A 72,089-nucleotide genomic window follows, 5' to 3' on the forward strand; every position below is an offset into this window, starting at 1 on the left:
TGCGAAACTCTTTGTTCATATTAATATTGTCTCCCATCTCCTTGCGACGCGGACGCGTCGCTGATGCGGTCGCGTCGCGTGCTCGCTTTTTTTTTTTTTTATAGATCTGAAAAGATGCAGAATGCAGTGTTAATATGAATGTGATGCAAAACTCCAGGTTCAATATAATAAAATAAAATAAAATTTCAAAAACAAACAAAACTAAATAAAATTAAAATTGAGAAAGGAATGATTATACCATGGTGGGTTGTCTCCCACCTAGCACTTTTAGTTAAAGTCCTTAAGTTGGACATTTGGAGAGTCCTTTGTTATAGAGGTTTGTGCTTGAACTCATTCAGGAATCTCCACCAATCTTTGTGATTCCAATGGCCTCCGGGATCCCAAACTAAGCATGTAAAGCCCTTAAGAAGCTTCAAACAGATTCTTAGGCTCCCGGAGTGACAAATGCCAGAACAGATTCCAGGATCCCAAACTTTACTTTTACACCCGTTTTTGTCTCGATCTGCATTTTTTCAGCCGGGTGAAAGGTGATCTGAATTCTCACTGCAGCGACCAAACAACTTCCTAGACTCATTCAGTTGAGCTTTATACCAACCCTTGCGTTTGAACTTAAAGCTTCCAATCATAATGAACCTTGTAAGACAATTCTTACCACTGGCCATCTTCCTCTTACTCTTAATGCCACAAAGAGCTCTAAGTTGACCATCCGTCTCCAGTAGCCCATATTCAAGTGGGATTAGAAAGCTATGGGATATGAATTTTACCCACTTGAATGTTGTGAAGGATGATGGCAACTTAGGGGGAGGTGTTTTTAATGAAATTGCAAGTTCCACTCCCTTGTGCTCTTCTCTGATAATTACCACCTCTTTGCAAGCTTCTTCAATTTCAACCTCTTCCTCTTGGTAGCTTTCTTTCAATTCAATCTCCTCTTCATGGCTTTTCAAGGGCATGGGAGGTTGTGCTTCTTCTTCTTGAATCTCCATCTCTTGATCAACCTCTTCCAAGTCTTCAACTATGATATGCTTTGGAGGTTGTACACCCTACTCAGCATCAATTTCAACCGTCTTGGAAGGAGGCTCTATGACTGGACTTTCCCATGGAGGTTCTGCATCTCCTAAGTCTTCAACCAACTCTTCTTCTTGAACGATGACAGCTTCTTCTACTTGTTCTAGTATGAATTCATGCTCTGTCTTGTCCACTAGAGTTTCTGATATCTCCTTCATGCTACGCTCTTCATGAAATTGTCCACATGGGGCTGTGGTTGACCCTTGTATATTTGAGCGTCTAGAAGCCCATTGAATTAATGCTTGCTTCAGTTGTTGAACGGTTGCCTGAAATTTAATTACTGTTTCCCTTAGGCGATCCTCTGCTTCTCGGGTTGCCAGACTTGGACATGCTACAAAAGAAAGTGGTGGTGGTTGGGAGTGATTGGATTGGAATTGGGGTGGTTCTATATATGGTTCATATGGCTCATAAGGTGGTTGGTATGGTGGTTGAGGGTTAGGGTCATATGGAGGTGAATGGCGGAAAGGGGCTTGTGAGTTTGGTAGTCCAAAGTTATGTTGAGGAAAGGGTTCATAGGCATATGGTGGTGGTTGTTGATAGTCCATTGGAGGTGGTTATCGCCATGAGGGTTGATCAAATCCTTGTGGCTCCTCCCATCTTTGATTGTTCCAACCTTGATGCCTGTTCTCATTGTAATTTCTTCTTCCTACAACATAATTGTAACCAGACTCATAGCCAAAGGGGTGAGAGTTCATAGTAAAAAATAAAAATTAAAAAAGAAAATAAAAATAAATTTAAATTAAAAGGTTATTTAAATTTTGAATTTGAAAATTAAATTTTGAAATTTGAAATTTGAAATTTTGAAATTTGAAATTTGAAATTTGAAATTTGAAAATTTTTAAATTTAAATTTTGAAAATTTTTAAATTTGAACTTTGAAATTTGATTTTTGAAATGAGATAAGATAAGATAAAAATTTTAAAAATAAAAATCTGAATTTTTTTTTTCGAACAAAATTAATTAAAAATATTTTTGAATTTAATGAGGAAAGAGAAAAACAATAAAATGACACCAAATTTCAAATTTTTAGATCAAAACGAAGAAAACAACTAAGAACAGCTTGAAGGTTAAGATGAACGCGAAGAACAACTTGAAGATCAAGATGAACACTAAGAACAAATTTTTGAAAAAAAAATTTTTTTAATAACTAAATAAAAACAAATAACCTCTTAATTTATGGAAAAGCAAAAATAAAAACAAAAATAAAAACAAATAAGCAAGCAAAAAGCAAATATTTACAATAACCAATAATAAGGCACACGTTTGTAATTCCCCGGCAACGGCGCCATTTTGACGTTAGGATTTTTTGCCAGTAAAGAATGTCATAAAAACAGTCGCGTTGTAGATATAGTCTCTAAGCCGACAAAATCCCTTTGTACAAACGTGTTGGGTGTCACAAGTAACAAACCCCTTTAAAAATTGTTAACCGAGTATTCAAACCTCAGGTCGTCTTCTCAAGGAATTGCAGGGAAGTATGTTATTATTGGTTATGAAGATTGTAAATTGGGGGTTTTGAAAGTTTGGGCAGTGCGCACAGGTATATTTTCGAGTAATAAAAATAAATAAATAACTGTAAAATAAACTCTTGACAAGGTATGAGAACCGGAAATCCTGTCCTTGTTATCCTTATCAGATGTGATGAGAATTGGATTTTAATCCCACTTAGTTAAGTCAAGTGGACTAATTGGCTTGATCCTCAAGTCCTAGTCAATCCCTGTGGGAGGGACTAGTGTTAGAGCAATCCTAGCTAAAGCAAAATCTGCCAATTTCAACCACTCCTGAGTTTGACAACTCAAGTGTTACCAATTACCTAACCAAAGCCAAAAGGAAGAAAATATCTAAATTAAATTAAAAGCAAAGCAATCTTAAATCTGAAATACCTCAAATAATATTAATTAAGAAAATCATAACATGAATGTAGCATAAGCCAAATAGGCAACATAACTAATATAAGCATTAAAGTATCTGAACGTAAGAGATAAATATAAAGTAAAAGAACGTTGAACCTGGGATTGAGAGTCACTCCTAAAACTAAGAGAAATCCTAAATCCTAATCCTAAGAGAGAGGAGAGAACCTCTCTCTCTAAAAACTACATCTACTCCTAAAATTGTGAATATGAGAGCCTCCTATGAATGGATGTATTCCCCCATTTTATAGCCTCTAATCTGTGTTTTCTGGGCCGCAAACTGGGTCAAAAACAGTCCAGAATTCGCTGGTTTCGAATTTTGCCACGCTGGATTTCCGTCACTGCGATGCGGCCGCATGGATCACGCGGTCGCGTCACCTAGAGTCAGGGAAACTATATCATATTATATATCAAATCGAAGCTCCGGACGTTAGCTTTCCAACGCAACTAGAACCGCGTCGTTTGGACCTCTGTAGCTAAAGTTATAGCCGTTTGAGTGCAGAGAGGTCAGGCTGGACAGCTTAGCAATTTCTCCAACTTCTTGCATTCCTTCTACTTTTGCATGCTTTCTTCCCATCCTCCAAGCCATTCCTGCCTTATAATATCTGAAAACACTTAACACACATATCAAGGTATCTAATAGTAATAAGAGAGGATTAATAATAAGCAAATATAAGATCAAAGAAGCATGTTTTCAATCAAAGCACATAATTAGGAAGGCAAATGTAAGACCATGCAAATAGTATGAATAAGTGGGTAAAGAGTAGATAAAATCCACTCAATTGAGCACAAGATAAACCATAAAATAGTGGTTTATCACCTATGCATATAGCACTTACATTACCCTTACCTCATTTGAGTTTGTTTTAATCTTACAAGATATTATAGAAATAACTGATATTCTTTGTCAAGCTTATAAAAGCAATCTCAAAACATAGTTAATGCTGTGCAATTTTTTCATTCTACAAAAATACTTATCCAAAATATGAGAGATGACAAATTTGTGAAATTATTGAAAAATGTGAAATTATTTTGTGAGCAATGTGATATTCTAATTTATGATTTAAGTGCTTCTTATGTAGCAAGACAGAGACGCTCGCGTCACCAAAAAGATCATATTACAGTTGAGCACTATTTTAGAGTGAAGATATTTTTAGTCACAATTAATAAGCAATTACAAGAGTTGAATAGCAGATTCAATGATCAAGTAATAGATCTACTAAGTCTAAGCTCTGGTCTCATGCCTAAGGATGCTTACAAAAATTTTGACATTGCTAAGATTTCTATCCTTGTTGATAGCTACTATCCCAAAGACTTTACTCAATAAGAGAAGATTAATTTGCCTTTTTAATTTTAATATTTTATTCTTAATGCTCGTCAACATCCAGAAATGAAGAATTTATCAACTATTCATGAATTGTGCAGATGTTTAACATAAACTAAAGAGTCAGAAGTGTATTACTTGATTGATAGATTGATTCGTCTGATATTGACTCTTCCAGTTTCTATAGCTACTACAAAGTGATCATTTTCAGCAATGAAAATAATGAAGACAAGGTTAAGAAATAAGATGGTGGACGACTTTCTCGCAGATAGTTTGGTGATTTACATTAAGAAAGAAATTGCTGAAAAGTTTAGTTCTAATTCAATTATACAAGATTCAAGTCATTCAAGACTCGAAAAGTACCATTATAAACTATTTTATATTTTTTATCCATAGAATTATTTATTTATTATCTTATTAGTAACAAATTTAAAGAATAATTATATTTATAAATTTTATTTTAATATAATTATTATTATATAATTTTATGTTAAATTTTTTGCCTCCTTAATTTTTTTTTTCAAATTTCACTACTGATTGAACTTGATAATGTATTTTTCTCAATTATAATTTTTTTTATTAATTTTTTTGTGTTGACATTATAAAATATTATATACAATGGTCCAATCACATTCATATATCAAAATTAAATTCTTGATCTAAAATTTAGAAAAAATTTTCTGAAAAAATAAAATATAAATATTTTTCAAAATAAATTTTTTCATCTTTAGTTTTCAAAATTTGTTTTTTTGTTTGGAAGTTGGAGCAAATTCGCCCACTGCATCAGTGAACTTGCAGATTTTGTTGAAGTTCACCAACTGCAACAACGAACTTCATTGAAACTAACAAGTTCGCCCATTTGTGCGGCGAATTTGCTCCTATTTTCGCACACTTTGGATTGTATTGGTATATTTTTATTTTTTAATTTAAAATTTAAATAGATATAATTTAAATTAAAATTTAATTTATTTTTTTTATGACTATAAAAAAATTTAATTTAATTTGATAACAATAAACATAGTCATATTATTGTACATGATTAATTATGTTTATTTAATTTTAAATTAAAAAATTAATATACTCGTATTATTTTTAAATTAAAAAAATTATAAATAAAAACACTCTTATTATTTTAAAATTTATAAATTTAAATAAACATACTCATCTTATTTTAAATAAACATTCATGGCCTTCAACAAAAGAGATGGATGTATATAATTCTTCAAATTAATAACATTAGAGTGTATATGTAATCTTTTAAATATGAACTTTATCTATACATATACACTCCAATGTTATTTTTTGATAATCTACACTCTAATGTTATTAATTTGAAAGATTGTATACATCCATATCTGAGATTTTTTTTTAAAAGATTAATATGGAGTTAATACTCAAAATGGCCCCTAAAATTTGACCTCCAGCGCAATTTAGCCCTCAAACTTTTAGTTGACTCAAATTGTATCATGAAATTTTGACCTGTGCCTCAATTTGGCCTTCTGTCGTTTTCCGTCACCGAAAAGTTGACCTGGAAATTTTGAATGACACCTGACATTGTAACGGTTAGATGACGTGGCCAAATTTTTCAAAGCATCAATTTAACCCCTCACAATTTGAACATAAAACCTAGTACAGCCCCAATTTCCCGAAATCGTAGTAGTATCTCCAAAAGTTAGGAAGGATGTTGGGGAGCAGCAGTCAAGGCTCAGGTAGTGATAAACTACTATTTTGCGATTTATTTTGTATTGAATTGAGCGGATTTTATCCATTATTCTCACATTTATTCATATAATTTGTATGTTTTACATTTTCCTTCCTAATTTTGTGCTATGATTGAAAACATGCTTCTTTGGCCTTAAATTCGCTAATTTTAATCTTCTCTTATTACCATTCGATGCCGTGATATGTTTGTTAAGTGTTTTTAGGATTTATAGGGCAGGAATGGCTTAGAGGATAGAAAGGAAGTATGCAAAAGTGGAAAAAATCCAAGAAATTGAGAGTTTCAGAATCTAGTAGCGACGTGCACGCGTCGACGATGCGTACGCGTGACTGGAGCAGGAAGGAGGAATCATTCATTCACTTTTCATTCACACAATTATTAGGTTTTAAATGTAGTTTTCTAGAGAGATGCCTCTCTCTAGGTTTTAGGATTTTTAGTTTTATTTCTTCTCCAATTCAGATTTCTATCTTGTTTTAATTTAGTTTCTCTTCTACATTCTATTATTCTAGCATCTTAGTTTATTTTCTCTTGTTGATGTCCTTACTTTTCCAATTTAATTTATGAACTCTTCATGTTAGATTCAATTTCCTTTTTAATGCAATTTGAGGTATTTCATGTTTATTGCTTCTTTCTTCATTTGTTATTATTGATTCCTTGCAATTGTTGGTCTTAGATTTTACATTCTCTTATTACTTTTCTATGCTTTTATTTTGTGCCTTCCAAGTGTTTGATAAAATTCTTAGTTGGATTTTAAATTAGATTTTTGTATTCTTAGCTTGGATTGAGTAATTTGGAGACTCTTGAATTGTCAAAGTCTCTTGTTGGTTGGTGATTAAAAGTTGCTAGTTGGCTTGAGCTTCACTAACTCTAGTCTTTGATTAGGATTTGTGAACTCAAGTTGATTTGCTTACTTGACTTTCCTTCAATTGTTAGAAGTTAACTAAGTGAGAGTAATTTGCAATTACCATCACAATTGACAATGATAATGATGATAGGAATTCCAAGTCTCAACCCTTGCTAGGACTTTTCTTAGTTGTCAGTTATTTTCTTGTTATCTACATTCCTTGCTTATTAAACTCAAAACCCAAAAAGATACAATCTCATAACTAATAATAAACATACTTCCCTACAATTCCTTGAGAGACGAACTGAGGTTTAGATACTTCGGTTAATTTTATTGGGTTTGTTTAAGTGACAAACAATTTAAACATTGACCGAGGATAATTTGTTGGTTTAGAACTATACTTGCAATGCAACATTTTTGTGAAAATCTTTACCGACATTTTTCCTCCATCAAGGTTTTGGCACCGTTGCCGGTGACTTGCAAATGTGTGCCTCATTATTGGTTATCGTGAATATTGTGAATATGTTTTCCTTTTCATTTCTTTGTTAGTTGTTTCTAGTTCTAGGAGTTTATTTTCATTATTTTTTATTAGTTTTTATTTTTATTTTCTCTTGCTACTGTGAATTCTCACCCCTTTGGTTATGAGTTTGGTTCAAATTATGTTGTCAGAAATAGAAGGTACAATGAGAATATGCATCAAGGTTGAGACAATCAAAGGTGGGAGGAGTCTCAAGCTTATGGACAACCTCCATGGCAACAACCCTCTCCAATGTACTATGAGCAAGAGTCATTCCAAGATGCATGCCAATCCAATGGCTATGGTGAGCATCCTTTTGATTATCAACAACCACCATTATATGCCTATGAACCCCCTCCTCAACATAGTTTTGAACCACCAAACTCACAAGCCCCTTTCCACCATTCACCTCCATATGACCCTAACCCTTATCCACCATATGAACCCTATGAACTACACATAGAACCACCCACATTCCAACACAATTACTCCCAAGAACTACCACTTCAATATACACCATCTTCATATCTTTATCAAGAAGAACCACCTTCATATTATGAGCCCTTTCTCCCAACAAATGAACCCTCCTATCCACCCCAAGCTCCCATAGATGATACCTTTAGTGTTATTCACCAAGGGCAATGAGAGCTTCAAACCACACTTACCTCTACTCTCACTGGTCTCACCTCTACTCTCCAAGCTCTTATATACCTTTAGTATTATGCGTGTGACAGACGCGTACGCGTCCCCTCATCATTCTGCAATCCACGCGTGCGCATGGCCGATGCTTCCGCGTCGCTTCTCTTCCACTTTCTCATTTCTTTCTTCTTCCTTTTCTTCTTCCTTTCTTACTTTCTTCCTCTTCATTCCTTTCCCTTCTCATCTTTATTCTCCTTCATTTATTACTTTTACATACTTTTATTTATTGCATTTTAACTTTGTTGCTTGTTCTTATTTTCTTTTCTAAGTTTGATATTATACTATTGGTGTTGACTGTTCTTACTCAACTGTTGCATATTTTCTGCATTGTTTTGGGTGCTTCTTGACTTGTCTGCTATTTACTTGAAATGCCTTTCGCTTCTATTATTTTCTCACTCACATGTTGTAACTACCATATAATTGAGAACCTCATTATTACTTGGCATTAGCACACATATATTTTATTTGTTTGCATATTTTTGTTTGTAGGTTCTTCTTCTTCTTTCTTCTTCTCTCCTTTCAGGCTGGCCACTAAGAGGAAAAAGAAAAATTTCTAACTGGGGCACAACAAGTCTCTCCGCACAACCTTTTGAGAAAGTGCATTAGTTGTAGCCACCTGTCCACTTGCATATCTTTGCATGTACCGAGGACGGTGCAATCTTTAAATGTGGGGGGGGTTGATACTGACTTCCGTGGGTTAGTTACTTTCTTTTCAACACCAATTCTTAATTTTCTTTGTTAGTTAATTGTTGCATTGCATAATAGATTGCATGTGTAGTTAATTGTTTGCATTTATGTACTACTTGGTTGAAGTAATGATTTTCTTTTCAAGAAACTATTTTATAACATTTCACTAATTTGAATTAAAATTTTTTGAACTTTCTTGAAGTATTTTATTTTGGAACATGGTTTTAGAGCTCAAACACACAAAACCAATGAGATTTTTAACCTATTTGATTGGTTGCATCTTATCAACCAATGTTTTGTTTTGGTGTGTGTTGTTCTCTCTAAAATTATGATCTTTGTCTTGCTTGATTCTATATTTTCATTGTTTGATTTATGCATACACATATATGATTGAGGCCTTTATTTCACTAAGCTTACATACCCATATGGCCTTAACCTTTAAACATCCTTTGCAAACCAATTTGAGCCTATTTTGCCCAATTTGTTCTTTACTTTAGCACATCATTAACTCTAAGCAAAAAACAATGAATGATCTCAACTTGAATCCTTGGTTAGCTTAGACTAGTGAAAGTGTTTATGATTTAAGTATGGGAAAATTGGGTATGGTAACATTTGGTCTGGGAATTGGATATGTTATACTTTTTGTAAAAAATGTGAAAAGAATGTTGAGGACATGTTCATGCATTCAATACCTTAATCATATGTATTGAGAAAAAAATAAAAGAAAAAAAATAATAAAAAGAAAAAAACAGAAAAGAAAAAGAAAAGAAAAAGTGCAAATAATAAATAAGGGACAAAATGCCCCAAAGTAAATGGTGATAGCAATGCATATGTATTGTACTCAAAATTGGGATGCATGAATATGTGGTAAACATAGTTAATAGGTAGTTAGATTTTATATTATAATTACATGGATTGTCTTAAGTTAGGTGGGAAGTTTAGGTTAACTAAGGATTCAGATTTTAGTCCACTTGACCAAATATAATCCTACCTTGACCCTAACCCCATTACAACCCTTAAAAGACCTCTTGATATGTGTATTTGTGCATTAAATTTTTGTTGATGGTAGAAGAAGAGCAAGCCTTAGAAAGCAAGGTTAGTAGAGAATTGAGAGAATCAAACCTTAAACACTTGAGTGATTAGAGTGTATACACTTCTGGTGAGGGTTCGATGCTCGATTCTTTGTTTCCGGCTTTTACGAGCTTTCTTCTTGCAAGTCTATTTGTACTTCATTTTATGATTTGAATTAGTGAGATCCAATTTATGTTTGTTCTTGGAGAATTTTATTTACTTTTAACCAAGTAGGTAAAAGCATTTTGCATTTAGTTGTATTCATATAGATAGGTTGCATTTCATAAATTCTACCATCCCTCTTCACTCCTTTATACTTCTCTTGAGCTTAGCATGAGGACATGCTAATGTTTAAGTGTGGGGAGAATGATAAACCACTATTTTGCGGTTTATTTTGTATTGAATTGAGCGGATTTTATCCATTATTCTCACAATTATTCATATAATTCGCATGTTTTACATTTTCCTTCCTAATTTTGTGCTATGATTGAAAACATGCTTCTTTGGCCTTAAATTCGCTAATTTTAATCTTCTCTTATTACCATTCGATGCCATGATATGTTTGTTAAGTGTTTTCAGGGTTTAGAGGGCAGGAATGGCTTAGAGGATGGAAAGGAAGCATGCAAAAGTGGAAGGAATCCAAGAAATTGAAAGTTTTAGAATCTGGTACTGGAGCAGGAAGGAGGAATCATTCATTCACTTTTCATTCACACAGTTATTAGGTTTTAGATGTAGTTTTCTAGAGAGAGAGGCTCTCTCTTCTCTCTAGATTTTAGGGTTTTTAGTTTTATTTCTTCTCTAATTCATATTTTCATCTTATTTTAATTTAGTTTCTATTCTACATTTTATTATTCTAGCATCTTAGTTTATTTTCTCTTGTTGACGTCCTTACTTTCCCAATTTAATTTATGAACTCTTCATGTTAGATTCAATTTCCTTTTTAATGCAATTTGAGGTATTTCGTATTTATTGCTTCTTTCTTCATTTGTTATTATTGATTCCTTGCAATTGTTGGTCTTAGATTTTACATGCTCTTATTACTTTTCTATGCTTTTATTTTGCGCCTTCCAAGTGTTTGATAAAATGCTTGGTTAGATTTTAAATTGGATTCTTGTATTCTTAGCTTGGATTGAGTAATTTGGAGACTTTTGAATTGTCAAAGTCTCTTGTTGGTAGTTGATTGAAAGTTGCTAGTTGGCTTGAACTTCACTAACTCTAGTCTTTGATTAGGATTTGTGAACTCAAGTTGATTTGCTCACTTGACTTTCCTTCAATTGTTAGAGATTAACTAAGTGAGATTGCAATTACCATCACAATTGACAATGATAATGAGGATAGGAATTCCAAGTCTCAACCCTTGCTAAGACTTTTCTTAGTTGTTAGTTATTTTCTTGTTATCTACATTCCTTGCTTATTAAATTCAAAACCCAAAAAGATACAATCTCATAACCAATGATAAACATAGTTCCCTGTAATTCCTTGAGAGACGACCCGAGCTCTAGATACTTCGGTTAATTTTATTGGGTTTGCTTAAGTGACAAATAATTTAAACATTGACCGAGGATAATTTGTTGGTTTAGAACTATACTTGCAGCACGATATTTTTGTGAAAATCTTTACCGACATTTTTTCTCTGTCAGGTAGTTCTAGTAGAACTCGTTCGTATGGTGGCTAGGTGAAGAACACACACCGTGACAGAGGTGGGAAGGTTCCATATTGGTGCGGTTGTGGGTTGCGTCCTATTCTTCGATGGTCTAGGACGGATTCTAATCCAGAGAGACCATTTTTTGGATGCCCTAACTATAATGTGAGTTGGTTGAATTGTTACAACTTGATTATGTGTCTTATTTCTCAAATTCTTTTTGGTTTTGTAGTTGTTCTTCCTCTCATTTTTTTTAGATTTTTCTTGTTGTAGACTGCCGGTAAGAGATGGTGTGATTTTTTTAAATGGGCAGATGTTGAAGAAGAAGAAGAAATCATAGTTGAAGACCATTGAAAAATATCTCTGGGATGGAAAATTAGTGTAGTTGATGCTAAAATTAAAATCTTAAAAATGTGGAATATTATGTTGTCTGTGTTTGTCATTATTTTTGAATTTGTGACTATAGCTTATGGATTATGTGGGATGAAATATATGTAAATGTGAGATCAGTTATGTGAATGAAACATTGTTATGTGTTTGATGATAAAATAGAAATGAAATTTTATGTTCTCTTGGGTAATGATGTATCCTGTGAAAGTTGTTTAAAACTAAGATTATATGAAAGAGGAGGTATAAAATTTGACAAAATAAGTTATTAAAAACAAAAGATAGTCATTCATTTAGTAACTCATAGTCATTAATCATTATCAATATTACAGTATTAGCAATAATAGTATCTGTAACATATCACAATACCCTACATAACACAATTTTAGAATATCCTAAGCCAAACAAATTATCCTACGTAACAGAGTATCAAAATATCAAAAAATCATAGTTTGATCAAATGCTCTCTACAAAATATGTCCTACACAACTTCTAGTCAACATTACAAATCGTTTTCCATCTTGTTGTTGGTGGTTTGATGTCCGGGGTAGGGACGAATTTCATAAACTTTGCCAAGCGTGCATCTGTCCCAGAACTTGTTCCTTGCATTGGGTCCATCTTGAAAGTTATTTTCCTCTTAGATTGCAACTTGTCAGGCCTTGTCACCTGTTGTGGAGGTGGAGGTGGGTCTGATAGAGGGACCAAGTGAAATTATTAACAGAATTAGTGACCAATACAACCCAATAAAACCAATCAATATATAATCAAATAGAGTGAATCAATTGGATCTAACCAACATTTAATTGTGTATTATAAACCAATACAAACCAGTCAACAGTAAATTCTCATCCAGCCCAATCAATTCATAAGTGTGATCATTGTCGTAAACCAAACTGCCATTTAGTTTGGTGACAAAACTACCTCCATGATGATACACAATCGTTATACCATCATCCATCTACAAATAAGATTAAAAAAAGACACAATGGTTAAAAACAACACTAACTTCAATATATTGAAAACAGTAATTTAGATTACAGACATTTCAATTGGGGCCTAGTTTCAATATATTAAATAAGGAGTAATTACCCAAATCAGTCCCCAAGGATTTTAGAATCGGACATTTTAGTCCCCAAGAAAAATTAATACACAGATCAATCCTTAAGATTTTACTCCGGCAGACAAATCAGTTCCTAGTTCATTTTTTGGCAGAGTAATTACACAGATCAGTCCCTAAAGATTTTAAAAACAGACATTTTAGTCCCCAAGAAAAACTAATGTACAAATCAATCCCCAAGAAAAACAAAGAGAAACGTTGGGGATTGATTTGTACATTAATTTTTCTTGGGGACTAAAATGTCCATTTTTAAAATCTTTGGGGACTGATCTGGGTAATTACTTTGCCGGAAAATGAATTGGGGACTAATTTGTCTGTCGGAGTAAAATCTTGAGAATTAATTTGTATATTAATTTTTCTTAGGGACTAAAATGTTCTATTTTAAAATTTTTGGAACTGATTTGGGTAATTACTCTTAAATAAGTTAATCAATCAAAATGCTCTCACAATCATTTAAAAAAAAAAAGAAGTATTAAAAATTTTGAATTCTAAAGTAGAGTATTTTATTATGTATCAAACAAGTAATTTATATTGCAAAGTGAAAAGAGTACATTCATTATGCAATCCTTTGACATCCAACATAGAGGTAGAGACACTATAACTATGTATAGGTCAATAGGTACATTCATTATGCACCACTATGTGTCTGCTACCCTATAGAATGGACCTTTCATGCTACTTACTTGGATTTCTTAAATTGTTATATGTATATATCTGTCCTTTCCTTCTTTCCACTAACTGATTTTATATTTTTGCACCATGCTTTCTCAAGTTCCATGCTTGCATTGACGGAGACTCTGGACTAGAGTGGTTTTATATTTTTGCACCATGCTTTCTCAAGTTCTATGCTTGCATTGATGGAGACTCTGGACTAGAGTGAAAAATAATATCAAATTTAATATGCAAAGTATTGGGATGCAATCAATCTTTAGAAGAATTTATACTCCCAATTTTATTATTTTTTTTTCTAATGTCAAACTCTCAGTATGAGAGATTTGAAAGTGAAATTTTTTTGAGTTATGAAGAATCAATAACTGTTTAAATGGAATTAAAAGATTCAATTGACTACAGCTAAAAACATACAAAGAAAAATAAACCCTAGCATGTAAGAATCCTACCATCACCAACAACCATAATCAACCAATATCTCCCAAAGATTCACCGATGAAGTAGAGCGAAAAAACGAAAAACAAACCTCAACTAACATTTTGCAAAAAACAGAGCATTGTATGTTGAGAGCAACGAAACCTGTTTTTGAAAAAATTGTGATTCCTAAGTACTTCGTCTTCACTATGGGGGCGAAACCAGTGAAAGAACCTTCAAACCTCAATTATAACGACAATAATGATTCTTTTTTTACTAGACATATACGAGAGGAAGAGGAGGAAAAAGAAGGGTCAATTGGGGTTTCACTTTTGATGTGGTTAACGTTTGGGTTTTTGTTTAACCCCCCTCATGTCAGACAACATCGTTTCTGAGTATTTCCTGCGCCAAGCGTTAAACGGCGTCGTTTAGACAGTGCCAAGTTTCATTCAAAATTGTCAGGTCAGTTTTTCGGTGACGAAAAACGACTGAAGGGCCAAATTGAGACACGAATCAAAATTTCAGGGTACAATTTAAGTCAATTGAAAATTTAAGAGCTAAATTGCGTTGGGGTCAAATTTTAGAGACCATTTTGAGTATTAACTCAGTAATATGAGAACGTTTATTTAAAATAAGACTAGTATGTTTATTTAAATTTAAAAATTTTAAAATAATAAGAATATTTTTATTTATAATTTTTAATATAAAAATAATACGTGTACATTAATTTTTAATTTAAAATTACCGATTTTAAATGGTTAATTTTTTTAAATCTGAATAAACATAATTAATCATATACGTACTACGTTTATTGTTATCAAATTAAATTAAATTTGTAATTTACATTATATCTATTTAAGTTTTAAATTAAAAAAATAAAAATATACTAATATAATCCAAATTCTACGAAAATAAGAGCAAGTTGGCTACACCAATAGGCGAACTTGTTAGTTTTAATGAAGTTCGTTGCTACAGCAGGCGAGCTTCAACAAAATTGGCAAATTTGCTTATACATATCCCAATTAATTCATGTAATTAACAATTAAGAGAAATTTGTTTTCAAGCTGTTGTTCAAGCGAGATAACTTTAAAAGGAACTTCAGTAAAGCCTGAACAAGTAAACTTGTAACATTAATTCAATTATCCAAATATAGCTCTATGACAAAGTGGGCAAACTTGCTCCAACTTAAAATAATAAATTTTTAAAATAAAGATAAAAAAATTGTTTTGGAAAATATTTATTTTTTTTTAATTTATTTCAAAAAATTTTCCTAAGTTGGTGTGCGTTACTCGTGTTAATAACTACTTAACTAGGAATTCCCGTTGCCAAAAAGCGACTTGGGTGGAGATAACTTCTTCCCCGTCTTTTATGTTTTCATTCATTGCTCCGCATTTCTTGTTAGAGAGCAATGATCCATTTCTTATGCCTAAATCTTTGGTCCATTGCACAATAACACACCAACGTACACATTTACTTGCTTCAACAATTTAACACTTACACTTGATCATAATCATCATCATCATAAGGTATGCATTTTTATTGCATCTGATTCTTTAAGTTGGTTCGTAATTTTGTGATTTTAATTCTGATTCTCTCTCTTTAGGAGTAGTGTTTGTTGCAAATTTTTGGAAATGGATAAAAAAACAGCACACGGGCCTCTGTATTTTGATCTGAACACTGGAGGAAAGATACCGTCAGTTGGTCTTGGAACATGGAAAGCTCCTCCAGGTGAAATTGGTAATGCTGTAATTGCTGCAGTCAAGGTGCTTCTCTTTTGAATTTCTTTTGTGCATTTGCTTTGTGATTTTTGTGCCAATTTTGATTTTGTTCAATTGAAATGAAATTGTTGCAATGCTGTATGTGCAGGCTGGCTATAGGCATATAGATTGTGCTAGGGTGTATGATAACGAAAAAGAGGTAAAATTTTGGATCCTATTCCTGCAATTCTTTATTGTTAAGAGATAAATAAGTTTGTTATAACTTGAGTGTAAAATTTAATTTGATTTGATTTGTTTAACTTAGGATTAGGTTTAGTTTCAGTTATTAATCGGTTTAACCATGCTGTATGTACACAAAAAACCAACCACCAAATCATCCATATAGTATACATTTTGGAATATGAAATACACATTAAAAGTTGTATGAAATAACACATCTATATGTACACAAATCAATGGTGGCTACTTTTTTGTGTACACATAATATTTATCAGTTTACTAGGAACCAATTATTTTTTGAGTAATGCTATACATCCAAATCTTTTTATGAACCAAGTCCAACCAAGTTAAATAATAAAACTTGGAGTAATGCTACTTATAATTGATTTTTATTGATATTAGACCAACTTGGTTGGACTTGGTTAATAAAAACACTTAGATGTGTAGCATTATTCTTATTTTTTAAGGTACAATCAACCAATAAATAGTCGATGGGCAAAGGTTAAAGGTTTGAACTTTTTATTGCAGAGAGGGAAAGAGAGCTGTTGCTATTTTTTGGCGAAAAAAAGTTGATTTCTAATATTTTCTAATAATAAATTCTGGTATAACTCATACTTAAATTCAACTGTAACTTCATATATATCTAATATAAGGTGAGAATCAGTCTCAAATTCTTTGCTTTAATAAAATTCTTAGCAGGCGAAATTTCTTTTGCTTTTTGGTTAAGTTGATGCAAGGAATTTATATTTGAATTTGATGCAGGTAGGGGATGCACTGAAAAAGCTGTTTTCCAGTGGGGTAGTACAGCGTAGTGATTTGTTCATAACATCAAAGATATGGTTTGTGTTATGAACTAGTTCTTCTCTTCAATTGACCAAACTTTTTAGTCTTCAATTTGTTTTCCCTAGATCAACCCTTTGATGAAAGGACCCTTATAGATTTCATTCATTTATTTGATGTTGGATAAGGGGATTTATGTAGAAAACCTTGGAAGATATTATTAAAAGATATCTAAGCATAAATGAGTCAAACACAGATATGATCTGTGACATGATAGTGCTGTTTGATCATTTATTTGTTGTATTTGATATTGGATAAGGATCTCATTTACTATGAGTTTATGTATAAAGTGAGAGGGGGAAAATCCACTATCAGATCACAGAAATTGCTTAGCAGACGAAATTTTGCGAGGATTCTATAGCCCAAATTAAGTGGAAGGAATAAAATGGGATCAATAAGAATTTCTACCCATGATGATTTCTTGATTCAATAAGAATTTGCAAAATGTAGTCTGTTGTTAAAAGGGTGCATCATATTTCTATTGACTTTCTCACTTAAAAACAAATCCATTTTAGGGAGCCATTTTCCTTTGCTTTTAGTAATGAAATGAAAACCTGCAACTCACTTGGGATTTTATTTTATTGTGTTTTTATTCCATATAGGACTAGTGACTGTGCACCTGAAGATGTATCAAAGGCATTGACTAGGACTCTGGAAGATCTGCAGCTTGACTACATTGATCTATATCTTGTATGGTTCTTGATTTCGAACTTAGCCCTGGAACGCTGCTGAAACTAAAAGCTTCCTTTATGAAATGGGCTGATCTTGATCTTGAGAGTATTTTGTCACAGATGCATTGGCCGTTCAGGACAAAGCCAGGTTCACGAGGTTGGGCTCCCGAGATCATGGCTCCATTGTGTCTTCCAGAGACATGGAATGCAATGGAAGGTTTATATGCCTCCGGTCAGGCACGGGCAATTGGGGTGAGCAACTTTTCCACCAAGAAGCTTCAAGACATGCTCCAATACGCTAAGGTTCTGCCAGCAGTTAACCAAGTCGAGTGCCACCCCGTGTGGCAACAACCTGCTCTTCACAATTTCTGCAAATCCACCGGTGTTCATCTCACAGTACTTTTCTTCCCATCTTGTAACTTTATTTGTATGTTTAAAGGGTCTATTCCCTGTGATTTTGTTAACAACAAAAACATAAAACATAAAACATAAAATGCTGTTTATATTCAGGCATATTCACCTTTAGGCTCTCCTGGGTCATGGATAAAGGGGGAAGTCTTGAAGGAACCAGTGTTGATTGATATTGCAAAACAACTTAACAAGACTCCGGCACAAGTAGCTCTTCGCTGGGGAATCCAAAGTGGTCACAGCGTTCTTCCGAAGAGTGTCAATGAATCTAGGATCAAGGAGAACCTTAGCTTATTTGATTGGTCCATCCCTCCCGAGCTCTTCTCAAAATTCTCAGAGATTCATCAGGTTTGAATTCCTCTGAAAAGTGAAAACATACGAACTAATCATTCCTGTGACATGTTTTCAAGAAGTTGTCTGTTTTACTACAATTTTCTCATTCCTTTTATGTGTGATGCAGCAACGGTTACTTCGCGGGGACACTGCGGTGCACGAAACCTGTAGTCCCTACAAAAGTCTTGAAGAGTTGTGGGATGGAGAAATATGAAGTGCAATTTCTTTTCTGTGTTATAGAAGTATAGGATGTAATTTTAACAGTGTCTTCTTACTAATGCAAATTGTGGTAATGTCCTTTCTTGTAGTAATCTTTATCTTGTTAAAAACAATCAACCCTTGTTCCTAGGGGTTTTCACAGATGAACAACAGATCAAAATTGTTTCATTCTTTATTTGGTTGAGACATTAAGCAATCCTTTTGTATAATGAGTTATTGTTATTTTAAGTTATTTTGGTTGAGACATTAAGCAATCCTTTCATATGCATCGAACATCGATTATAGTTAAAATAATCTGCATTATAAGAAAGTATAGAGAACCAAGTTTTAGGTAGTCAATATTAACCAATTTTAGAGTTTAAATTTATAATTTAGAAATTAGAGTCAAGGGTTTATGATTGAGGATTTACAATTTAAGAAATTAATTTTAAAAAAGTTGGTCCCTAGCATTACTCATAACAATTTTAGCAACTAAATAAAAAGTTAATAGTCAAAATTGTCTCTGCGTTAATAAAAGCTGACGTGACAGTTAAGTTATATTTCTGGATTTTTTTAGGATACTGGGCCAACAAAAACCCAAAACACTATTAGCAAACGGGTCATCCAACACCCACCTGACCCGAAACCTAACTACACCCCTGATCTTTCGTAATCAACTCCTGCAGCTTGGCATTCTTCCATTGCTGCCGTTCCAAGCTCGAACTTTGGCTGCCCACAAACTAGGGGTGCACATGGGCCAGGATAAAACCAGGTTTGTCCTAACCCAGACTCGATCCTAAATATACATTGGGTCTATTTTTTAGATTCCAACCCGACTCTAGACCCGATGAAACCTAAATATTTCGGGTTATAATTATACCGGGACCAAATCGGGTGAAAACCAGGCCTTTAAATCTCTAACAATAATTTACAAAGAAATTTATTTATGATGTACTTATTTATAAAGAAAAAACTTGTCCTTGAGAAGTTGATATCCATATTTAAACTTAAATTTGTCTATAAATTCTAATTTGACTTTGATCTATTTTTTAATTCAACAAGTGTGGTTAAAAATAAAATAAGCTTACACTTAATATAACATAATATTAAAATTAATTTAAAACATATATACCTTTTTGAGACTGGGTTCGTGTTGACCCAAACCCGATCCTAAATAATGATCAAGTCTATTTTTAAAACAGTACATTTTGAAGGTACAATACAAAAGTTGGTATGTGATAATGCCCTCATACTAGATATATATCCAAATTAAATACTAATATAAAATATATATTAAAAATAACTTAAATAACATATGTATTTATATATAAATATATAGAATCATCAAAAAATATATATATAAATATATAATAGTTGATTTTGGTATATCTAGTATTTTTGGTGATCATGTTAGTATACTTATAGCTGAGTCTTGGATCCATTTTTCTAGCATGCTGCTTTTTTTAATAAAATTTTCAACCATCTAATACTCTCTTCAATTATGCATAGCAGTAGCTCATTTAATCGTGTTATATATTTGTTAATTTAATTAAAGAATAATTCCACAATTCCACTTATTTGTTCTTTTATTCTTCAGGGTCCTTATTAGAGAATTTCATAGCAACGATAACTAGTTTTCCTCCATTATTGATCTCGGAAATGAAGATGTCATGGGTTCAATGTTAATTCAAAATGAAGAACTACTATTCTGGAAATACAACAAAAAGCATGGCATTTTTGTAATTTTGTTCCGCAGATCATATTTTTGTAATCTTTTTTTTTTGGTAAAACATATTTTGTAATTTTATAGAATAGAGTAGTGTAACTCTTGGTCAAGACAGCATAGCCAACATAAAGTTCACCTACAAAGTATGTATGTAACTTTTACCAGTCTTATTCTCAAGAACTATTAACCATACTCTCGGTTGTTTGAGTTTTAGTCATTGCAGATGAATCTTGTGCATAGAAGCAAATCAATGAAGAGTAAATATCGTTTTTGTTCTCAATGTTTAAAGTAAGTTCTAAAGTTGTCTCAAACGTTTAATAAGTTTATTGTTAAAAACTTTCTTTATCGGTGGTGATTAAATAGAAAAAGACCATTGCTGAAAATTATGCCTCAGAAAAAGAAAAAGTAATTGCAGTACGAAAACCTTTTAAAGAAAAAAAATAGCATCGATCAAAAAATGAAATAAGATTACATTAATATTGATGATATTTGTATTAGTGATGATAATAGTAGAAGAGATAATGATGGTGATAAAATATGATTACATAATGAAAATAATAGAGATAGAAGTAATAATAATGAGGATGAAAAAAATGGTGGTAATAGTGGTAAATTATATTGTTGAAAAGAACATTGTGAGGGGGTTTAAATCTCTCACAAATTACAAATAAAACTCCCACAATCTTTATTTTGCTACTATTTATTAACAAATTTCTTAATAGAAAATCGTATTGTCCTAAAATAAAAAAAATTGAGGGCCAAATGTCATTTTTTTTTAACAAGAGAGATTTTGTCCTTCATGAAAATAGACAAAGACCGAATTAGGTCTTTACTCTAATTTTAAAACATTAGAAATTTAAATAGGACAATTTAAACATATGAACAACTTTAGAACTTATCTCAAACATTAAAGATAAAAACAATACTTTACTCAATCAATGAATTAAGGCCATGATGAATGGATTCACTGTATGTGGCAAAACTAAAACAATGCTGATTGGTGAGACATACTCAACAATTGTAGGGAAAGATAACAAATGGGAGAACCACCCATACACTATTTCATTTAAGGGTGAAATTTTAAGTATAATAACAATGGTGACCAATAATAAGGTCTATCAAAATTGTTAGTCCAGTAATCCACAGTACTTCTCATCCCATCATGATACACGAAGAAACATGCTAATGTTCCACCTAAATTTAACAAGGGATCTATCATCTTTTGATTGCCCTTTAAACAGTAACTCATTTCTAAAATCATTGCTCAACAAAGTTCTTAAGGCTCTTCAGCCACCCCAAGTATTCCTTGTTGTCTTTACTAAACATGTATTCCTGCAAGAAATTTGTTGTGCTGGGCTTGATTCCCCGGATCTCAAGATACTTGTGAAAAGCCTTTTGCAGATTTTCATCCAAATCACTGTAAGAAATAATGGAGTGGATATGTTAAAGGGAAGGGAAGAGAAAAGGAACATTATACGGTAAATAAGAAATAATAAAATATTAATAAAATGCTTACGTGAATTCTGGTCCCTCGTATGCAAGCTGGTCCTCAGATTCATTGAGATTCTTCACTGACAAGCTATCAATGGTAATCTCATCAGGGAAAGCCGTCACTCCAAACTCGAGACACACTCCATTTCCTTTGAAGACACTCACAACTAAAGGAATGCTAGATTCACTACTCTTCTCTCCTTCATCATCATCCTCCTCGTTTCCCTCAAGTGCTACATTAGGGATGTCAACTTGAACCTTAATAGTTTCATCTTGGTATTGTCTCTTAAGTTGTATGGTTCTTTCTCCAGGATTGTCTTCGATTTCAAAAGGAAAATCATCCGGGATTTCAACCTGAGAAAGGTATACAAGAACCAATATGACTGCAATACCAAACGCAACTCATTTGTATAGAAAGAACCAATGAATGATCTTTATAGCAGCTCCTCAATGCATGTTGACAAAACTATTTTGGAAGTATTAATTAAAGAACGGATGACACCAAACTAATCATAGCATACAAATTATGGATGAAAAAGAGAAAAAATGAAGCAGAAAGAAAGAATAGTCAAAATCTACTAAGGATGGGTTTTTTTTTTTGGGGGGGGGGGGGGTAAGAGAGAGAGAGAGAGAGAGAAAGAAACTAGAGAGAATTTGAGAAAACCTATGAAGCACAGACACTTCGCTGAGTTATCGTGTCCGCGTGTCGGACACATTTCGGACACGACACTCACCGACACTCGTCCGACACGCGTGTCTGCTGTGTCCAACCGTGTCTTAATAAAAAATAAAAAATTCTTCTCCGGACACGTCTGGACGCACCTAAATACCATCACGTGTCCACATGTCCAGTATTATTCTTAACATATATTCTTAAAATAAATTTAGATATAGTATATATTATTATTTATTAAAACAAAAAAATATTTTAAATACTTGATATAATTAAAAACAAGACATTAAACATTTTAATTTATATTTTAATATCAATAAAATATCAAAATATCATTACAATTTATCTAAAAAATACTTTATATTTTATATATATGTGTGTCCGCGTGTCATATATGATTTTAAAATTCGCGTGTCAACGTGTCCCGTGTCGTGTCGTGTCCCGTGTCCGTGTCAGTGTCCGTGCATCATAGGAGAAAACCAATAAAGAAAACAACCAACCGATGTTCATCCTGATTTTCACATGATAAGATAGCAGAGGTTGAAGTTGCATAAGCAATATATTTCTAATATACCCACAAATAAGGTTATTGGATCCGGTCACAACATAGTTCATAGGGTAACTGGTATGTAACTAAAACCAGCAGAATTCCATCACCTATCTACACATACAAGTCAAACATACAAATGAATTAAAGACAGTACCACAACGTGGGGCGCTCAGTTTAAATACTGGAAGCAGAATATTTTGAGAAATATAATATAGGATAAGATCAGCATAATTTGAGAAAAGATATTAGCTTTGAAAATTTTGTCAAACAATGATCTTAGCTTATTAAGAGACAGAACGAAATGCAACCAACTCCTAATTATGTGTAAAAAGGACCATCATGAGTTGTTAATAACAACAATAATTTGAATTCTTAAATCTAAACTATTCCAATTCTTTCATTCAAATTACAAGTGATACCTTAGCTTCTTAACAAGTAGATATATGATATATGCATACTATGCAATTCTAGGATTCCATTTCCTATGCCTTTTCCAATGTCATGTTACAATCATTTTCTTTTTCAAACAAATTGACAGGCCAAAAGCAACAAAGCTAATACTACTTGAATACACATCTACCTAACATTCTTACTAATCAACAATAACGAAAAAGCAGTGATTAAATAAATAAAGAAAACACTTCAGAGGGGAAAATGCAACGGCTAAGCTGAAGATACTAACTTTAAAGAAAGCAACACCTATTATTCAGTGCAAAGAAGAAAATTAATAATTAATAAAAGGGGATGAACTTAATTGTTCACCACAAAGGAACAAACGAGAATCGAGAAAATTTACATGCTGTGATTGGTTATCATCGTAGGCGCATTTGATCTCAGATTCAAGGACTTGAACGAGGTTTTCATCGGCACTTGTTTTCGTCGCAAAGCTGTTAGCGACGCGAAGAGAAGGAGCTACAACAGTACGAGTGGCTGTCTGTCCGCTGAGCAAGACGCCAGCGGAGAGAACGCTGTGGAAGGTTCTGGAAGAGGATGGCGCCGTAGTACGGCGGAGAGCCAGGGGGATCACGGCGGAGGAAGCACGGCGTAGCGCGGTGTACATGGCCATTTGAGAGCTGGGGTTTGGACAGAGTAGAGGAGCAAAACGAGTAAAAGAGGGTTTAGGGTTTTAGGGTGTCACGCTTGGACTTGCAATTTATATACCCGTTACTTTTCTTTCGGGTTTTTTTTTTAAAAGATAAAGTACTTTTTACTGTCGATGCTAAAAGTGGATTGGACAACACTTTTTTATTTTAATATGGAAAAGAGATTGGTGTGATTAACATATATAATATTAAAAAATTATGTAAAAAATTATATAATGTAAAATGCATTACAAAAATATACTAATAAAGAATATATTTTAAAGTACAAAAAATATATATGTACTTTTTATTAACGAAGTGGTCGATTCCTCATTCATAAAATTCATCGATAATAAAATTTGTGTCAAATTTTTCTGCAATTTTCTTTTCAATATAATTAAAAACAATTAACAAGAAATTTATATTTCATTTTGTTTCTAAATTATTCTTCACAATATTCATAACTAAAAAAGAACTCTTAGTAGTTGAAACGGAAAAAAATTATACCAAATAAATCAAGAAGGACGCTCACAAGAAAAAAAAAATCTAATTTATGGGAATTGAAAAATTTTATTTAATTAAAAAATATTAGTAATAATATCTTTTCATATTTTTTTAATATTATTACTTACTTTTTAGATATTAGAAATCATTAATATTTATGTTAGACTGGATTTTTATTTATATTAGACTAAATACTAAATAAATTTTAAAAAAAATTAAATCGTACTTAATAACTTATTACTATTAATCTTTTTTTAAAAAAGTTGGGGCCGAGGCCTCCACTCCCCCCACCCCGCGCGCGTAAGTCTGTCCCTGGGTGTGATACGGTGTTATGAAGAATATGGGTGCTTTATCTGCATGTAGTATCAGGAATATAGAAATCGGACAGAAAAAATTCGTTAAAAGAATTCGAACAATTCGATTAGGGGACACAAATCAGACTGTCCGATTTGTGTGTTCCTTCCCCCTAGAACAGTGCTCCCTTCCTTCCCCCCTAGAACAGTGCTCCCTTATACCAACATGCTTCCCCAGCACTAACTCACTCCCTCAGTTTCCTTGAATCCCACCAGCAGCTAACTTTTTCTCTTTTTCTTCGTTTTCAGCCTCCAGAAACTCATTCTTCTTTATGCAAGTTGAAGAAAAAATTGAAAATGTCAAAGAAACAAAATTGTAAAGATGTTGATCGTTTTAAATTTTATATTATAAATTATCTCAGCCATTTGGATTATGTAAGTTTATTTTTTTAATTTTTTATATTTTAAAATTATTATTATTATTATTAAAAATTTAGGAATATATATTTAAATAAAATAAATATTATATATTTTAGAATTATTATTATGTTAGAAATTTGATTTAGGAACACGTAGGTTGAAAAATTGTTATTACCGTTAGAAATTAGAAATTTATAGTTAAAGCTATAGTTAGTTAGTGAATATTTTAATTAATGACAATATTTAAATAGATTAGTAAAAAATATACATATTTAGAATTTTTTTGGAATAATTATAAAAATTAAATTAATTATTACGTTTGATTGTGGTATAATTTTTGGGAATAGTTTTGGGAATTTTGAGTAATAATTAGGTAGGTTTTGTAAGATATAATATATTTTTGCTTCAGTAATAATTTTATGTTTGTTGTTAGATTTTTAATTGACATAAATATGTTAGTGTAGCTGGGGTTTAATAAAGTGAAATATTATTAGTTAAATAAAAATTAGATTTATTTATTAGTGGTTATTATTAGTAAAGTAGTTTGTTGTTAATGATATAGGAATTATGTATGATTACATAAATAAATAATTATGTAATTTAATGTTCAATTGGAAACAAAATGAGTAAAATATGTATGATAATAGTATCGTAATTTTAAAAATTAAAAATTATTTGAAATAATTTATAGGATTGTTAATTAAATTTTTTCAATAATGATAGTTAATTAATTGATAAGTTTGTCGTCCATGGTAATTACTAAATTTGGTATTTAACAAAAAGTTTAGCATGAGATTAATAAATTAGTTGCTATAGTTAGAAAATTATTATATTTTAGTAGTAAATTAGTAATTGTTAATGATTTTAATAATAATTTGATATGCTTTTGTAGAGTTTACGGATGTTGACATGTGATCACCATTTTCCCTTTGGATCGGTACAATGATAGGAGGGAAGAGCATTTACGATCTACTGGTTTTTATCATGCGTTCCAGATTGGAGTAGTCCAATGTCAGAAAACATTGGTAAATGCTCTAGTCGAAAGGTGGCACACAGACAAACATACCTTTCACCTTCCAGTTGGTGAATGTGCTGTGACACTGGAAGACGTGGCTATAATTCGTACGATACTTTCCAACCTCCAAATATTTTTTTTCACCGCCTTTTGCTTAGCCAACCATGCTTTTCGATAGCTGATGGTGTAATTGAACTTCGACTGTACTTCTACAATAACTGACTAACTGACTTCACCTTTATGGAGGGGTCAGCCTCAACCAACAGCTTTATTGCTTCTGCAATTGTACTCGAATCCAGTTTCAAATGATCCTAAGAAATGGTGGCTCTGGTACAAGTGTGACCACCATTATACCTTCTTATAACCCAACAGTACTTTCTGCTGATCATGCTAATCCTGATCAGCCAATCACAACCTGACCCATACTGTGTACACTTGGCATAAAATGTCAACGGCTCTGACTCATACACCCGATAGTCTACACCTCATCGAATGGTATAATCTTTCATTGCCATAATAACAGCTTTTCTGGAACTAAATTCCATTCCCACAGCAAATTCACCATCTGCAACAAGAGGAATTTCTACCACGACAACAGCAACACGATAAATATTTAATATATAAATATTTAATAAGTGAAATTAAAATTAAATTACCACCGCATTAAAAGTAAATCACTACATTACTATTAACATAAATAAACTTTAGATCAAGTTATTATCTAGATTTTAACAAAATAAAAACATAATCAAATAACAACATAAATAAATACTAATTAGTAAATACTAATTAATTTTTACCTAAATTAATAACTAACTAAAAAGATTATTATCTTAAATTCAACTAAACAAACACCCAAAGAAATGCTAATTAATATAGGCAATCACGTACCTGTATTCATATATTCTGAAAACTCGGGAGCATGCATGGCTTCCAAATCCAAAACTCGCATAAAAGATGGCTCCTCAAATGGATGTTTGTTTGCGAGTGCATTTGCCACTTCTGTCACATTTGGAGCCATAGTGCCGTCACCTTGATCTTTGTCTCTGTCTGGACCAACAACTTCATAATTACTTTCAAACTCTTCTTCACTGTCACTGTTGTAATCTTTCTGTTCAATATTCCGGTCGGCTTCCGATTGTTCAAACTCAATATACAACTCAATAAACGATATCCGGGCGCGACTTTCAATGTACATTGAAAACATCTCTTGCATACTCGCTTCATCAGTTACATATTTCGTTTCAAATTGAACGAATCCACCAAATTCTGGTATTGGATATCTGTATAAAATACATGATATTTTTCTTGACACTTCAGAATGTATCTTCTCACAAATCACACCTTTTAGTTCTTCAAATGAGATTGTGAATGGAATAACAATGTCTAATGAATTTTCACAAATAAATTTCACTTCTTCATATGTTTGTAACAAAATCTGACCGAAATAATATACCTTTAGTAAAACTCTATCATCCATTTTTCTCCCTTATATAAATATGAACTTCACTATCAAATTTTTTTCCTCATCCGAAATAACAGAGAAGGAGAAACTGAGGGAAGAAGAAGAAAATAAGTAGAAGAAGAAGGTGATGAGAGGATCTGTGAATCCGAAATACACATACTTGTATATATACATATATATATATATATATATATATATATATATATATATATATATCACACACAGCAAATCAGACGGTCCGTGTTGAATTTCACGATATAAAAAAATTAAAACTATATGAAAATCGAACGGTCTGATTACCTTGCCCAAATTCAAATTTTCCGCCCACTCAAATCGGACCGTCCGATTAGTGGGCTTCCAAAGAACACGCATGGTCCGATTTCTCAACCCCACTTTTTAGAAAAAGCTGTCCCACAATTGAGCGTAGCACCCACACTTCCCATAACGAGGCACAACACACCAAAGCTTCCCATATAAAAAAAAATGAGCCATTGGATAAATCTGCCCATTTTTGTATTAATCATTGAAAGAAAGTATATGTACAGCATTATAAAGTATTCTCAAGAGTACAACATTTATATTTTGATATCTTAATGGTTAAAACAGAAACAATTAATTAATATGATTAGATATACATCTGATTTGATTTGATTTGATTATACAGACATGATTTAATGTATATTATTCTCCTCAAGTTAGTGTATGCAAGTTTTGAGTGCCTAACTTGTTGAATTAATTTAAAATATTGGACACCTAAAAAATTGGTGAAAATATTTGTCAGTTGAGTACGAGTAAAAACATAAGAGAGAAGGATCATATTTTGCAGTATTACATTTCGAACAAAATGACAATCAATTTTAATATGTTTTGTTCATTTATAAAAAATTGAATTTTTAGCAATGTGAAGAATAACTTAATTATCATAACAAAGAGATATGGATGAGAATGAGGGACACCAAAAAAATAAAGAACACTTTTAAGCCACTTTAATTCACAAGTAGTGTTAGTCATGGAGTGATATTCAACCTCAGCAGATGATCGTGACACAGTTTATTGCTTCTTGGTCTTTCACGGGATGGGAGAGCTACCAAAAAGAACAAACTAACCAGTGAGCGATTGGTGAATAATAGGACAACTAGCCTAATCAGAATCACACCATCCATGTAGAGTAAGATCAATGTCACGACGAAGTATAATGTCTTGCCTCGATTTTTCTTTCGAATAGCGAACTACTCGAAGAGCAGCCACCTAGTGCTCTTCACAAGGTTCCTACATGAATTGAGACAAGACATGTACACTATAAGAGAGCTCGAGTCGAGTAAAGCATAAATAGAGAAGTCGTCCTGCTAGACAACGATATTTGCTAGAGTCAGATAATAATGGTCCTTTAGCAAAAGCAAGTCAATGATTCTCTTCAAGAAGAATAGATATAGGACGAGATCCTAGCAGTCTAGTTTTAGTAAGGATATCTAGCATACTTTCGTTGGCAAAGAAAGATGCCTGTTGGTGAGCGAGTAACTTCAAATCCCAAGAAGTACTTTAATTTTTCCAGTATTTCATGTGAGAGCAATGATGCAAGTAAGCTTTAAACTTTACAATTGCCAAGCAATTATTGCCAGCAATGACAAGATCATCTACATATACAAAGACCAACGCTGCACAGTGTGTATGACGATAAACAAATAATGAGTGATCAATGGTGAACTGTTTGAATCCATATCAGAACAGGGATATAGAGAGCTTGGTAAACCAACAACGTGGAACTTGTTTTAAGCTATAAAGAGACTTGTGAAGTTTGCAAACCTGCCTTGCATTGTGAACAAAAAATCAGGAGGAAGCTTCATATACACATCTTCATTTAAACTGCCGTGCAAGTGATGCGAAATTTCAAAGCACAACTTACCGACAAGTGTATCGGGTCGTACCAAGTAATAAACTCAGGTGAGTAGGTGTCGATCCCACGAGAATTAATGGATTAAACAAGCAATGGTTAATTGATTATTCTAGTCAGACAATAAAAAATAAGGGTTTCAATAGTAAATAGCATAAAAACAGAGAATTAAACAAAAGCAAACTAAAATTGGTTAAGAAAATAATATAATAAAGATAGTTAATGTGTCAGAAATATTTAAATTTTAGGATTAACAATTATTGCTATCTACTTTGATCATGCAAAGATTGAGTTTATGGCAAATCCTAGGTGATTGAATTCCTATTCCTAGGTAATTCAATCTCCTCTAACCCAACCGACGGTCAATTCTTTGATCAATCAATTGTATTAAAAGGTTAAGTTCAAAATCCGATTTATAAGCCACACAATCCCTAAGAACCCAAAACTAGTATGATTATATGTCATATATCACATTAAATCCAGATAAATAAGGAATTGTGAGAAAATGGTTTCAAGCTTCAATTCTACTTATGTAACTTTTTCAAGATTCAAAAGAATTCAATTTAGATTAGAGTTATTTTCGAATACACACTAATCCGTAGGATGAAGAATGAAACCAATTTTTAAACATAAATAAATGCATTAATCAAGAGTAGAAGAACAAATAATTATTAATCCATCAAAGTAAACAGAGCTCCTAACCTTAACAATGGAAGTTTAGTTGCCCATAGTACAGAAAATTAAAATTCTCATAGTGCAAAAAATTGAAATCCTAATCTAATGTGTAAAACCTAAAACTAATGAATGAGATAACGGAAGGGAGAAAGCGTTCACCGTTGCTCAATCCCTTTTTTTCTTTTATATAAGCGTGGTTGGGCTCTAGTCCATGTTGCTGGGTAGCGCTAAACGCCACTTCTGAAACAAATCATGCGCTCCTTTCGGCAGGTTTGACGCTAAACGCCAGGAGTCCTGAGAAGATGGTGATGCTGGACGCGGTTTGGAGCTAAATGCCAATGTCGCGGCATTTAACGCCGTGATGCCAGAGAGCAAGCATAGACTATTATATATCGTTGGAAAGCTCTGAACGTTGGCTTTCTAATGCCACTAGAACCGCATCATTGGGACCTCTGTAGCTCAAGGTATGCTCATTGGAGTGTGAGCAGATCAGGGTTGATAGCATCCACGAATTCTCTTTGCACTTGTCTTCAATTATTGGTTCTCCCTTGTTCTTTTGCTTCTCTTTTCCTAACATTTTCCTACAAGAATCGTGAAATCAAGAAAATCAAGGTACTAATAGAATAGTACTGAAAATCATATAATTATCAAGCAAAAGTCATAACTTTTCTATAATAAATGCCAATGAAAAGTGCTTAAGATTCTCATGCATTACAACACCAAACTTAAGCTCTTGCTTGTCCTCAAGCGAGCAAAGAATCATGGCTTAGTTATCAAACTTTCCAGCCTTAAAATTCAAGGGTAGATGGTTGCAATTCAAATGAGTTTGGTTAGCCGTTTCACTTATGCACAATTCAACGCAATTGGTTATAATCTTTCAAGGTCTTTGTCCAGATTAGATTATAGAATCCTTTCTCGAATCATCATCTTGAAACAAGCTTATTTACTTTCCTTCCACAGCTTATTTTCTTTGGATTCTTTGTACATTGAGCCTAACCGTGATTCTAAATATTTTGTCTCAAACTTTACTCGACACAAAAACACCACAAGCACTTAATTAGGGAGCTCTTTGAGCTTACCATGTCCTTTTAACATTCCTATCATTGGTGCTTAGAGCTTTTGGCTTTCTCTTCATTGATACATAAGCACCACAAGAACTTAACTCGGATCCTTAATCAGTGGTACTCAAAGCCTTTGGCTTCTCTTTCAATCCTTTGTAAGCACCATAAGCTTTTTTTTTTCATTACATGTTGCTCCTTCAAGACTTTGTCAAGTGTAAAGATCCCATAATAGTCTTCTAGACTAAAACCTCAAGCAATTTGGCTTAGCTTGTATTGAACATTCTTAGTTAGTTTGGCCTTTCAAAATCACATTGTCATGCTCTTTATGATGAATCCTTTTTTATTTTTGATCTTTCTTAGAACATGATCCTTGTCCACATTTAGGAGCAAGCACAATTATAATTGTGGATTGTGATAGACAAGTAATGGTATGCACTTGACTAACAAGACTCACAAATGCATTATATAGGATAGAATAAGATAACATATGCATATAATTAAAAAGAAAGGATACAAATAGAAGTCAACAACCTTAGTTCTCATTGCCATCATCTTCCTCATATTTCTCTTCATCATCCTTTTAGGCTATGTAGAGTATAGCCTCCAACACTAAACTTAGAATGATTGCTTATCCTCAAGCAACAAAGAAAAACAATGGTGATGGAATAGGAATAATCATTATTGTCTAGTGAAAATAAGGAAGCAAGGCGAAAACTCAATCAAATAAAATAAACAAAATAAAAAAAACGAAAGGAAAGACAAAATAAAGCAAAATAACCATGTTGCTAATGTATTGGCATGGGAGGAGTGGACCTTTCATAGGTGAAGTGTGGCAATACCAAACTTGGTGTTAGAACACCAAATTTAGTGTGACACAATCAATGAGAGGCTGGGCCAAGTACCCAATGAAATGCAAGCATTATGTTGGTGTAGCAACACCAAACTTAATCCATGAAATACATATGCAACATGAAGTAAAGGAAAAAAGAAAAATAAAAAGAAATTACCTAACGTTGGGTTGCCTCCCAACAAGAACTTCTTAGATGTCACTAGTTTGATGGTTGGTTCTTGAATTTTCTTCCTCTTCTTCCAGTTGGTTAAGAGAAATGACTTCAGTGGACATGAGAAAAAGAATGATACCCACCAAAAAGCAATCCCTATACAATTCTCTAATTCACTAGGACCAAGGAAAGCATATTCAAATGTTAGGAGAGAAAACTTCAATTCAAATATGGGTGGTGCATTCAAATTTTTCTTCCCGAAAGCTTTCATGCATAGATTTGAAAGAACTTGTATGGCTTCCTCCCTAATTATTAGAATGTGCAAGCATGGAGTATGCATGGCTTCCTCCTTTATTTGTGCATCTCCCTCTTCTTCCATGTGTGAGGGTGAAGAGTTCTCTAATTCACTGAAGTATGAACTCCTTTGCTTAATTTCTTCACATTTTTCCGTAGGATTTGCATTGCTTCTCTTGGGAAAGAAGTTACGTGTTTCTTTGTCACCTATTGTAGCCTCTGAGGATATAGAATCCTAGTCTTGTATTCCTCCATTACCTTTTTTCATTGAAATTTCACTTGGTACAGGGGCCTCTTGGTCTTGCTTTTGCACTTCTATCTCCTCATTTGTAGCCTTAGTTTGATCTTCATTTTTCTTACTCATCACTCTTCCACTCTTCAACCTTATGGCCTTGCATTATTTCATTGGATTGAGAATTGTGTCACTAGACAAGGTGTTGGTAGGCCTCTCGGTAACTTGTTTGGCTAATTGACCCATTTGAACTGCCAAGTTTCTGATGGAGGCCTTAGTTTCCTGCATGAAGCTAATTGTATTTTTGGAGAGTTCTGCTAAGGCTATTTCTAAAGCCAGCTCCAGGGATGATGATTCTTGATAAGAATAAAGAGATGATGGTTCTTCATATGAATAAAGAGATGATGGTTCTTGGTATGAGTAAGAAGATGATGGTTCCTGATATATGGAATATGGAACATTATTGAATTTTCCTTGGTCTTGACTTTTCCAACCAAAATTTGGATAGTTCCTCCATCCACAGTAATATGAATCATTCCTTGAGTGTGAGTAGTAACCCATGTGATCTTTTTCCATTATTTTCCTTAGCACAAAACATAAAACTGAATCGAACGTACCATGTGATAAAAAGAGAGGAAAAGAAGAAAGAATAGAAAGAAATATTTTTTAATTTTTTAATTTTTTTTTTGAAATAGAAGAGAAATAGAAAAAAAAAGAAAAAAATGTCTAATCTAGGTAATCAATTAATCGGTAGTTTGTTAATCACAATTAATCCCCAGCAACGGCGCCGAAATCATGGTGCGGAATTTCAAACTACAACTTACCGACAAGTGTACCGGGTCGTACCAAGTAATAAACTCAGGTGAGTGAATGTCGATCCCATGAGAATTAATGGATTAAACAAGCAACGGTTAATTGATTATTCTAGTCAGACAATAAAAAATAAGGGTTTCAATAGTAAATAGCATGAAAACAGAGTACAAAAGCAAACTAAAATTGGTTAAGAAAATAATATACTAAAGATAGTTAAGGTGTCAGAGATATTTAAATTTAAGGATTAACAATTATTACTATCTACTTTGATCATACAAAGATTGAGTTTATGGCAAACCTTAGGTGATTGAATTCCTATTCCTAGGTAATTCAATCTCCTCTAACCCAACCGACTGTCACTTCTTTGATCAATCAATTGTATTAAAAGGTTAAGTTCAAAATTTGATTTATAAGCCATACAATCCCTAAGAACCCAAAACTAGTATGATTATATGTTACGTATCACATTAAATCCATATAATTAAGGAATTGTGAGAAAATAGTTTCAAGCTTTAATTCTAGTGATGTAACTTTTTCAAGATTCAAAAGAATTCAATTTAGATTAGAGTTATTTTCGGAAACACACTAATCCGTAGGATGATGAATGAAACCAACTCTTAAACATAAATAAATGCATTAATCAAGAGTAGAAGAATAAATAATTATTAATCCATCAAATTAAACAGAGCTCCTAACCTTAACAATAGAGATTTAGTTGCCCATAGTGCAGAAAATTGAAATCATCATAGTGCAGAAAATTGAAATCCTAATCTAATGTGTAAAACCTAAAACTAATGAATTGGAGAACGGAAGGGAGAGAGTGTCAGCCGTTGCCCAATCCTTTTTTTTCTTTTATATTAGCATGGTTAGGCTCTGGGCTGTGTTGCTGGAATTTAGCACCACTTTGGTGCTACTAAACGCCACTTTTGATACAAATTACGCACTCCTTTCTGCAGGTCTGGCGCTAAACACCGGGAGTCCCGAGAAGATAGTGATGCTTGACGTGGTTTGCGCTAAACGCTAATGGCGCTAAACTATTATATATCGTTGAAAAGCTCTAGATGTTGGCTTTCTAATGCTTCTAAAATCACATTATTTGGACCTCTATAGCTCAAGTTATGATCGTTGGAGTGTGAAGAGGTCAGAATTGACAGCATCCACGAATTCTCTTTGCACTTGTCTTCAATTCTTGGTTCCTCCTTGTTATTTTGCTTCTCTTTTCCTAACATTTTCCCTACAAGAATCATGAAACCAAGGAAATCAAAGTACTAATAGAATAACCTTGAAAATCATATAATTATTAAGCAAAAGTCATAACTTTTTTATAATAAATGCCAATGAAAAGTGCTTAAGATGCTCATGCATCAGCGAGCGAGAAAGCGTTATGAATATCCATTTGGTGGAGCTCCTAGTCTTTAGTAGCGGCGTGCCAAAACAGTACGAATAGTAACAATTTTTGCCACAGGTGCTAAAGTTTCATTGTAATCCAAACCCTCAACTTGATTATTCCCCAATACTACCAAACGTGCTTTGAATCTTTCTATACTTCCATTAACATGGTATTTAATGTAGTATATCCATTTAAAACCAAGAACTTTCTTTTCCATAGGTGAAGTAGTAAGGTACCAAGTCTGATTGTCATGAAGAGCTTGAATTTCACTAGTCGTAGCAGCATGCCAACATGCATCGTGCATGGCAGCATAAAAACTTTTAAGTTTAATTTCAGTCCTAACAGCTGCAATTACATACGATAGAGAGCAAAAAAATGGTCATAATTCATATAATTAGCTAGAGGATAGGACACACTTTGAAGCATGTTGAAGAGGGGAGACGGTGAGATGGGCTCATGGACATGACAAAGTTGACCACATAATCATAAAGACAAAAAAATGGTGCTTGATGTGATGTCCTCCTCCTAAGGCTTCAACGGTGTTGGGTTCCTCAAGGTTAGAAGCCACGATTTTACCATCGGCTTGGATGAAGTGGTAAGATATGGCACGGGAACGACATCGACATCATCACCCTCAAGGACGTCTTTTTTGTCCCTCAAAGTGGGCTCTAAATTTATGTCCTCATCATAAGTGGTTGTATCCATGAAAATAATCCAATTACTACCTTAAGCAAGAATTAAGAATATGTTATAAATAAATAAAAGAGTAAGTAAAGAAACAAACTAGAATAATATCTTCAACGGAGATAATGACTCTTCAATATCTGAAAACAAAAGCATTGAATGTAAAGTGAACCTAGAGGGAAAGTAATCCTCTCTAAATTCAGATCTAGAAACCTAAAAATTATTTTAATGCATCTAAAACTGTATGTCTATTATGTCTAAGATGTGTCTCCTGAGTCTCTGCATGTTTCCTGGCTTTATTCTGTGTTTCTGGGCCGAAAACTGGCTTAAAACGCGGCCCAAAATCGCCCCCAGCGTTTTCTGTTAATTCTGCAGATCGCGCAGGTCACGCGTACGCGTCATCCATGCGTTCGCGTCATTCGTACAGACTCCAATCCACGCGTACGCGTCAGGCACGCGCGCGCGTCGCTGCAATTTTTCCATTCCGCACGGTCGCGTGAGCCATGCGCGCGTATCAGTGTTAGCTGGTCATCTCCTTAGTTTCTTGTGTTCCTTCCATTTTTGCAAGCTTCCTCTCCATTTTCTAAGTCATTCCTGCCCTATGAAGCCTGAAACACTTAACACACGGATCACGGCATCGAATGGTATAAAGGAGAATTAAAATATACTAATTAAAGATCTCTAGGAAGCAAGTTTTCAACCATAAAACAATATTAGGAAGGAATTATAAAATGGGCAATTTACTTATTTAAATAAAATGGCAGAATCCTTTACCTAAATGTGCAAAACGGATTGTTGTTACCTGCATGTGCAAAAACCCATTTCTATGTAATCCGTGGCAACCCACCACGGTTTCCAAACGTGCATAAACCGTGGCAGGTCCCAGCGGTTTAGGGGCAAAAACTATAGAGTGTAAACCGTGGTAAGTCACCACGGTTTACGAAGGAGGCATGGCATGCATAAACCGTGGTAAGTCACCACGGTTTATGAGGAAAATGTGTTGGTCATAAACCCTTGTGGGTTACAACGGTTTATGTAGGATAAATAATGGCCAGAAAACCTTGTAGGTTCCCATGGTTTACAATTACGGGAACTCTATATATATGTGGGTGATTCAAGATCCATAAGAGATCATTCTCACAATGGCTAGTGAGGAAGAGAGTTTTCTTGCCTTAGTGCATTGCTCTGGGAAAATAAAAAAAAGCAAAAGCCATGGTGTGAAGTTTACCGACAGAGAACCACTGAGTATTTTTATCCGTTCATCGATGAGTTTGTCAGATTTGAAGAACAGCATCTTGGAGAAGCTTGGCGTGTTGGGTAGCAAGTGGGTGAAGAAACTATTCTACAAGATTCCCATGGCGGTTGTCTCGACCGGTGTTCATTTTGAAACCTTTGCGGTTAAGGCTGATGAAGATATTAGGGTTTTGTTCTACTGTGTAAGGAGTTTTCCGGAGATCAGAATCCATGAGTTGTTCGCGAAGTTGGAGGTTGGTGTCGATAGTTCTGGGGCATCCGCTCCAGTTCCTAGCCCAACTGCCGCGGGTGGTGCATCTAGCTCGATGCCTACGGTCAGACCGTATCTTTCGCCGGTTCAATCACCATCGTTTGCGGCTGATTTAGACCGAACGGAGGTTGTTGGTTCTGTACCTTTGGAGAATGCAGCAGTCATTGAGCCTCCCCACGTTGTGGCCACCGGTGGTGGCCTGGTACCTTATATCGAAGACTTTGGTGGACCTGATCAAGTAGAGAATGCAATGCGTGACGATGAGTCTGACCAGGAGCCTGTTGATATCGTAGGTGACAGCGACGATGACATAGGTGGCGATCCACATGCGCAGCATCGGCCTTCAGGTTCTGGTTCTCATCAGTACCCTCCACACTTCTCCACACTAAACTTGGATGCTCTTGGTCAACAGGAAGACAGTGGTAACACAGTGGGGGGATCTTCTACAGAATTTCAGATTGGGCAATCATTCCAGAGTAAAGATGAAGCTGTGCTGAGTGTCAAGGACTATAGCATCCGGCGAGGTGTTGAGTACAGAGTCATCGAATCAGATCATTTGAAGTATCATGGAAAATGCAAGGAATTCGGCAAGGGTTGTAGTTGGTTGATTCGTGTAGCGCTTCGTGCACGAAAGGGCACTTGGGAGGTTAGGAGGTACAACGGGCCACACACATGCCTCGCAACTTCTATTTCAAGTGATCACCGTCAGCTGAATTACCACGTTATCTGTTCGAGGATTCTTCCTATGGTTAGGGCAGATGCTGCGGTTACGGTAAAGGTACTTCAACAAGCGACAGAAGCCGATTACGGTTTCAGGCCTAGTTATAGGAAGGTTTGGATGGCTAAGCAGAAGGCAGTGGCACAAATATATGGAGATTGGGAGGAGTCTTACGCGGAGTTGCCACGTTGGATGCTAGGGGTCCAGGCGACAATGCCGGGAACAATCACGGTGCTGAAGACGTCTCCTGTTCGGATTGGTGGTGGGGTTGATGAGTCGACGGTGTACTTTCACCGGCTTTTCTGGACATTTCCACCCTGTATCGAGGCATTCCGGCATTGCAAGCCCCTCGTCAGTATTGATGGTACCCACTTGTATGGGAAGTATGGAGGGATGCTGCTGTTGGCGATAGCTCAGGACGGGAACTCGAACATCCTCCCGATAGCATTTGCCCTTGTGAAGGGCGAAAATGCAGAGTCATGGTCATTCTTCTTGTCCAATCTCCGAGAGCATGTGACTCCTCAGGAGGGTATCCTTGTTATCTCTGACAGGCATAATGGGATCAAGGCAGCGCTTGAGGCACCTGAGACTGGGTGGCTGCCTCCTCGGGCTTTCCGGGCCTACTGTATTCGGCATGTGGCTGTGAATTTCGCCCTAACGTTCAAAGGTAAGGACTCTAGGAGGATGTTGGTGAATGCTGCGTACGCAAAGACTGAGGCTGAGTTTTACTACTGGTTTGACATCATGCGGACTAAGAATCCAGCAATGTGTGACTGGGCCAACCGGATGGAGTATGACAAATGGACCCAACATGAGGATGCTGGTCGACGGTTCGGGCACATGACCACAAACATCAGTGAATGTGTGAACTCCGTGCTAAAGGGGACTCGCAACCTGCCGGTCACATTGTTGGTTAAGTCAACCTACGGGAGGCTTGCTCAGCTCTTTGTGCTACGGGGACAGACAGCAGAGGCACAACTCGGATCTGGGCATGAATTCTGTCAGGCATTGGTCAAGGCTTTTGATCGGAACCTAAGAGACTCTAGGTGCTTCACTGTGACATTATACGACAGGCATCAGTCCGAGTACACCGTCGTGGAGACAACACCAACCGGGAGCTTCTCGCTGGGTAGCTATAGAGTTTCCCTTAAAGATCACCGATGCGACTGTGGCCACTTTCAGGCGCTGCATTATCCTTGTTGCCACGCCATTGCGTGTTGCGCCTACTCCCGGCTTAACTGGGCGTCATATGTTCACGAGGTGTATCGTATGAGTGAGGTGTTCAACGTTTACAAGCAGGGGTTTCTCCCACCTATCCCTGAAGGACTATGGCCTCCATATGCTGGGCCTACCATCATTCCTGACCCCAATATGCGGCGTGCAAAGGAAGGTCGTCCAAAGGCCACCAGGATCCGTGGAAGTATGGATCAGTCTCAATCGAACCAGCCGAAGCGTTGTGGGCTATGCCGTCAGCCTGGGCATACGCGGAGGAACTGTCACCAGTGAAGACAAAGTGGTGGAGGGGATGCGTAGATATCATGTCATGTAAAATGCCGTCTATGCTATTTTAGTTGTTTCAGGGTCTAGATAATCTTAGTAACGTTTGGTTGGTTAAGTCTGTGACTGTCAACATGTTTCTTTAATGCAAAAATTTCTGATGAATAAATTCCTGCTATTTTACCTGTTTGATTAAACCACTTTGGTATCGTTCATATTGTGCATTATAAAATAAACCGTAGAACTACATATAAAAGAAGCTGAAACCAGTTAAACTGCTTGGTCAAAAGAAAATTAACATTTAACATAAGTCTGAAAGCCATAAGTACATACTAGCATGCTAAATACATGAACTAACAAAGGTCCTACCGGACGGGAACATATAACAAAACTAATCAGAATCCTCAATGGTGTAACTGTCATCATCGTCGAACTGGCCAAGAAGGTGACCTCCGGTGCCACACAAAGGAGGACACCTCACCCGCCTCGGTCTGTGATCTGCCGCTATTGCTGAGGGCTGTGCGGGAACCGCGCTGAAAGCAGAGGCAGATGTCCCTCCTAACGCAAACCATGGGTCAGACGGAGATACTGCAGGCTCGTTGAGGTCAACTGGCAACTGAGCCTGAACATCGTCACTCGGTGGCTGCTGATCAGCAAACTGGGCATGCTCCTTAGGCATCTGTGGCCTATAATGGGTATCATCATCATCCTTAAGCATGTCTGCTATGTCCCTGTAGAACTCGGACTCAGTAACAGGATCATCAATGTCCATCCCGACAGCCGCGGTAGTAAACTCAGCGAAAGCATGTGGGGTCACGTTCCCAAACAGCTGAGAGCTAGTACCCACGTCGAACGTCGGCTGATCCATAGCTGATGCTGATCCAACTACCTCCTCAACGAGCACATGATGAGTGCCGTCACCCTGCTCGGATGGTCCTCCGTCATGCGCACCTCGACGGTTAGGCCGTGCAGGTGGCCGTCTGCCTCTACGTCGAGGAACACGGTAGTCCACTGCATCCCTAGGCTCAGCTGCAGGAACGTCCTCCTCCAAACGGTCGGCAAACTCCCTCTACTCGCGATCGGTGGTCCGGGTCCCTACACGGCGACGCCGATCGACTCGTCTGTTATCTGGTCTGTCATAAACGTACTCTCTAGGAGGTGCCTGGGACGACCCTCTGTGACGCGCCTCCTCAGTCAAGACAATCGGCCTCGGATCCTGAAATGCTACATCTGGGGATAGGAACCTGTGCGCCACATGGCACCACCACTCCAGGTACTCTGCTGATGGTCCGGGGTCGAGGACTCGATCGACCCATATGACTGACTGAAGCCTGTTCTCCCAATGCTGGTGCTACTCCTGATAATACGTGGGAAACCACCGGTCCCCACCCCTACCATCCTTTGCATGTAGCCAATCTATGTTCAGAGCTGGCTGTGGGAGATGCTGAACACCGCCGAACTGGGGTAGAACCCTATCAACCTGGTGCCACTCGATCGCAGCAAAATATATCAGGCTAGTGACGGCCGTCCATAGCCTTCGGTGCTCGTCAGCTAGTATCTCCGGATGAATAACAGCAGCAACATCAACAGAAGAGTAAGGCTCCCACACAAACTGTATCGAAACAGTAAGAGTTTCATGAGACAATGACATTTAAGAAAAACTAGTTCTAGTATCAGCAATAAATAAATGACTCACATCGTGGACACGCAGTCGATCCAGTGTAAGGCATGCAGAAACTAATCTCTGTGCCCCTGCATCGTTCCTCGACACAAACTTATCCCACTTACAATTTTAATTGAAATGATGTCAAAACAAAGAATAACAGATGCTGTTTTTACAATTTATGAACGGAAAATACTAAACCCTACCTGGAAGCAAGAGGAAACCCGAACCGGTCAAAACCAGTGGGCCTGAGAGTGGGAAACCTCCAGAAAATCCAAGACTGTAATAGCTGTAGCGGCCCAGCCAAGTTAACGACGTTCCTGTTTGTACCACGACAAAGACACCTATACAACCAGGCCAGTGCAGCCGAGCCCCAGCTATATCTGCCCAAGTCGTCCAATGATGCCAAATAAGGCAACCAGCAAAGGTGGACCCAGTTTGCGTTCTTGTCCGCAAACAGCTGAGACGACAACAGCATCAGGATATAAGCACGTGCGTATACACGCACGGTCTCATCAGTAGCATCTGCAGGGAGAACCCGGAACCTCTCGTGGAACCATGTGTAGCACACTGTCATCTGCGTGAGTTTACTCTGTGGAGGTAACTCTCCGAACAACTCCCGGAACCACACCCATGCTGGTCTACCGTGTTCCATCAGATTCTCAAACTCAGTCAAGCACCCACTAACGGGCGCACCATCAATCGGCAAACCCAGCTGATACGCGACATCCTGTAAAGTAATGCTGCACTCACCAAACGGCATGTGGAACGTGTGCGTCTCCGGACGCCACCGCTCAATAAATGCGCTAAGGAGAGACTCATCAACCCAGAACCACTGACTGTTTAGCCTAGCCAGATGATACAAGCCCGCAGTCTCCAGATACGGTATAATCCGGTCATGTAAGGGCATATTCTGCTGCCTCCTAACGGCGCTAATAACCCTACTAGGCTGCAAAACGTGGGTAACAAAATCCCTTAACAAACAACCATTACAAACAATACCAAACATAATTTTGGTAAAAATTAGTAGAATCGTCACATTAAATTCATTGATTCTCTTATTGTGTAATAAACAATGAAATTACGAATATTATGCACTCATGATAACAATATAAATAAAGAAAAAAAATATTTCTCAATAAAATATTAACATTTATAATAAAATATTTTACAAAAATACTATTAACCAGAATAACAAAATAAATAAGCATAATAAAATATGCATTACTATCAATACCGATAATAATATTAACATTTACGTAGACAATATTAATAAACGCCTCACATTTTGATTGACAGTAACCATAATAATATCAACATTTATATAAATAACATTAATCAGAATAACAATACAAATAAACATAATAAAATATTTTTACTAACAATATTCCTAATAATATCAATTGTTATATTAGTATGAATCTTAATAACAATAATAATAACAATAATAGTAACTAACCTCTTCGTCGATATATCCTGCCACGTGAGCGACGTCATTTAGTCGATACAAGCGATCCTCACCCTCCATTGACTCCACCACCCACTCCTCCTTCACACCTCCAAAGTTTTCCCAAATCCTCTCAACACCACAACACCTTCCTTTTTTTTGTGCTGTCCCAAATGATCCGTCCCAGCGTTCAGCGGATTACTTATATAGCTACACACACATAAACCGCGGTGGGTTACCAGGTTTTATGTGCAATCCACTTTCCTCATAAACCGTGGTGACTTACCACGGTTTATGCATGCCATGCCTCCTTCGTAAACCGTGGTGACTTACCACGGTTTACACTCTATAGTTTTTGCCCCTAAACCGCTGGGACCTGCCACGGTTTATGCACGTTTGGAAACCGTGGTGGGTTGCCACGGATTACATAGAAATGAGTTTTTGCACATGCAGGTAACAACAATCAGTTTTGCACATTTAGGTAAAGGATTCTGCTATTCTATTAATTTAAGTAAATTGCCCTTATAAAATCATGCAATTAGTATGAATAAGTGGGTGAAGACTTGATGAAACCATTCAATTAAACACAAGATAAACCATAAAATAGTGGTTTATCAAATATCCAAAAGCAAAAGCATAAAACTAATAAACTATGAATGTGTGGAAAACCTAGAGGGAAAGTAATTTCTCTCTAGATTCAGATCTAAAAACTAAAAACTATGCTAATGAGAATGTGTGTTGAGTCTTTCCATGTTCCCTGGCTCTAATATGTGTTTCTGGGCCGAAAACTGGGTCAAAACTCAGCCCGAAATCGCCCCCAGCGTTTTCTGTTAATTCTGCAGATCGCGCATGTCACACGTACGCGTCAGTCACGCGTACGCGTCGCTGGTCGTTTTGGCGTGTCACGTGTTCGCGTCAAGCACGCGCACGCGTCATCTTGCAGAACTCCAATCCACGCGTACGCGTCAGGCACGCGCACGCGTCATCTTGCAGAACTCCAATCCACGCGTACGCGTCAGGCACGCGCACGCGTCGCTGCAAATTTCTCCATGTCGCGCGCACGCGTGAGCCGTGCATGCGCGTCGATGCTCGCTGGTTATCTCCTTAGTTTCTTATGTTCCTTCCATTTTTTGCAAGCTTCCTCTCCATTCTCTAAGCCATTCCTGCCCTATAAAGCCTGAAACACTTAACACACGGATCACAGAATCGAATAGTATAAAGGTATAAAGGAGAATTAAAATCACAAATTAAAGACTTCTAGGAAGCAAGTTTTCAACCATAGATCAAGACTAGGAAGGAATTGTAAAGCCATGCAAATCATATGAATACTGGGTAAAGACTTGATTAAAACCACTCAATTAAACACAAGATAAACCATAAAATAGTGGTTTATCAAAGATATCTTGGCTTAGGGCCTGTTCTTCTTCTTCTCTCTTCTCCGCACTTTTACACTCTTCTCTGCTAGGATTTTTGCGCATCATGAGCAACTAAACCTCTATTGTTAAGATTAAGAGTTCTGTTATTTTAAAGAATTAATATTATTGTCATTCTTATCTTAATCAATGCACTTGTTTATTAGTGTGAGAATTATTGTCGGTTTAGAATCAATCAAAATAAGAATCACTTCGTTAATAGCATAGTCCAAACCAACAATTAACTCTCGCAATCAAAGTTTAAATCAAAGAATTATCACAATTCAAATCAAATAACCAAGAGTACTTAAACTCCCGGGTCGTTCTCCCTATGAATTGCAATGAAATGTTCAATTATTAGCTATGAGGGATTGAGGGTTGTGATTGCAAGGAGCAAGAAGCTAAAGTGCAAGAAAGTAAATAAGCATGCAAGAAAATTAAAAGTCAAAGCAAGTAAATCAAAAATGGAATTCAAGTGACAAAAAGGAGGAACTCTTAGCAAGGATTGTGAATTAAGGATTCCTATCATAATCATAGACCACAAACATGATAATTGCTAAGAATTAATCCCAATTAGTCTATCATAACATCGAGAATAAGTCATAAGGGCATAATTGATCTCAATCCACAACTCACTAATTAACTTAGTGAAAGACTAGCGTTAGCAGAAACCAAACCAACTAACAATCCTAATCAAAATATCGAATGGACATCTATGACTCAAGGTCACCTAATTATCCAATTCCAAGCCAAGAGTGTGAAAAGCTAGGCAAAATCTAAAAGAGACATTTTATCAAACACCTAACATGCATAAAAGAAAAAATGTCATAAATTGCAATAAAAATAAATTCTATAACTACCAATTGCATGAAAATGAAAATAACAACTCAAATTGACAACAAAGAAATATAAAACATCAAAATTGCATTAAATGAAATCAAAAGTAACAAGAGTGTTCATAAAATAAAAATGACATAAAAGAGAAATTAAGAAGAAGAAGTAAGAGAACTAAGATAACAAAGCATGGAAACATAATTGAAACTACATCAAAACAAGAATTAAAGAGAGAAATTAAAGAGAGAATAAAGCTAAAAACCCTAATTCTAGAGAGAATGGAGAGCTTCTCTCTCTAGAAAACTAACAAAAACATGTAAAAACATAAACCTAAGTGCTCCCCCCTTCACATGGAGTGAGGCCTTGTCTAATATAGGAAGAATCAGCTTCAGAAGGTCCAAAAATTGGGCTCTGGAGGCCCAGAAATCGCCCCCATCGATTTGCATTAATGAAGTCACGCGCTGGTACCTGTGCGTACGCACACATGCTGATTTTTTTCTTGTGCGTACGCACAGGATGTCGTGCGTACGCACACATGATTTTGTGGCTCTTGTGCGTACGCATGGTTGGTTGTGCGCACGCACACTCCAATGTGTGCTTCTCCTTTGTTTTCTTCATGTTTTCTCCCTTTGTTCATGCTTCCTTCCTCTTTTGTCATGCCAAACTTGCCTTTAGGACCTAAAATCACTCAACAAACATGTCATGGTATTGAATGGCATAAAAGTGGGATAAAAGTGATTAAAATAAGCACAAAATAGCATGTTTTCACAATTAGGCACAATTTAGAGAGAAAACACAAAAACATGCTATTTAAGTGAGTAAATGTAGGTTCATGTGATGCAATCCATTCAAATCAAATCAAAATATATCGGAAAATATCGGCTAAGTGAGCTTGCATTTGAATCTTTGATTAATCTAAGCTAACACTTAACACACACTCAACCTATAAACTTCTAATATCAAGCTTAGCTACACATAATCTCACTTTTACATATATACACACTCATGCATCAAATTCAATCACATATGCATTGATTTTTATTAGATTTCATATTAGGGTAATTTTGTCCCCTTTTTTTATTATTATTATTTTTTTGTTATAACATATATATATATATATCAACACATCAATGCATATGGTTTCTATAATATTATTATATGAGTATGCACCCAAATTTCCAACATTTTTCAATAAGCATAAAACACATTTTCATCACCCAAAGTTCCCACATTTTCCCCACACTTAAACATTACACACTCTCACTAACTTAAGCTACTCAAAGATTCAAATAAGGGACACTTCATTGTTTTTTCGCTTAAGGTTAATGGTGTGGCAAAATAAAGAACAAAAGGGGATTAAAAAGGCTCAAAATAGCAAACAAAGGTGAATGAAATAGTAGGCTATTTGGATGAAGTGAGCTATAAAGAAGTGATGGCTTCAATCACATAATTGCATAAAAATACATTAAACAATGGATATATAGATTTGAACAAACCAAAGATTGTAATCATAGAGAAGAGCAACATACAAAAGTGAAATAAGTGGTCAAATGATATAACCACACAATAAGGCTCAAAAACTCACAAGTTATACGTTCTTTAACTAAAAAACCATATTCCACAATATATAAATCATGCAAGTTTCAAAAGATTTCAACTCAATTCAATTTGAATTTCAATGCTCTAGATAAAAAGTACGCTTCTTGGAAACTGCATTAATTTGACTAACATTTATTCTATATATATATATATATATATATATATAATGTGATTGGATGGAAAAAGTAAAAAAAATCCTAAGTTTAATTCCTACTTTCAATCAAACCAAAATAGTAAATGCATAGAAAATCAAATTTAAGTGCAATCATCACATCATCCCAAATCACAATCAAGACTAAAAACCAAAAAGAACATATATACAAGCCAAAATTAAGAGCAAAATATCAAAATATGCATAACTATTATATAATACTAAGTTATGTACAAACAAAATTGAATAGTGCAATAAGCTAAGTAAGTGCAATAAACTAAACTAAGAAGTCTCTCAAGAGGATGAAATATATACAAAGCAACTAACAAGTATAAAAAGAAACTAAACTAGAAGTGTTCGGAAATGAAGCTTGTCACCCAAAATGCGATGCTGAAGTTGGACAACCTCCCCACACTTAAAATGCAGCACCATCCTCGGTGCTCACGATCATGCCGAGTGGAAGGAGTTGTCACTGCCGTCGCCTTACAAAAGTGGCTGCAAGAGTGATGGTGGTGCTGAAAAGGAAAGAGCTAAGTCACAAAACAGCATATGAAGTGAATAGATAATATAAATTTGAATGGAAGCACACATGAGATTCAAGTTAGAAGAAGTAACTTCCAATCAAATAAAGGAATCTAAGAAAGCTAACTTGCTTGTTTATCAAAGAGAAAAAGAAGAAAGGAGCGTTATTGCTATGCACGAAGAAAAAGAAAACAAGTAAAAGGTTAAAAGGGAAGTTAGTAGAAAAGGAAAGGAAAAGTCAAAAGGTCGGTGAAGAAAAGAAAACAGTTGAAAAGTTAGTGTTAGTTGAAAAGAAAAAGAAAGTTAAAAGTTATGTGAGTAAAAAGAAAATAGTTAGTTGAAAAAGAAAAGAAAGAAAAGATAGTCAATAGTTATGTTAAGAAGAAAAAGTTAGTTGAAAAAGTAAACAAAGGTCAAAGTCATGTAAAGGAAATAAAAGAGTTAGTTGAAAACAAAAGAGAAAGGCAAAAGTTATGGGCATAGCAAAGACGTCCCTAAATTCTGAAAATTTCCACAGTTCCAAAACAAGCAAGTTCATGTTCAACATCTCAAAATAAAATATGCCTTATGCTTAAGTGAGTAATGCAATTATAATGGGCATATAATCAAAGAATAGTGGGCACATCCACTTAGCATAAGCTGAGACATTTTGGTGTTGACAAAGGTAAACAAGGAAAATTCAAACACCAAATTATAACGAAGCATTAAAGTCACAAGTTGAAACAAGAATTGAAAACCTCATTATCTATGTGACTTAATGTAAGTTAGGCATGAATAGAATGAATCAAATCAGCCACATAAATTAAAAACCTTTAAACTTGTGAGTTTATGCAAAAGAGGCTCAAATTTTCCAAAGAATTTCAAGTTTATGGTCAATTTAAAAATTCACCAGAACTATTCAATGTATAGAAGTAAATTAGCATCACAAGTAAGCAAAGAAAGTTAGAAGCATGACCAAAACTTGCAAAGAAGTTCTTAGGGAAATCAGAAATCATGTAGCAAACAAGGGTCTATTTTGACACAGAAATTCGTCAAATAGAACTTGTTTGCTCAAACAATACAATGCAGTTTAATTGAGCAACCAAATAGGACAACAACCAAATAGTGAATAATAAAACCCAAAGCTTCCAGCTTCCAGCAACCAAAACAGTGAAGCACTTAGCCGGATAATCAATCAATTGAGCTTAGCAACAGTTAGAAACCAAAAGCAATGAAATATCAACTCAATCAATTAATATTCAAACAGATTAAGATAAATTCAAGCAGCATTTCAGCAGTAAATTGGCTATTTCCCGAATTCACACAATCAATTCAGATGCCATAGGAATTCATTAACTAGTGAAAACACAAAAATCATATCTGAATTCATATGAACCAAACTAATAAGCCAATTATCCAGTAATAAAGCATGAACAAATAATGAAAACCAAACCAACGGTATCAAGCAACATTCTTTGAACCATGAGCAAAAGTGATGGTTCAAAATTCAGCACCACAACAGATCAACAAAGAACAATTCAGCAGCACTCTTTTTGTTCGATTCAACAACCAATCACCAGCATTCAACATGAATTTAAACAAATAAGCATGTTGGGTCAAGTGCTTAAGTGTAAACTGAAGCATAAACACAGCAGCAATAACAGTTTTAACGCAGACATTGAGCACAAATCACCATTGCACAAACACATCCGGAAATTGATCAACTGTTACAAGAATGCAGCAGAATAGTGAAAGCAGAGAAAACTCAGCTTTCAGCGACCAAATCAGTGGAGTTAACAACAGTTGAAACCAACAGCAATGAAGTGCCAACTCGACTAATCAAGTGCATTAAAGATGGATATCGAAAATAGTTAAGCAACATTGATTGCGCAACATCAGCAGCGAACAAAGATTGCAGCAGCAAGGTCAAATCAATTCCAGAAAATTATTAAAAATCATCCTCACTGCACACGCAATATTCTGAACTTATCCGTATATCAAAAGAAGGATTAAAATTCAGAAAATATTCATTCAAAACAGCGGCAATAAATTTGAACACAACAGCAAGAAACGGGGGTGCAGAAGAATCAGACAAGCCAAATTAGCACAGGGGCAAATCAATGAAACAGCAACATTTTCAATCAGCAGCATGAATCAAAACAAACCTAAATCCACTATCCAGCTCAGATTCTCTAACAACCTAATCAACTAACATGCATTTCTAACTGACTTAATCAACAAAAATTAAACTAAGCTAACAGAAAACAGATAAGGGAATAGAAAACAGAAAAGAAAATGGAACCTGGAAAGGCAGAAACAGAACAGAGAAGGGGAAGGGGAGGTGGTGGGCTGCAGCCACGGCAGCACGGCCGGCCAAGGGCAGCGTCAGAGAGGGAAGACGACACAGGGCTGGAAGACACAGGGGATACGTCGCAGCAGCTGGACTCGCTTGAGACGAAGAGAATAAAAGCTTGTACTTGCTCTCTTCTTCAACCCAGAAAGAACGAGAGGGTCTGGTGTGAGAAGGTGCGCGAAGAAGAAGAGAAAGGGGCGCGACGGTGTGGGTTGTGGTCGGCGGCGAAAACGGATGGCGACGGTGGTTCGCGGTGGTGGTTGGCGGAGCTAGGGTTCGGTGGTTTCGCGAGTGAGATGGAGAGAGGAGAAGAGGGTTGCGGCTCGCTGATGGTGGAGGCTAGGGTGATTCGCGGTGGAAAAGGGCACAGGGTCGTACAGAGGGGCCGGAGCTGCTGTTCTGTTCAATGAGGGAGCTGAGGCAGAACAGGGATGGACGGCTGGGCTTCAACGGCGCGCTGGCGGGAGCGGTGGTTGGAGGTGAGGCATCGAAAGGGGAAAGACGAAGTGACGCGAGAAGGAGAGAGGCCGGAAGGAGGCGGCGCTGCAAACAGGCGTTGGACGACAGCGCTAGGGTAGCGCAAAAAGGAGGGTCTCAGCGGGGGTTCCGGTTCGAACAGGGGGTGGTGACGGGTTGGGACGCCGAAAAGGGGTGCGGCGGCGAAGGTTGGAATCGCGGAGGTGGTTGTCGGAGAAATGTGAACAGGAAACGGGGAAGGGGAAGAGAAGAAGAGGTGAAGAAATGGGGAGAGGGGCGGCGGGTTGGTTTAAGTGATGGATGGTGATGATGGTGAAGAAGATGAAGATGATGATGGTGAATGGTTGGCTCAGAGAAGAGGGGAAGACATCAGAAGGGGTGAATTGGGGGATGCGGACGCACCAACTCTGAGAGCGCTCCCAGCACAGCGCGTGAATAAGAGTGTGCGTGCGCACGTACATACGCATAGTTGAATTTTTTTTTTTTTTTTAACAGAATTTCACCTAACATCTCAAAATATATATAAACAAGAAATTAATAAAAATATGCAACTATTTACATTAACTTTAAAATTAATTTAAAATTTTATTTTTCAAATCAAAATTATGAACTGTTCAAAGCACTTTTAATATGTACAAACAAAAGTCTACCAAAATTATTTTAATTATTCAAAAAAAATAATTAAAATTTTTAAACATTTAATTCAAGTCAAAAAGACAATTTAAACAAGATTACTAACTATTCACATATACATTTTAAAACAAAAATCTATTAAAGCAAGCTAACAACCAAGAGACATATTTACAAGCTAACAACCAAACAACTAATCAAGAGCAACCTATTCACATATTCACATATTAACAATAGCCAACAATGTAATACCATTGTAATTTCCCGGCAACGGCGCCAAAAATTTGGTGTGAGAATTATTGTCGGTTTAGAATCAATCAAAATAAGAATCAATTCGTTAATAGTATAGTCCAAACCAACAATTAACTCTCGCAATCAAAGTTTAAATCAAAGAATTATCACAATTCAAATCAAATAACCAAGAGTACTTAAACTCCCGGATCGTTCTCCCTAGGAATTACAATGAAATGTTCAATTATTGGCTATGAGGGATTGGGGGTTGTGATTGCAAGAAGCAAGAAACTAAAGTGCAAGAAAGTAAATAAGCATGCAAGGAAATTAAAACTCAAAGCAAGTAAATCAAAAATGGAATTCAAGTGACAAAAAGGAGGAACTCTTGGCAAGGATTGCGAATTAAGGATTTCTATCATAATCATAGACCACAAACATGATAATTGCTAAGAATTAATCCCAATTAGTCTATCCTAACATTGAGAAAAAGTCAAAAGGGCATAATTGATCTCAATCCACAACTCCTAATCAACTCACTAATTAACTTAGTGAAAGACTAGCCTTAGCGAAAATCAAACCAACTAACAATCCTAATCACAATATCGAATGGACATCTATGACTCAAGGTCACCTAATTATCCAATTCCAAGCCAAGAGTGTGAAAAGTTAGGCAAAAGCTAAAAGAGACATTTTATCAAACACCTAACATGTATAAAAGGAAAAATGTCATAAATTGCAATAAAAATAAATTCTATAACTATCAATTGCATGAAAATGAAAATAACAACTCAAATGGACATCAAAGAAATATAAAATATCAAAATTGTATTAAATGAAATCAAAAGTAACAAGAGTGTTCATAAAATGAAAATGACATAAAAGAGAAATTAAGAAGAAGAACTAAGAGAACTAAGATAACAAAGCATGGAAACATAATTGAAACTACATCAAAACAAGAATTAAAGAAAGAAATTAAAGAGAATAAAGCTAAAAATCCTAATTCTAGAGAGAAGGGAGAGCTTCTCTCTCTAGAAAACTAACAAAAACATGTAAAAACCTAAACCTAAGTGCTCCCCCCTTCACATGGAGTGAGGCCTTGTCTAATATAGGAAGAATCAGCTTCAGAAGGTCCAAAAATTGGGCTCTGGAGGCCCAGAAATCGCCCCAAACGATTTGCATTAATGAAGTCACGCGCTGGTACCTGTGCGTACGCAAAGGTGTGTGCGTACGCACTCATGCTGATTTTCTTCTTGTGCGTACGCATGGTTGGTTGTGCGCACGCACACTCCAATGTGTGCTTCTCCTTTGTTTTCGTCATATTTTCTCCCTTTGTTCATGCTTCTTTCCATTTTTGCCATGCCAAACTTGCCTTTAGGACCTAAAATCACTCAACAAACATGTCATGGTATCGAATGGCATAAAAGTGGGATAAAAGTGATTAAAATAAGCACAAAATAGCATGTTTTCACAATTAGGCACAATTTAGAGAGAAAACACAAAAGCATGCTATTTAAGTGAATAAATGTGGGTTCATGTGATGCAATCCATTCAAATCAAATCAAAATATATCGAAAAATATGGACTCATCATTTATTTTCAAGGATTGGTTTCATTCTTCATCCTAAGAATTAGAGTATATTGGAAGATAACTCTTTTTCTAACTTAAATCTTGTTAAATCTTAGAAAAGTTAAATCGCTTGAATAATAGCTTGAGATCAATTCCTCATAATTCCCGAATTACCTAGACTTAACATGATACATGATATATAATCATCTTATCTTTGGGTACCTAGGATTTGTGTGGCTCATAAACTAGGATTAGACTTAAACTTCTAATTTAAATTAAATGACCAAGAAATTGGCGGTTAGTTTGGTTAAAAGAGATTAAATTGCTAAGGAATTAGGGTTTAATCAACTAGGATTTGCCATGAGTTGAACCTTTGTATGATTAAAGTGAGTAATAAAAACTATTAATCCAGAAATTTAACATTTCCAAAGCCTTAACTGTTTTCTCATACTATCTTTACCAACCATTCATTACTTGCTTTCTTAAATTCTATGATTCATTGCTTTATGATACTTGGAACACAAAACACTAAATCTAGTTTGTCTGATTAGCTTAATCACTCAACTATTATTGCTTAATCCGTTAAATTCCCGTTAAATCCTCTTCTTGATTTTGATCATGAGATTGAAAGGACCATTAGAAGTCGGCAATAACAAGCTAGAGATTTTGGAGCTGTTGAAAGTCTCAGAGACAATTCTAAGGAGGAAGCTGAAGAAATCACTATGGAGCCAAACAACAACAATAATGTTGCTATTCCTAATGCTCCAGAGCAACCTTGAAGGACTCTTGGTTCTTACACTGCCGAAACCCCACTTTCTACGGAAGTAGCATTGTTGTGCCCCCTGTGAATGCCAATAATTTTGAGTTAAAGTCTCAGCTCATTACTTTGGTGCATCAAAACTATCAGTTTCATGGACTCCCACAGGAAGATCTAAACTTTTTTATCTCTAATTTCTTGCAAATTTGTGATACAGTGAACACCAATGGAGTCCACCCTGATGTTTACCGGTTGTTACTCTTTTCGTTTGCTGTACGGGACCGAGCTAAGCAGTGACTTGATGGTGCGTGAAATTAGAAATCGCACAACTTAACCGGCAAGTGCACCAGGTCATCCAAGTAATACCTCAAGTGAGTGAGGGTCGATCCCACAAGGATTGTCGGACTGAGCAAGCAATGGTTATCCTATTGGACTTAGTCAGGGAAATAGTAAAAAGAGTTATTGCTGAAAACGCATAAAACAAGTTAATAAAGAAAGCAATTAAAGGTGCGGTGTAAAATCAATATAAGAAAATAGTTAAGGTATCGGAGATATTTATCTTTTCGGATTAAAACTTCTTACTAACTATTTTAATAATGAATGATTCATTCTATGGCAAACACTCCCGTGGTCATTCAATTCGGATTGGAGGGTGAAGTTCAGAAAGCTAGTTTATACCACAAAGGCCCTAATCACCCCAATCCCGGATGAATAGATGTTGCTTATCCCCATCAGGTTGTGTGGTTAGCCGTCTAGGAGGCATGTTCTCAAGCTGTAGTTCAAGCGAGATAACTCTCCTGAGAATCACAAGAACTCATGTAGAAAAAGGATCATAATCCCGTTCCACCCAGTTTCATAAGATTAAGAACGAAAGCAACACATTAGAATTGAATCAAATATATATTAAAATAGAAGAATAATAATCTCAATCCATAGAAATAAACAGAGCTCCTAACCTTAACCAGGAGGTTTAGTTGCTCAAAACTTACAAAGAAAACAGGTTTTTGAAAAGTGCCGAAGGAAGACGCTCCTTAACCTAGGTGATGTTTTCCTTTAAATACTAACCTAATAATAAATGCTAGAGTTAAAAGATATTGTTTTTAAATAAATATTACAAAAGAAAAATAAAATAAAACTACGGAGTGCTAAATCCACTTGGAGGCCCAAAGAGGTGTGAAACGGACTGCTGCTGGCATTTAACGCCAGTTTAGGCGTTAAACGCCCAAGGAGGAGATGCGCGCTTTTGGGTTGTGCCCCCTGCTGGCGATAAACACCAGCTGGGCGTTCAGTGCCCAGAGGAAGTGCTGTTAGCATTTTCCTTTCTTGCTTCAGGCTTTTCCAAACTGCTCCGAATTTCACTTAAAATCATAAAAACACAAAAAAAAACTTAAAGTAGCATCCAAAGGTGATTTTTGCACTAAAATCAAGTAAAAATAAATAAAATCTAACTCAAAACAATATAAAAATAACTAGAAAAAGGGTATAAAATGCTCACGCATCACAACACCAAACTTAAACTGTTGCTTGTCCTCAAGCAACCAAAACAATATAGGATCAAGAAGAGAGAATACACAAGACTCGAGTTGTCATTTAAGCTCAGGTCTGGTTACTGAATGGGGCTTATGACACTCTATTTCTGAATAGTTTTAGCATCTCACTATCCCTTGAAGCTAGAAATATTAGCATCTTTTAGAACTAGAACTCGGATCATATTATAGATTCTCTTCTTTAGGCTCTAATTGATTCTTGAACACAGCTTTTTCCTTCTTTTCACTGGTGCTTTGCACCTTGAGCCTAGCCATGACTCTAAGTGTTTTATTTTTAAGCTTAACTTGATACATAAACACCACAAGCACATAATTGGGGGAACCCTTTGGGTTCAAATTTGTCTTTTGCTTTTTCTCCTAGACAGTGGTACTCAGAGCCTTAGGCATACTCTGTAACAGCAATTAGCCTCGACCTTAAGTGTTCAGTCTCAAGGATTACTTGACACTTTCACACCACATGCATATGGTTAAGAAAAACCACTCTTTTGAGCTTTAGATCATTTTTGACCCTCCTAACCATTAAGGCTCAAAGCCTTTGACCTTTTTCTTTTGATTTTTCATTTCTTTTCAATTCTTTTTGCTGTTTCTTTTTGCTTCAAGAATCAATCTTTTTCTTGTTTCAGAGAATCTATAATACTTTTCTAAGTTCTTGTTCCTCAAGAACCAATATTCTCAACTCTAATATCAAATATGCACATTTCATTCATACATTCAGAAATAGAGATAAGGCCACCACGTCAAAGCAACTAGAATAACTCCTAATATAACTCAAGATCTTATGTATTTTACTACTTCTTTTTCAATAGATTTTTCTTTTTAAGCTTGATGCGTAATACATAAGACATCTTGAAAAAATTTCAAAAGTAAACTACTAAACTATGAAGCAAATAAATCCTAAGAGTGATCATGCAAGCTAAAATAGAAAACAAATAACACAATGGAAGACTAGAAAAATAGAGATAAAATAAGGACAGAGAGAAAAAAACTAGACCACCTCAATGATGGTGGCTGCTGCTCCCTCCGAGGAATCCTTTGGAGCGTTTAAGCTCCTCAGTGTCACGCCCCTGCCTCCTTTGCTCCTCTATCATCTGGAAGAGGAGAGCTGATTGATCCTGATGCTCCAGCCTCAACTGATCAACTGATGATGTTAGATCTCCTAAAGATGTGGTCAACTGATCCCTGTAGTCACGGGAAGGGAAGTACATCACCTGAGGCATCTCCGGAATATCCTGTGGAGGCAGTGGAACTGGCTCCTACTACGGTCCCTGCACATGCTCCCTAGTGCTCTACATACCATTCCCTGTGATCGGCCTCTCCTCATTGATCAAGGTATCTCCCTCTATGTGAGCTCCAGCTACTAAACATAAGCGGTGAATGAGATGAGGGAATGCCAACCTCGCAGAGGTGGAGGGCTTGTCAGCTATTCTGTAAAACTCTTGAAGGATCACCTCATGCACCTCCACCTTGTTGTAAAGCATAATACAGTGAATCATCACTGCTCGCTTGACTGTAACCTCATAGCAGTTACTCATAGGGATGATAGAGCGTTGAATGAACTCCAACCATCCTCTAGCTACTGGCCTAAGGTCATGCCTACCCAGCTGGTAAGGTCGACCTTGAGCATCCCTCATCCACTGAGCTCCAGGTACACAGATGTCAGCAGGAACTTGATCCAATCGCTAGTCAGTATTGACCCTGCGAGTGTGTGAATGAGGGTCCTCTCGTGGCTATGGCAACTGTAGCGCTACCCTCACACTCTCCGGGCTAAAATTCATGACATGTCCTCTGACCATGGTGCGCCAATTCTTTGGCTCCGGATTCACGCTTCTATCATGCTTTCTCGTCACCCAAGAATTGGCGTAGAACTCTCGCACAATCAATACTCCAACCTCGGTCACTAGGTTGACCAGAACTTCCCAACTCCGTTTCAGAATCTGATATAGGATCTTCGGGTACTCATCATCCTTCAAGCAGAAGGGGACCTCAGGAATCATCTTCTTCTTACTCACCACATCATAAAAATGGTCTTGATAGGTTTTGGAAAAGAATTATGTGAAATTCCACGGCTCAGAAGTGGGGCTTTCTCCTTTCTTTTTCTTGAGGATTTTCCGGTTTTTGGTGCCATGGAGGTAAGAATGGAGAAGCAAAAAGCGGAGCGCCCAATACCAAACTTAAAAGTTTTGCACGTCTCCGAGCAAAATAAAAATAGAATATAAGAACAAGAAGAAAAGATAGAAGAATGAGATACAAGAGGGTGGGTATAGGCTTCGGTCTTTAGGGTGAAGAAATGGGTAAAATAAAGAAAGGGAATGTGTATGGTGAAGAGTAAGTAAGAAGGGAAGAGAAGTGTGAGGTGTGGTGAAATTGGATGAAGTGAGGGTATGGGTTGTTGGAAAGAGAGATGGATGGGATTGATAAGAGGGGATTGGGTGGAGTGAAAGGTGGGTTGAGAGAATCAAGAGAAGTGATGGATGATGGGATTGATGAATGTAGATGGAAAAGTGGGTGAAAGAGGAGAGAGAAAAGGTGTTTGAATTGGTTAAAAGGTGGTTGAGGTTTGGGGATTATCCATTGGCCAAATCAAATTCTCCATGCTGCCTCCCCCGTTGGGCGCTGAACGCCGAGCTGGCGTTTAGCGCCAGCAGGGGGATTTCCATCCCTTTTTTTTTATCCTGGCATTTAATGCTAGGAATGGGCGTTGAACGCCCTAGGGGGATCAAAAATTGGCCTTGAGATGCTCTTGTTTGGATTTTAACTATCCAACTCCTTACTCCCTCCCTGGGCGCTAAACGCCAGCCTGGCATTTGGCGCCACCAGGGGGTCTCCTCAAGGGTGTGCTGTTTTTCTTCCTATACTTCTCTGTTCCTGTTCTGAGTGCTGTACATGATCACAAACATCATAAAAATGAGGAAAACTATGAAAAACAATATAGAATGAAATAATATGAAATCAACTAAAACAACTGAGAAAAAGCTGAATTAAAACAAACTAAACTATAGGATACTAATTGTTGGGTTGCCTCCCAACAAGCGCTTCTTTACCGTCATTAGCTTGATTGACATATCCTCTAGGGAGGTTCATAGAGGCTCAGATCTTTGCCCCTCATTGTGAACTTCCTTCCTTTGCTCTCATAAATAAGTTCAACATGCTCCAGAGATAGAATTCTGTTCACAGTATGTGGTATGACTGCAGTTCTTGTGGAGACTACTCTCATACCAGGTGAGAAGTCTTCAGTAGGAATCTTCTTGTTCCTCCAGCCTTTGGGTATTTTCTTCTTGGGGCCTCCTACATCAATGGTGGGTGGTGAATGCCCAACACCAAACTTAGGTTTTATGTCAGGTGGTACTGTATGGCTTTCCACCGAGTGAGAAGGCTTGAGCACTAAGCTCTGCATTCTAGTACCTCCTGTATTCGAGAGCGGTTGAGGTTTGGAAATCTTAAACATGATATGGTCCTCCCATAACCTCAGAAGTAACCCTCCTCTCTCTACATCAATCAAGGCTTTTCCAGTGGCTAGATATGACCTTCCTAGGATGATGGAGTCATCCTTCTCCTTCCCCATATCCAGTATCATGAAGTCTGCAGGGAGGTATAGGTCTTCAACCTTTACTAGGACATTCTCCACCATTTCATATGCCCACTTCAGGGACTTATCTGTCATCTCCAATGAGATCCTTGTGGATTGTGCCTCTTGGATCCCCAGCTTCTTCATCACAAAGAGAGGCATCAGATTTATGCTTGATCCAAGGTTGCATAGTGCCTTCTCAAATGTGATGGTCCCTATAGTACAGGGAATCACAAAGCTTTTGGGATCTGGTAATTTCTGAGGTAGCTTCTTTTGCACTAGTGTACTGCACTTCTTGGTCAGCACCACCATTTCATCTCCTTTCAGGGCCCTTTTCTCAGATAATACACTTTTTAAATAGGCTATATAGGGAGGATTTTTTTTCAACACCTCAGTAAAAGGAATATTGATCTGTAACTTCTTAAATACTGCCAAGAATTGAGCAAGTTGCTCATCCTTGGCCTCTTTTTGAACATTCTGAAGGTGTTGTAATTCAGGCTCCTTCATCACCACTGGGGCGTGTACGAGTGTACTCCCAGTCTCCTCTTGAGCTTTTTTCTCCTTCAAATCCTCAGCAATATACTTCTCTTCAGGGACGGCCTCCTTGCCCATGGTGAGGGCTTTACACTCTTTCCTTGGATTTACCTCTGTATTGCTTGGAAGAGTGTTGGAAGGTCTCTTAGATATCCTGTTGCTTAACTGACCCACTTGTACCTCCAAGCTCCTAATTGAAGACCGAGACTCTTTCATAAAGCTATGAGTGGTCCTGGAGAGGTCAGAAACTATTGTGGCTAAGTCAGAGAGGCTGTGTTTTGAAGTCTCCATCTGCTGCTGAGAGGGTTGGAACTGCCTGTTGTTGAACATATTCTGATTGGTTCCACCCTGATTATTGTTGAAGCTTTGTTGGGGCCTTTGTTGTTGCTCCCTCCACCCAAAGTTAGGATGATTCCTCCATCCCTAATTGAAAGTATTTACATAGACATCATTATTGGGATTTCTAGAGAAATTTCTCATGTAATTTACTTCCTCCATGGTGGGCTGAGCAATGTCACTAACGTCCCCTTGGATGCAACTCCCACTCATGTCATAGGATGCATCTTGTGTGTTGACAATTGCAACTTGCATCCTGCTCAAGTCCTGAGAGATCATGCTTATCTGCTGGGACATGAGCTTGTTCTACGCCAAAATGGCATCAGTGTGTCCACCTCCATGACTCTTCTCTTCTGAGTAGTTCCAGTGTTCACAGGGTTCCTCTTAGAAGTGTACATATACTGGTTATTGGCAACTGGTGTGCGAAATTGTGATCATTCCTTCCTTGGTAACGTCGCTAAAAACTCAATATGCACATTCATATTCTTAATTCTGTTTCACAACTTCGTACAACTAACCAGCAAGTGCACTGGGTCGTCCAAGTAATAAACCTTACGTGAGTAAGGGTCGATCCCACGGAGATTGTCGGCTTGAAGCAAGCTATGGTCACCTTGTAAATCTTAGTCAGGCGGATTCAACTGATTTTATGAATTGATAAGTAAAAGATAAATAAAATATAAAATAGGATAGTGGTACTTATGTAATTCATTGGTGAGAATTTCAGATAAGCGTATAGAGATGCTTTCGTCCCTCTGAACCTCTGCTTTCCTGCTGTTTTCATCCAATCCTTCCTACTCCTTTCCATGGCAAGCTGTATGTTAGGTGATGAGCGGATAATTTATACGCTTTTTGACATTGTTTTTAGTATGTTTTTAGTATATTTTAATTAGTTTTTATTATATTTTTATTAGTTTTTAAATAAAAATCACTCTTCTAGACTTTACTATGAGTTTGTGTATTTTTCTATGATTTCAGGTATTTTCTGGCTGAAATTGAGGGACCTGAGCAAAAATCTGATTCAGAGGTTGAAAAAGGACTGCAGATGCTGTTGGATTCTGACCTCCCTGCACTCAAAGTGGATTTTCTGGAGCTACAAAAACTCAATTGGTGCGCTCTCAATTGCGTTGAAAAGTAGACATTTTGGGCTTTCTAGAAATATATAATAGTCCATGCTTTGCCCGAGATTTGATGGCCCAAATCGGCATTCCAAGTCAGCTCAAGAATTCTAGCGTTTAACTCCAAAACTGGTACAAAAGCTAGAGTTAAACGCCCAAACTGGCACAAAAGTTGGCGTTTAACTCCAAGAAAAGTCTCTACACATGGAAGCTTCAATGCTCAGCCCAAGCACACACCAAGTGGGCCCGGAAGAAGATTTCTGCATTAATTACTGATTTCTGTAAACCCTAGGCTACTAGTTCTCTATAAATAGGACCTTATACTATTGTATTTTCATCGATCTTTGGACATTTAGTCCCTAGACCTTGGAGGCTGGCCATTCGGCCATGCTTACACCATTATGACTTTTGTATTTTCAACGGTGGAGTTTCTACACACCATAGATTAAGGTGTGGAGCTCTGCTGTTCTTCATGAATTAATACAAAGTACTATTATTTTTCTATTCAACTCAAGTCTATTTCTTCTCCAAGATATTCATTCGCACCCAAGAACATGATGAATGTGATGATTATGTGACACTCATCACCATTCTCACCTATGAACGCGTGACTGACAACCACTTCCGTTCTACATGCAAACAAGCTTGAATGTGTATCTCTTGGGTTTCTAATCTAAGATTGGAACCTTCGTGGTATAGGCTAGAATTATTAGCGGCCATTCTTGAGATCTGGAACATCTAAACCTTGTCTGTGGTATTCTGAGTAGGATCTAGGAAGGGATGACTGTGACGAGCTTCAAACTCGCGATTGTGGGGCGTGTGACAGACGCAAAAGGATCAATGGATCCTATTCCGACATGATCGAGAACCGACAGATGATTAGTCGTGCGGTGACAGCACATTTGGAACGTTTTCACTGAGAGGACGGGAAGTAGCCATTGACAACGGTGATGCCCAACATAAAGCTTGCCATGGAAAAGGAGTATGAATGATTGGAAGAAGGCAATAGGAAAGCAGAGGTTTAGGAGGAACAAAGCATCTTCATACGCTTATCTGAAATTCCAACCAAAGAATTACATAAGTATCTCAATCTTTATTTTATGTTTTATTCATCTTTTAATTATCAATTCTTCATCACCATCTGAATTCGCCTGACTGAGATTTACAAGGTGACCATAGCTTGCTTCAAGCCGACAGTCTCCGTGGGATCGACCCTTACTCACGTAAGGTTTATTACTTGGACGACCCAGTGTACTTGCTGGTTAGTTGTGTGGAATTGTGACAAAGTGTGATTCACGTTTAAGAGCTCCAAGTCCTTTGGCGCCATTGTTGATGATCACAATTTCGCATACCAAGTTTTGGCGCCGTTGCCGGGGATTGTTCGAGTTTGGACAACTGACGGTTCATCTTATTGCTTAGATTAGGTACGTTTCAGAATTTTTAAGAATGAATTCTAGAGTTTCAAGGTGATGTTCTTATCATCACAAAAGCTGATTGATTCTCATCAATTTAGCTGCTGAATGTAATGTCCTGCTGAAGCTTGACCAAACATGTCTAATCTTTTTAGACTGAAGCTTTAGACTAACATTGCATGATTCCTGGAATTCTTATTAAAAGTTTTGAATCTCTTTATTTTCTTTTCCATATAAGTTTCGAAAATCACAAAAAAATTTATAAAATTATAAAGATTAAAAATATTTTATGTTTCTTGTTTGAGTCTAGTATCAATTTTTAAGTTTGGTGTCAATTGCATGTTTTTATTCTTCTTGCATTTTTCGAATATATACATTATGTTCTTCATTGATCTTCAAGTTATTCTTGATGATTTCAGTGCTCTGATCTTTAAATTCTCCTGTTTTGTGTCTTTTGTTGTTTTTCATATGCATTTTCAAATTGTTATTGTCCTTAGTATACAAAATTTCTAAGTTTGGCGTCTTGCATGCATTGTTCATTTGATCTTAGTTGAAATTTTTATTGTTTCTCATCATTAAAAATTCAAAAATATTTTCAAAATTGTGTCTTTTCAAGTCAATAATACAGAGAATTGAAGATTCAGAACATTCAGCAGAGGAATCAAACAGAAAAAGCTGGGCGTTCAAAACACTCAGTGAAGAAGGAAAACTGGCGTTTAAACGCCAACCAGGGTACCTGGCTGGGCGTTTAACGCCCAAAAAGGTAGGATTTTGGGCGTTAAACGCCAGAATGGATGCCATTCTGGGCGTTTAACGCCAGGATGACACTAGAGGGAAGATTTTGTTTTTAATTCAGATTTTTTTCAAATCTTCATAATTTTTCAAAATCAAATCTTTTTCAAATCATATCTTTTCAATCATATCTTTTCAAAATCAATTTCAATTACTATTTTCGAAAATCCTTGCTACAATTAATAATTTAATTCAAGATTTTCTAGTTGTTACTTGCCTATTAAGAAAGGATCAAAAGTTTTAATTCTAGAATCATATCTTCTAATTTCTTGTTAGTCAAGTAATCAACTTTAATTTTAAAACTTTCTCTTTTTAGTTTGATTTTCAATCATATCTTCTCAATCATATCTTTTCAATCACATCTTTTTCAAAATTAATTTTCAATCATATCTTTTTAATTTCTAATTTCAAAATCTTTTTCAAAATCACTTAATTTCTTTCCTAATCTTAATTTTTGAAAATCTCAATCAAATTTTCAAATTTCTTTTCATTATTTCAAAATCTTTTACTTTATTTTCGAAAATTCTTCCCCTCTTCTCACAACCTTCTATTTAAAGGACTAACACTCCTCCTCAAGGTACAATTCAAACTCCCTCCTTCTTTATATGTTTGAATTCTCTTCAATCTACCTCCTCCTTTTATTCTTCTTTTCCTCTGACACCTCAAGGAATCTCTATATTGTGACATAGAGGATTCCATACTTTCTTGTTCTCTTCTCTTTCATATGAGCAGGAACAAAGATAAAGGCATACTTGTTCAAGCTGATCCTGAACCTAAAAGGACCTTGAAGAGAAAGCTAGAGAAGCTAAAGAACAATTCTCTTTAGAGGGCCTAACAGAGCTTTTCAAGGAAGAAGAAACCATGGCAGCCAAAAACAACAATGCCAACAATGCAAGGAAGGTGCTTGGTGACTTTACTGCACCTACTCCCGACTTCTATGGGAGAAGCATCTCAATCCCTGCCATTGGAGCAAATAACTTTGAGCTTAAGCCTCAATTAGTTTCTCTAATGCAACAGAATTGCAAGTTCCATGGACTTCCGTTGGAAGATCCTCATCAGTTCTTAGCTGAATTCTTGCAAATCTGTGACACTATCAAGACCAATGGGGTTGACCCTGAAGTCTACAGATTTATGCTTTTTTCTTTTGCTGTAAGAGACAGAGCTAGGACATGGTTAGATTCACAACCTAAAGAAAGCCTGAACTCTTGGGAAAAGTTAGTCAATGCCTTCTTGACAAAGTTCTTTCCACCTCAAAAATTGAGTAAGCTTAGAGTGGAAGTCCAAACCTTCAGACAGAAGGAAGGTGAGTCCCTCTATGAAGCTTGGGAAAGATACAAGTAATTGATCAGAAGATGCCCTTCTGACATGCTTTCTGAATGGAGCATCATAGGTATTTTCTATGATGGTCTATCTGAACTATCCAAGATGTCATTGGATAGCTCTGCTGGAGGATCTTTTCATCTGAAGAAGACGCCTGCAGAAGCTCAGGAACTCATTGAAATGGTTGCAAATAATCAATTCATGTACACTTCTGAAAGGAATCCTGTGAATAATGGGATAGCTCAGAAAAAAGGAGTTCTTGAGATTGATACTCTGAATGCCATATTGGCTCAGAACAAAATATTGACTCAGCAAGTCAATATGATTTCTCAGAGTCTGTCTGGAATGCAAGCAGCAACAGGAAGTACTAAGGAAGCTTCCTCTGAAGAAGAAGCTTATGATCATGAGAACCCAGCAATGGAAGAGGTGAATTACATGGGAGAACTCTATGGAAACACCTATAATCCTTCGTGGAGAAATCATCCAAATCTCTCATGGAAGGATTAACAGAGACCTCAACAAGGTTTCAACAACAATAATGGTGGAAGAAACAGGTTTAGTAATAGCAAGCCTTTTCCATCACCTTCTCAGCAACAGACAGAGAATTCTAAGCAAAGCCACTTTGACTTGGCAACCATTGTCTTTGATCTAATCAAAACCACTCAAAGTTTCATGACTGAAATAAGGTCCTCTATTAGAAATTTGGAGGCACAAGTGGGTCAGCTGAGTAAGAAAATTACTGAGCTCCCTCCCAGTACTCTCCCAAGCAATACAGAAGAGAATCCAAAGAGAGAGTGCAAGGCCATAAACACGTCTCACATGGCCGAACCTGGAGAGGAGGAAGAGGCAGTGATCTCCACTGAGGAAGACCTCAATGGACGCTCACTGGCCTCCAAGGAGTTCCCTAATAAGGAACCATGGAAATCTGAGGCTCACACTGAGACCATAGAGATTCCATTGAATTTACTTCTGCCATTCATGAGCTCTGATGAGTATTCTTCCTCTGAAGAGAATGAAGATGTTACTGAAGAGCAAGTTGCTAAGTACCTTGGAGCAATCATGAAGCTAAAAGCCAAGTTGTTTGGTAATGAGACTTGGGAGGATGAACCTCCATTCCTCATCAAAGAACTGGATGACTTAACTAGGTAGAAATTACCTCTGAAGAGACAAGACCCTGGAAAATTCTCAATCCCTTGTACCATAGACACCATGACCCTTGAGAAGGCTCTGTGTGACCTAGGGTCAAGTATAAACCTCATGCCTCTCTCTGTAATGAAGAAGCTAGGGATCATTGAGGTACAAGCTGCAAGAATCTCACTGGAGATGGCAGACAATTCAAAGAAACAGGCTTATGGACTTGTAGAGGATGTCTTGGTAAAGGTTGAAGGCCACTACATCCCTGCTGACTTCATAATCCTAGAGACTGGGAAGTGTATGGATGAATCCATCATCCTTGGCAGACCCTTCCTAGCCACAGCAAAAGCTGTGATTGATGTTGACAGAGGAGAATTGATCATTCAAGTGAATGGAGACTCCTTTGTGTTTAAAGCTCAAGGATATCCCTCTGTCACCATGGAGAGGAAGCATGAAGAGCTTCTCTCAATACCGAGCCAAACAGAGCCCCCACAGTCAAACTCTAAGTTTGGTGTTGGGAGGCCACAACTAAACTTTAAGTTTGGTGTTGAACCCCCACATTCAAACTCTAAGTTTGGTGTTGGGAGGTTCCAACACTGCTCTGAACATCTGTGAGGCTCCATGAGAGCCACTGTCAAGCTATTGATATTAAAGAAGCGCTTGTTGGGAGGCAACCCAATTTTTACTTATCTATGTTAAATTTCTATTTTCTTTTGTCATTTTATGTTTTCTATAGGTTGATGATCATGAGAAGTCACAAAACAATTAAAAAAGCAAAAACAGAAGGAAAAACAGAATGAAAAATAGAACACCCTGGAGGAGAAACTTACTGGCGTTTAAACGCCAGTAAAGGTAGCAGAATGGGTGTTAAACGCCCAGTCTGGCACCATTCTGGGCGTTTAACGCCAGAAATGGGCAAGAAGCTGGCGTTAAACGCCAGAAATGGGCAGCAGCCTGGCGTTTAATGCTAGGATTGGCAGCAAGGGGTGTTTTGCACACCACATGGTGCAGGGATGAGAAATCTTTGACACCTCAGGATCTGTGGACCCCACAGGATCCCACCTACCCCACCTCTCTCTCTCTTCTTCACCCATTCAGTAATCACCTCAAAACCTCTTTCCCAAAAACTCCTCACCTATCAAATCCCACCATTCTCTTCACCACTCACATCCATCCTTCATAAAACCCCACCTACCTCACCATTCAAATTCAAACCACTTTCCCTCCCAAACCCACCCTATATGGCTGAACCCAAACCCCCTCTTCATTCCTATATAAACCCATCTTCACTCCTTCATTTTCACACAACATACACACCACCTATCCCTCTTGGCCGAAACACATAGCCCCCTCCATCTTCTCTATTTCTTCTTCTTCTACTCTCTTCTTTCTTCTTTTGCTCGAGGACGAGCAACCTTCTAAGTTTGGTATGGTAAAAACTAAAGCTTTTTGTTTTTCCATAACCATTTATGGCACCAAAGGCCGGAGAAACCTCTAGAAAGAGGAAAGGGAAGACAAAAACTTCCACCTCTGAGTCATGGGAGATGGAGAGATTCCTCTCAAGGGTGCATCAAGACCACTTCTATGAAGTTGTGGCCAAGAAGAAGGTGATCCCCGAGGTCCCTTTTAAGCTCAAAAAAGGCGAATATCCAGAGATCCGACATGAGATCCGAAGAAGAGGTTGGGAAGTTTTCACCAACCCCATTCAACAAGTCGGAATCTTAATGGTTCAAGAGTTCTATGCCAACGCATGGATCACCAAGAACAACGATCAAAGTGTGAACCCGGACCCTAAGAATTGGCTTACAATGGTCCGAGGGAAATACTTAGATTTTAGTCCAGAAAATGTAAGGTTGGCATTCAACTTGCCCATGATGCAAGGAGATGCACACCCCTACACTAGAAAGGTCAACTCTGATCAAAGGTTGGACCAAGTCCTCATGGACATCTGTGAAGAGGGCGCTCAATGGAAGAGAGATTCAAGAGGGAAGCCGGTTCAACTAAGAAGGCATGACCTCAAGCCCATGGCTAGGGGATGGTTGGAGTTCCTCCAACGCTCAATCATTCCTACTAGCAACCGATCTGAAGTTACTATAGACCGGGCTATCATAATTCATAGCATCATGATTAGAGAGGAAGTAGAAGTTCATGAAGTTATATCCCAAGAACTCTACAAGGTGGCGGACAAGTCCTCTACTATGGCAAGGTTAGCCTTCCCTCATCTCATCTGTCACCTCTGCAATTCAGCTGGAATTGACATAGAGGAAGACATCCTCATTGATGAGGACAAGCCCATCACTCAGAAAAGGATGGAGCAAACAAGAGATCCCACTCATGGACAAGAGCATTCCATCCTCCTCCATGAAATTAGAGAAGACCAAAGAACCATGAGAGAGGAGCAACAAAGGCAAGGAAGAGACATTGAGGAGCTCAAGCACTCCATAAGATCTTCAAGAGAAAGAACAAGCTGCCATCACTAAGGTGGACCCGTTCTTTAATTTCCTTGTTCTTTATTTTCCTGTTTTTCGAATTTTTATGCTTATGTTATTTATGTTTGTGTCTTTATTACATGATCATTAGTATCTAAGTGTCTATGCCTTAAAGCTATGAAAATGAACCCATCACCTTTCTTAAATGAAAAAATGTTTTTTATTGAAAAAGAAAAAGAAGTGCATGAATTTCAAATTTTAAAATAGTTTAATTATTTTGATGTGGTGGCAATACAATTGTTTTTTTGAATGAATGCTTGAACAATGCATATTTTTGAATTTGATTGTTTATGAATGTTAAAATTGTTGGCTCTTGAAAGAATGATGGGAAAAGGAGAAATGTTATTTGATAATCTAAAAAATCATAAAATTGATTCTTGAAGCAAGAAAAAGCAGTGAAAAGCTTGCAAAAAAAAAAAGGATATATGCGAAAAAAAAAAGAAGAAAAGAAAGAAAAAGAAAAGCAAGCAGAAAAAGCCAATACCCCTTTAAACCAAAAGGCAAGGGTGATAAAAAGGATCCAAGGCTTTGAGCATCAGTGGATAGGAGGGCCCACAGGAATAAAATCCTAGCCTAAGGGGCTAAACCAAGTTGTCCCTAACCATGTGCTTGTGGCGTGAAGGTGTCAAGTGAAAACTTGAGACTGAGCGGTTAAAGTCGAGGTCCAAAGCAAAAAGAAGACTATGCTTAAGAACCCTGGACACCTCTAATTGGGGACTCTAGCAAAGCTGAGTCACAATCTGAAAAGGTTCACCCAGTTATGTGTCTGTGGCATTTATGTATTCGGTGGTAATACTGGAAAACAAAGTGCTTAGGGCCACGGCCAAGACTCATAAAGTAGATGTGTTCAAGAATCAACATACTTAACTAGGAGAGTCAATAACACTATCTGGATTCTGAGTTTCTATAGATGCCAATCATTCTGAACTTCAAGGAATAAAGTGAGATGCCAAAACTGTTCAGAAGCAAGAAGCTAAAAACACCGCTCATCTAATTAATATTGATCTTCATAGATATTTTTGAAATTCATTGTATATTCTCTTCTTTTTATCCTATTTGATTTTCAGTTGCTTGGGGACAAGCAACAATTTAAGTTTGGTGTTGTGATGAGCGGATAATTTATACGCTTTTTGGCATTGTTTTTAGTATGTTTTTAGTATATTTTAATTAGTTTTTATAATATTTTTATTAGTTTTTAAATAAAAATCACTCTTCTGGACTTTACTATGAGTTTGTGTGTTTTTTTGTGATTTCAGGTATTTTCTGGCTGAAATTGAGGAACCTGAGCAAAAATCTGATTCAGAGGCTGAAAAAGGACTGCAGATGCTGTTGGATTCTGACCTCCCTGCACTCAAAGTGGATTTTCTGGAGCTAAAGAAGCCCCATTGGCGCGCTCTCAATTGCGTTGGAAAGTAGACATCCTGGGCTTTCCAGCAATATATAATAGTCCATGCTTTGCTCGAGATATGATGGCCCAAACTGGCGTTCCAAGTCAGCTCAAGAATTCTGGCGTTTAACTCCAAAACTGGCACAAAAGCTGGAGTTAAACGCCCAAACTGGCACAAAAGCTGGCGTTTAACTCCAAGAAAAGTCTCTACACATGGAAGCTTCAATGCTCAGCCCAAGCACACACCAAGTGGACCCGGAAGAAGATTTCTGCATTAATTACTGATTTCTGTAAACCCTAGGCTACTAGTTCTCTATAAATAGGACCTTATACTATTGTATTTTCATCGATCTTTGGACGTTTAGTCCCTAGACCTTGGAGGCTGGCCATTCGGCTATGCTTACACCATTATGACTTTTGTATTTTCAATGGTGGAGTTTCTAGACACCATAGATTAAGGTGTGGAGCTCTGCTGTTCATCATGAATTAATACAAAGTGCTATTGTTTTTCTATTCAACTCAAGTCTATTTCTTCTCCAAGATATTCATTCGTACCCAAGAACATGATGAATGTGATGATTATGTGACACTCATCACCATTCTCACCTATGAACACATGACTGATAACCACTTCCATTCTACATGCAAACAAGCTTGAATATGTATCTCTTGGGTTTCTAATCTAAGATTGGAACCTTCATGGTATAGGCTAGAATTATTGGCGGCCATTCCTGAGATCCGGAACGTCTAAACCTTGTCTGTGGTATTCTGAGTAGGATCTGGTAAGGGATGACTGTGACGAGCTTCAAACTCGCGATTGTGGGGCGTGTGACAGACGCAAAAGGATCAATGGATCCTATTCCGACATGATCAAGAACCGACAGATGATTAGCCATGCGGTGACAGCACATTTGGAACGTTTTCACTGAGAGGACGGGAAGTAGCCATTGACAACGGTGATGCCCAACATAAAGCTTGCCATGGAAAGGAGTATGAATGATTGGAAGAAGGCAATAGGAAAGCAGAGGTTTAGGAGGAACAAAGCATCTTCATACGCTTATCTGAAATTCCAACCAAAGAATTACATAAGTATCTCTATCTTTATTTTATGTTTTATTCATCTTTTAATTATCAATTCTTCATCACCATCTGAATTCGCCTGACTGAGATTTACAAGGTGACCATAGCTTGCTTCAAGCCGATAGTCTCCGTGGGATCGACCCTTACTCACGTAAGGTTTATTACTTGGACGACCCAGTGTACTTGCTGGTTAGTTGTGCGGAATTGTGACAAAGTATGATTCACGTTTAAGAGCTCCAAGTCCTTTGGCGCCATTGTTGATGATCACAATTTCGTGCACCATTAGGCATCACCGTTGTCAATGGCCACCTGTCCTCTCAGTGAAAATGGTCCAATGCGTTGTCACTGCATGGCTAATCATCTGTCGGTTCTCGATCATACTGGAATAGGATCCATTGATCCTTTTGCGTCTGTCACTACGCCCAGCACTCGCGAGTTTGAAGTTCATCACAGTCATTCAATCCCTGAATCCTACTCAGAATACCACAGACAAGGTTTAGACTTTCCAGATTCTCAAGAATGGCCGTCCATGGGTTCTGACTTATACCACGAAGACACTAATAACTCGGACTCGGTCTCCTGTATTAGATATCCAAGAGATATCCATTCAATCTAAGGTAGAACAGAAGTGGTTGTCAGGTACGCGTTCATAAGTTGAGAATGATGATGACTGTCACGATCATCACATCCATCATATTGAAGTGCGAATGAATATCTTAGAAGCGGAATAAGTTGAATTGAATAGAAAAACAGTAGTACTTTGCATTAATCTTTGAGGAACAGCAGAGCTCCACACCTTAATCTATGGTGTGTAGAAACTCTACCGTTGAAAATACATAAGTGATGAAGGTTCAGGCATAGACGAATGGCCAGCCCCTCAAACGTGATCTAAAGATGAAACTAAAGATGTAAATACAATAGTAAAAAGTCCTATTTATACTAAACTAGTTACTAGGGTTTACAGAGATAAGTAAATGATGCAGAAATCCACTTCCGGGGCCCACTTGGTGTGTGCTTGGGCTGAGCATTGAGCTTTACACGTGTAGAGGCTTCTCTTGGAGTTGAACGCCAGTTTGTAACCTGTTTCTGGCGTTTAACTCCACTTCGCAACCTGTTTCTGGCGTTTGACTCTAGAATGCAGCATGGAACTGGCGTTCAACGCCAGTTTGCGTCATCTAAACTCGGGCAAAGTATGGACGATTATATATTGCTGGAAAGCCCTGGATGTCTAATTTCCAACGCAATTGAGAGCGTGCCATTTGGAGTTCTGTAGCTCCAGAAAATCCACTTTAAGTGCAGGAAGGTCAGAATCCAACAGCATCTGCAGTCCTTCTTCAACCTCTGAATCTGATTTTTGCTCAAGTCCCTCAATTTCAGCCAGAAAATACTTGAAATCACAAAAAAACACACAAACTTGTAGTAAAATCCAAAAATGTGAATTTTAATTAAAAACTAATAAAAATATACTAAAAACTAATTAAATTATACTGAAAACTATGTAAAAACAATGCCAAAAAGCGTATAAATTATCCACTCATCACAACACCAAACTTAAGTTGTTGCTTGTCCCCAAGCAACTGAAAATCAAATAGGATAAAAAGAAGAGAATATACTATAAATTCCAAAATATCAATAAAACTTAGCTCCAATCAGATGAGCGGGACTTGTAGCTTTTTGCCTCTTGAATAGTTTTGGCATCTCACTTTATCCATTGAGGTTCAAAATGATTGGCATCTATTGGAACTTAGAATACAGATAGTGTTATTGATTCTCCTAGTTCAGTATGTTGATTCTTGAACACAGCTACTTTATGAGTCTTGGCCGTGGCCCTAAGCACTTTGTTTTCCAGTATTACCACCGGATATATAAATGCCACAGACACATAATTGGGTGAACCTTTTCAGATTATGACTCAGCTTTGCTAGAGTCCCCAATTAGAGGTGTCCAGGGTTCTTAAGCACACTCTGTTTTTGCTTTGGACCTTGACTTTAATCGCTCAGTCTCAAGTTTTCACTTGACACCTTCACGCCATATGCACATGGTTAGGGACAGCTTGGTTTAGCCGCTTAGGCTAGGAATTTATTCCTTTAGGCCCTCCTATCCACTGATGCTCAAAGCCTTGGATCCTTTTTATTACCCTTGCCTTTTGGTTTTAAGGGCTATTGGCTTTTTGCTCTTGCCTTTTGGTTTAAAGAGCTTTTGGCTTTTTCTGCTTGCTTTTTCTTTTTCTCTTTTTTTTTCACCATTTTTTTTTCTGCAAGCTTTTGTATTCATACTTTTTCTTGCTTCAAGAATCATTTTTATGATTTTTCAGATTATCAAATAACA

General features: G+C 36.6%; 2 protein-coding genes, 1 long non-coding RNA gene and 1 other non-coding gene across 4 annotated transcripts; 1 reads left to right on the forward strand and 3 right to left on the reverse strand.

Annotated features, from left to right (window-relative positions):
• The first annotated feature begins 15,396 nt into the window (after positions 1 to 15,396).
• Positions 15,397 to 18,679, forward strand: LOC112743522 (NADPH-dependent aldo-keto reductase, chloroplastic-like). Its single transcript, XM_025792760.3, has 8 exons — positions 15,397 to 15,588; positions 15,666 to 15,825; positions 15,929 to 15,979; positions 16,762 to 16,838; positions 17,442 to 17,529; positions 17,631 to 17,906; positions 18,021 to 18,266; positions 18,379 to 18,679. The coding sequence occupies exons 2-8, from the start codon at positions 15,694 to 15,696 to the stop codon at positions 18,463 to 18,465; spliced, it is 957 nt and encodes a 318-aa protein (XP_025648545.1). The 5' UTR covers positions 15,397 to 15,588; positions 15,666 to 15,693; the 3' UTR covers positions 18,466 to 18,679.
• A 2,527-nt stretch (positions 18,680 to 21,206) lies between these two features.
• Positions 21,207 to 24,110, reverse strand: LOC112743523 (uncharacterized protein At2g39795, mitochondrial). The gene is made up of 3 exons (XM_025792761.3): positions 23,686 to 24,110; positions 21,692 to 22,020; positions 21,207 to 21,592 (listed from the first exon to the last, which is right to left on the reverse strand). The coding sequence occupies exons 1-3, from the start codon at positions 23,953 to 23,955 to the stop codon at positions 21,433 to 21,435; spliced, it is 759 nt and encodes a 252-aa protein (XP_025648546.1). The 5' UTR covers positions 23,956 to 24,110; the 3' UTR covers positions 21,207 to 21,432.
• A 20,747-nt stretch (positions 24,111 to 44,857) lies between these two features.
• On the reverse strand, positions 44,858 to 50,349 carry LOC140178307 (uncharacterized). The gene is made up of 3 exons (XR_011870998.1): positions 49,338 to 50,349; positions 46,883 to 47,049; positions 44,858 to 45,462 (listed from the first exon to the last, which is right to left on the reverse strand). It is a non-coding gene; the product is annotated as an uncharacterized lncRNA (long non-coding RNA).
• Positions 50,350 to 63,614: 13,265 nt separating this feature from the next.
• LOC112745247 (small nucleolar RNA R71) lies at positions 63,615 to 63,722 on the reverse strand. The gene has a single exon (XR_003173184.1). It is a non-coding gene; the product is annotated as a small nucleolar RNA R71 (small nucleolar RNA).
• Positions 63,723 to 72,089: the final 8,367 nt, after the last annotated feature.

Source organism: Arachis hypogaea, chromosome 14 (assembly GCF_003086295.3).
Source record: "Arachis hypogaea cultivar Tifrunner chromosome 14, arahy.Tifrunner.gnm2.J5K5, whole genome shotgun sequence".
Taxonomy (NCBI): domain Eukaryota; kingdom Viridiplantae; phylum Streptophyta; class Magnoliopsida; order Fabales; family Fabaceae; genus Arachis; species Arachis hypogaea.

Bases quoted from the DNA above. Each gene is read 5' to 3' on its own strand.
- LOC112743522 (XM_025792760.3), top strand. From the start codon at position 15,694: ATGGATAAAAAAACAGCACACGGGCCTCTGTATTTTGATCTGAACACT. The intron at 15,980-16,761 runs GTAAAATTTTGG...AATTTGATGCAG, and splicing joins TGTATGATAACGAAAAAGAG to GTAGGGGATGCACTGAAAAA. The intron at 17,530-17,630 runs GTATGGTTCTTG...ATTTTGTCACAG, and splicing joins ACTACATTGATCTATATCTT to ATGCATTGGCCGTTCAGGAC.
- LOC112743523 (XM_025792761.3), bottom strand. From the start codon at position 23,955: ATGGCCATGTACACCGCGCTACGCCGTGCTTCCTCCGCCGTGATCCCC. The intron at 22,021-23,685 runs GTAAATTTTCTC...TACCTTTCTCAG, and splicing joins ATGATAACCAATCACAGCAT to GTTGAAATCCCGGATGATTT. The intron at 21,593-21,691 runs GTAAGCATTTTA...TATTTCTTACAG, and splicing joins TACGAGGGACCAGAATTCAC to TGATTTGGATGAAAATCTGC.